The sequence below is a fragment of the Sorex fumeus genome, unplaced genomic scaffold, assembly GCF_029834395.1.
Source record: "Sorex fumeus unplaced genomic scaffold, SorFum_2.1 ptg000063l, whole genome shotgun sequence".
Lineage (NCBI taxonomy): Eukaryota > Metazoa > Chordata > Mammalia > Eulipotyphla > Soricidae > Sorex > Sorex fumeus.
Genome location: NW_026606120.1, coordinates 28,502,151 through 28,574,239, shown reverse-complemented (window position 1 = coordinate 28,574,239; position 72,089 = coordinate 28,502,151). Strand labels below are relative to the sequence as shown.

Genomic DNA, 72,089 nt, shown 5'->3' with positions numbered 1-72,089 from the left:
CCTGTTTTTGAGGTCATCCTTGATGGCTTTTCTGCACTGTTTTGCCAGTTCGGACGTTTGCTTGTGGTTGCCTGAGGCACGTGCCACGCCACGTTGGCGAATAAGTTCAAGAGTGTTCGAAGAAAGACGGTTTTTTGTGGTTATCTCTCTCTTGGCATTCCTTGCACAATCATGGAGGTGCTGAATCATTCGATCGTATTCCTCATCAATGTTGTCAATGACGGCATCTTCCCATGTTGCTGCAACAGAGCCAAAGAGTTCCCAGTTGGTGGTTGTTCTGGGAGTCTTCTTCTTAAACCTTGCGTTCTTTTCTCCTCGTTCTGTGAGGTAGAATTTTGCACGAAGAAGACGGTGGTCTGATCCCGTTTGGAATTTTGGGACAACAGCAACATCGGTTAGGCAAAACCGCCGATTGAATATGATGTGGTCTATTTCATTGTGGAACCGTCCATCGGGAGACTCCCATGTCCAACGTTTAGATTCAGCCTTTTGGAATTGTGAGTTACCATGGAAGGTTTTGGTTGACATGATGAACTCAGACAGTCTGTCACCTTGTTCGTTCCATTCCAGGCCATGGGTTCCGATGTGGAGTTCATCGACTGATCTTCTTGGTCCTATCTTGGCATTAAAATCACCGACAATGATCTTGTAGAAGGTGTGATCTTCTTTATAGAATTTCTCCAGCTCCATGTAGAATTTCTCAGTTACTTTTTCACCATAACTGGATGTTGGTGCGTAGACAACAAAGATAGAAACTGCCGGTAGTGAGCCACATTTATTCAAGTGTAATCGTCCGATTCGGGTTGTTAGGCATTCAAATGAATCAATGCTTGTGACTAAGTTTGTGTTGACAAGGATACCGACACCACCGACGCCTCTTTTATCACATGTTCCAAGGAACAGTTCTTCTCCAGTGTCGAAAACAGCATGATGGGATTGATGTCTTCTCGTTTCGGTCAGACCAATGATGTCGTACTTGATCTTTCGTGCTTGTACCATAAGGTCTTCAATGGATGCAGCAGATGCCAGCGTACGAGCATTAAAAGTACAGACAATCATTTTTGTTTTTCTGCGTTTTGGCAGCCCATGTCTGCCTTGGTGTTTTATCAGCTTCTCCTTCCATATCCTTCTCGACTCTGCATAATCAGGGCTAGGGGAATGAGATCCATTTATTACTGGATTTGGCATATCAATTTGGTCTATTTGGCATAGATCACGGATAGCTTGCCTGGCTCTGCCGTGTGGGTTGGATATTTAAGGATATTTAAGGTATCCTGAAAATTATTAAATTATTAAATTATTAAATAAATAGTCGCAAGTTTTCAATAAGATGTTTTAATGATCTTGAGTTACACTACATGCAAATGTGCATGTTTGATTTACTAGCGTCTTTTTATCAATGTATAAACAGATGAGCTAGATTGAAATGAGATTTATTAAAGGAATAAAAGATACAAGTATTTTTTGGCTCTTTGACCACACCCAGTGGCTGCTCAAAATTGATTCCTGGTAGATCACTCCTAATGGGGCTGGGGGACCATATGAGATGCTGGGGAATCAGACCCGAACTCCACAAGAGAAGAGCAAGCACCCTACCCTCTCGAGTATTTCTCTGTCCTCAATAGATGCAAATATAACTGTTTACCATGTGCTAAGGGAACTAGTCCTGAAGTTCAGTAAACCTAATGTTTTAATTTGAATAAACAAGAAGAAAATAACACCAACATCATACCAAACAACATCTCCTACAAGCTTTTGGTTTTGTCAAATTATGTGCGCTTTGCAGTTCCAATTTTGCCTATGCTTTAAAATGTCCCTCTAAACCATCCAAATAGCTTTTTACAGGAAAAGAGGAAGAACATCTATTCTGAACATTTCCGACTCCATGACCAAAAAATGGAAGAAAAAAGTCTTAATCAAGAAAAAAAATTGATGCTTTTCCAGTTGATGGGTCCCTCACTGAAGATTTGGAACTTTATTTCAAGGGAAGAGAATGTCACAGGCCTTCTCACAAATGGTTAGAATGAAATTCACTTTGAATCTCAGACCCACTTGTTTATGAGTAGAACTTGCTGCTGCCTTGTATCTGATAGAGAGAAAAAGAAAATTTTGAAAAAAATGGAGGCACTAAGTCTCCATGTGTGAACATGTTATCTTCCATCTCGAAAATCCAGTACTGGTCAAGAAGTTGCACTTGGGTCAATAAATTAAGATAGATGGACTAAGATTCAAGCGGTCATTTTGGGATTCACAAAGAAAATGTGAATAAATACTTTGCCTATGAGAAGGATGACCACAGGTTTCTGACATAGTCTGCTGGAAGTTAGGTGATTGAACTCTGTTTCCAAGATTTCAGAGCACGAGTGCCAGCTGTCATCTAGGACACATCTGTGTCTATGGGATACAGCCCTGGTGTTGCACAGATGAATCCTAGACAGAGTTCACTTGTTCACTGAAAATCAATGGTTTCTAAATTTTTGGTAGTTCAAATGATGGGTAACATAGAATTGTCAAATTGTAACACCCTCAACTGTTAATATATATTCTTATAAACAATAGTGTTGGGGTCTCAGCAGCCAGCCTGAGACTTCAACCACACCCCCAACCTTATCACAAGTGCTATCCCTGTTTACTGGGCCCCAGGGGCTTGCCCCTGCATTCCACACATATACGCATTCTGGTAGAGGACACAATTGGATGGGGTCGTGACAGTAAATATTTGCCTGAGCTCATTTACCTGGGCCTGCGATTGGGGAATACAAATCATTAACTAGCACCTGCACTGAGCTCCAGGAGATAAACGCAATACATGTATGGAATGTCCACAATTGTGTGTGTGCATTAGCACAACCCCTGTGTAAGAGTCAATAACCGGAGAACGGCTTGACCACCAGTCTCTCACACTTTGCTTGGTTTCTTTCTCAAGGAAGGACGGTGGGTGGCAGGAATCTCACGGTGAGCAGAGAGCCAGGGCAGAGGCTTCTCCCCTTCCCACTCTTTCTCCTGTAGGGAGTAAGTCTGGAACTTTGGGGGGGATCATTCTTCAGTGTGCTGGGGTCGACTGCCAGAACCCGGCACAATAGAAGGAAATAGGATATTTCAAAGTACATGCATTTTGCCATTTTTTCATACACTGCATGTTAAAATTATGGAGTTGTTTGATTTTTTAACCTTTATTTTTATATTTTAGCACTGTAAAAAGTTCTATGTGCAAAATATCATCAACAGCAAACTAAAAGCAAAAATAAATACCATGTTATTTTATCTTGCTCCTAAAGCATTTAAAAATGACAGACAAGTGCTTACATTTTCTTATATGCAGTAGTTTGGGTCCATAAAAATGAGAAACTATTTTGTCAGATCACTGGATAGGCGTACATTTCAGGGATTTGTTCACTGGATAAAAATATCATTTTTCACTCCTCGTAAAAGGTACTTGTTCCTGCAAAAAGAAGTACATCATGCTAATTGCTTCCAGTGATCCTCTTCTTAAAAGGACACTGATGATTCTTAGAGATCTTAAAACAAGGACACAAAAAACAAACCTATGGGCATTTTTACTACAGAAAAATTAAAATATTAAAGAAAGTTTACCGACTAGCCTGAGTGTCCTCAGAAATGTATTTCTGTGACTACCAACAATCATGTTGCTTTAGCTAATCTTCTTATATATTAGTCATTGCTACATAATAAATTGCACCAAAATGTATAGAACGGCTATAAACAACTATTTTATTTTTAAATGTTTTTATTGAGTTTCTGTGATTTATGGAGGTTCTAGCAGGGGAGCGCAGCTACTCGTATACCCTCGACCGAAGACCGGTCCGTCTCTATCGGGGAAGGCCGTCCTCTTCGACCGAGCGCGCAGCTTCGGGAGGGACGCACATGGAGCGGTGAGGGAGGAAGGGGACACCCGCCTAGCCAGCCAGATCAGCCGAATCAACCCTGGCGATCAATGGGGTGACAGATGTCGCAGCCAGATCGCCCTCACATCCAACACAGTAACAACAAATTCTCCAATGGAGACGTTACTGGGCCCGCTCGAGCAAATCGACGATCAACGGGAGGGCCTTTACCTTTTACCTTTATCTGTGATTTATAATACTATCAGTGATGTTTTCCCACGCACGTAATTCCAACATCACACACATCATCACACCTTAGAAACTTGGATTTTAGGAGACATTTTCACACTGCAAACTGGACAAGGATTTGATAATCATAATACCAGAAAAAAATTACAAAGAATTTAAAAACAAAAGAATAAGAAATGTTAAAAAATAATAGGAAAGAGATCTGAATAGACTTTTGTCCCAAAAACACATTGGAGGCGGGGATGGGACTTATTTGTTGTTCAGGAAATTCAGCTCAAATTCAGAATAAACACTCATTGGAATGAGCTATATTAAAAGGTTGAAAACTACAAATGTTGCTAAGGAAAAAGAAACCCTACTAAAGTAACAATTGGAATGTAAATTGGTGTAGCCTCTGTGGAATTATGAATTACTTCTTAAAAGAAAACGTGAAGGGGGACCAAAGCAGGCAGTACATGTAGCACCACTTATGTAAATGTTATGACTTCATCTTTTCTAACAACTGCATAGTACTCCCTTGTGGAGATGTTCCAAAGTGTCTTTAACCAGTCATCTGTTCTCGGGCACTTGGGTTTTTTCCAGATTCTGGCTATTGTAAAGAGTGCTGCAATGAACAAACGAGTGCAGATGTCACTTTGACTATACTTTTTTCCCCTCTGTGGGATATATTCCCAGGAGTGGTATTGCTGGGTCAAATGGGAGCTCAATTTCTAATTTTTGGAGAATCATTCATACTGTTTTCCAAAAGGGATGAACCAGTCGGCATTCCCACCAGCAGTGAAGGAGGGTCCCTTTCTCGCAGCATCCATGTCAACACTAGTTGCTTTTGTTCTTTTGGTTGTGGGCCATTCTCTGTGGTGTGAGATGATATCTCATTGTTGTTTTGATATCATCTCCCTGATGATTAGTGATGCAGAGCATTTTCACACGTGCCATTTAGCCATTCGGATTTCTTCTTTGGAAAGTCTCTGTTCATTTCATCACCCCATTTTTTGATGGGGTTAGATGTTTTCTTCTTGTGGAGTTCAACACCATTGCTTTGTATATCCTTGATATCAACCCTTTATCAGATGGGTATTGGGGTAAATATCCTTTCCCATTCTGTAGAATGTCTTTGTATTCGGTTATTTTATCTTTTTTTTATGTAGGAGTACTGCTATTTATCAGCAACTGATAAGCTGATTGTATTGGGCATGAACTACACTTTACTTTTTTTTCATAATTTACATTTTTTTCTTCTTATATTTCTTTATTGAATCACTTTGAGAAAAGTTACTAAGCTTTCAGGTTTAAGTCTCAGTCATACAATGGTCAAACCATTCTCCCTTCACCATTACTCATTTTTCACCACCAAGAACCCCAATATACCCCCTTCCCACCCTGCCCAATGCCTGTGAGGCAGATGATTTCCACTTCACTCTTCTCTACATTGATTACATTCATTATTTTGACAAAAGATGCACCATTATTGCTTAGAATTTTCTCCCCAGGTCCTCCTCCAGGGCCAGTCACCACCATGCTGAGACCACTCTCCGCACACATGAAGGTACTGGCAGAGGGACAAAGCCACGCGGGTTCCAGGGCGAGACCTCCAAGCCTACTCGGATTGGAGTCGAGCATCTTCCACCCAGATCCTCCAAATTCCAGTAGGCGGGGATCACACCCACCACCTGGCCCCCTGGCGCCGTGTAATCCCATCAGCGGCCAAGACTCAGAGACTATAAAATCCAGATCCCGGAACCGCGCGGCTGCATTTGCGGCCGCACAACATCTTATCAGAACTTTTTTTTATGACATCTTATTGTCTCATTCCTACTTTGGACAAACTTGCAGGCTATCGAATGTAGCCTGCCCACAGGGCAGAGTCTGGCAAACTCCCCGTGGCGTACCAAATATGCCAAATACCAGTAATAATGATGGGTCTCATTCTCCTAAAGAGCCTTGAATATAATCTCAGGGCTAGCATGAAAGAGACGTTACTGGGGCCTGCTCGAGGCAATCGACGAATAACAGGATGATGAAATGAAATGAAATGAAATGAGAATTGCTGACAAGGCATTGTGAAATACTTTCTTTTCTATAGCTGGTTATGAAAATCGTATTATCTCCTGAGGCCGCAATAGCAACCTCGTGATTTTGGATTTCTGCAAAGAGCCAGATAATTACGAGATTGGTTTCTGTGCGTCTGGTGTTATTGCTCTACCAGATAGCCGGTCCTGGGTGCAACTTGTGACCTCGTAGGGCGTGAAGGACAAGCAGGTACCGCCCCCCTTCCCATGAGACCTTAGTTGCCCCTTCCCTGCTGGCTCATACCTGGCTTTCCGATAAGCTCTGAGGCTGCGGCCAGTCAGGTAGCAAAATTAACAAAAGAAAGCCCTTCCTGACTGCCCATGAGGCTCAAGGATGGAAAAACACCTAGGGGTGGTTCTCGTCTCCTCAGTCCAATAACTTAATTAATCTCTGAATTAACATCTCAATTAACATCTTAATTCTACTTCTTAATAAGAGTTGGACTGTAAGGGTGGCACTGCAGTAGGTGTTTACCTTGCATGCGGCCAGCCCTGCTGAGCTGGGTTCGATTCCTCGCCCCTCTCAGGGTGCCCGGATAGCTACCGAAAGTATCTCGCCCCCACAGCAAAGCCTGGCAAGCTACCCGTGGTGTAATCAATATGCCAAACACAGTAACAAGTCTCACAATGGAGACATTACTGGGCTCACTCCAGCAAATTGATGAACAAGGGGAGGACAGTGCTACAATATGAGTTACATTGTATGGACACAGTAAGTGATATATTGAGCTTGTAGGGTGGCTCTCCTGGGAACGTCTCCTGAGACTCAGACTATAGTGCTGAGGTCAGATCTATCATTCCTAACCCTAGCAGGGTCCGAATATACTGATTGCTTTGTGGATTGTGACAGTATTTGTCCATGACCATGCTCTTAACTTATAGTTAAGCGTTAAGGCACTTTGGCCTTTGGATGCCAGGGTAGCATATAGATCACAGCTTGCCCTGGGTCCAACCAGTCCCTCGCTGGAACCCTGATGTGGGGGATCTAGGAAGTCAAGGTAAATAAGGCTTAAGCCAAGAGAACAGATAGATGTCCAGGAGGTAAATATCATTCAGGGTCAATTAATTCCCAAGTTACGAAAACATAGCATTAACTATCTTCTTGTGTCCATGCAAAAAGGACATTGCTCTGAAGTAGCTTTTCAAAGGACATAAGTAGAGGAGAAAAACAATACTTACAAGTCCAGAGAGCACAAAGAAAGAGGTTACAAATAAACAGAGACAAATAGGAGCACTGTGATGGGAGTAACCCAATGAACCTAAGCTCCCTGAGGCGAGGCGGAAAGGACAAGTCAATGTTATTTCCCTGAGCTGTCTGAGACACCAAGAAGTACAGCTCATCAGAGGAGAATCTGTATTTCCAAGTAGCTCCTGTAATTTCTTTACCTTTAAAGGCTGAGCTTTCTCAGCAGGCAATTTAGTCTTCACACACCTAAACACCACAGTCTTGAAAGTAAAAACATTGCCAAAACACTATATGCTGATAAACAAAATTCTGATTATGGAATGACAATTTCTAAATGTTCCGAACACACATTCAACCAAATGGGGCGTTTACATAAGGCCTGTTTATAACTGCAACCTGAAAAGCATTTTGAGGACATGCTAAGTTTGGTAGGGGGACATAAGTCTGTTTTATTCATTTTTGAGACCTGATGTTTTACACTACTGTTCATGATAGAGTTTCGTGCATGTCTGCTTGCAACATTCCAATACCACACTCAGCATGTGTGTTGAGAGTGTCTGCTTCCCTCCATCCTTGTCCTGGTTTCTTTTCTCCACCGTTGTGTGGGAAGCTGGCCCTTTGACTGACCAAGAGCCTAAGTGCCTGTGCGGCTGTCCTGACCTATGTGACCCTCAGCAGGTGAAGCCTGTGGCATGGCTATCTTGACCTATGTGACCCTCAGCAGGTAAAGCCTGTGCTAGATAGGGCTATCCTGACCTACGTGACCCTCGGCAGGTAAAGCCTGTGCTTTGTATGGGTATCCTGAGAAAACAATTGTCATGGCTGTAACTGACAATGATTAACTTAGTATAAGCCTTGTAATGCATGGTATGTTAAACTTATAGACTCTGTAACTTTCCTAACCACATTTTGAGTACGACCCTTTGTGTAGCTGCCTCACTATATATACCCCCATCACCCTCAATAAAGCCTGTCCCTTTTTCTCTCTGTTTCTGAGCTGCATTCTGTCTCTTGTGTCTCGTGTTCATTCGGTCGGTCCTTCCCAGCACCTACGGATCCTAGGGCCACCTCCGCAGGCCGGAGAGTGGTCTGGCGGGGCCCCCCGCACCGTTGGTAATCTCAGCTCTGCAGAGTAGGTCAGATATTCTGTTGAGTTTGGCCATGCGATACTTGTGTTTTTATTGAGTTTTAGGAAGTGAGTGGGACACATCTGCCTGTGAGCTGTCATTTCGGAACAGTGTTTCTTTTGCATATGTAGGCAAATTGTATCAACTATTCTTTTAGACCATTATACGTTGAAATTAGTATACAAGGGAAAGGGATGTAAGGCTGGTTTAATATATAAATAAATCATCATGGTATGCTCTACCAATGAAAAAATTTATATGATCAAATCAGATATTCAGATACACCATTTGACAAGCTTCAGCAATTTATGATTTAACCATTTATGATTAAAAACAGTCTTGCTAGAATGGGGACTGAAGAAGTCTTCCTCAGTAGAGTTAAAGCCATTTACCATAAAACCAGAGCTCGCATCAAAATAACAGTGAAAAACTGCAAGCCGACCCACAGGCATGAAACCAGTTAATGCTCCCACACCACTACTCTTAAACATAGATAGCACTGGAAGGTCTATGCATGGAAATTAGGCAACAAAGAGATGTTAAAGGCATCCAGATAGGAAAAGAAGAGGTCAAGTTCTTACTATTTGCAGATGATACAATACTGAACATAGGAAACCGTAAAGAATCTACACAAAATCTCCTGGCACAATAGGAATTGTAAAGTGCCAGGCTACAGAATTGACATTCAGAAATCCATGAGTTTTTATATTCAAACCATAAAATAAAAGAGAAAAGAAATTTAAAACATACATATTCTTAGCTTTCATATTCTTGTGTTGAGATTTCCCGTGTGAAGGCAAAATCATTTTAAAATACAGCACTTCAAATAAAGCAGTATTTACCAAAGGGCAAAGGGTAGAGTAGAGCAGGGGACACGATGATGAATCACAGATTACTATGTTTTCTTTGAGGGTGAATTATTAAATATTAAACTTCCACTAAACACTGCATTATTCTTCCTTTAGCGGTATTTGTAGCTTTTGTCAAGTTAAAGAAAGTGCAGTTAAACATAAAATAACAATCAATAGAATCAATTCTAACTCATAAAGCTGTTTTAGCTATTTCTGACTTTGAAAACAATCAATAATTAGATTTAATAACTACATATGAATTGCTATTTAGAAAAATCCTTTAGATAAATACAAAGCATGCTAAAAGAACTATCACTTATTAGGTTACTACTGAATATCATATCTGAATTTATCACGAGGTGAGGAGGGAATTTTTTATTAATAACGAGTAAATTGGTAAAGTTTACACGGCAAATGTGGGTCATACTGTTCACTAGATCATTTGATCACTTGATATCCTGTTACTCATCGATTTGCTGGAGCGGGAGCCAGTAATGTCTCCATTCGTCCCTGTTGTGTGCTAGTGTAGCCCAATGGGTTCTGCTCATTCTAGGAACACGAAGAGCCTCAAACCGATCGTTCAGGGTCTTGACGAAGAAGTCTGACCATCTCGTAGGTGGGCAGCCACGCAATCTTTTGATGTCCCAGGGAATCCAGTTGGTAACAGCTCTAGTCCAGTGGTCATTGACAAATCGCATTAGGTGTCCAGCCCAGCCGATTTTTGATGCCTTGGCAAACGAGACAGCATCCCTGATTCTTGACAGTGGATGGAGGTCAGAACTCTGGATTCTTTCTCTCATTTAAGTGAAACTTGATACTCCAAGCACAGCTCTTTTGATTCCTCTTTGAGAGACCCAGGTAGCATTCTCATCCTGTTTTCATAGGGCCCAAGTCTCTGAGTCATATGTTAATACAGGTAGAACAGTGGAATCAAAGAGATGTGTCTCAATCCAGAGGTTCTTTGTCCTCTTAGCTATTTCTTCAACGCTCTTGAAGGCATTCCAAGCTGCTCTCTTCCTCCTGTGCAACTCAGGTGCAAGGACATTCATCATGTTGACTTCCTGACCTAGGTACACATAACTGTGGCAATACGAGATGTTTGTCCTATTGAGAGTGAATGGAACGTCAGGAATGAGACCATTTTATATGAACATTTCTTCCTGAGATTCAGCACGGTCGAAATCGGTCAGCATTTGTGCCACTTGGCTGATCTTTGGTGTTATTAGAATGATGTCATCAACAAAGCAGAGGTGGTGTAGTTGCCGACCATCGATCTTCACTCACATTCCTTCCCATTCCACTCATCACATGACATTCTCGAGGGTGGCACTGAAGAGTTTTGGAGAAATGGTATCACCCTGCCAAACCCCTCTCTTGACATGGATGATCACTTCTTTGTAGAATGGTGAGATCCTGGTAGTGAATTCGTAATACAGCTCATGGAGGATCCTTATGTATTGAGCTTGAATGCCCTGATTGTCTAGGGCTTCGATGTCTGCTACTGTCTCAACAGAATCAAAGGCCTTCTTTAAATCAATCAATGTTAGACAGAGTGGCATCTTTTTTTTTCTTTCTTTTTTATTATTATTAGTGAAACACCATGAGGTACAGTTATAGATTTACAAATTTTTGTGTTTGGGATTCGATTATCAATGATCAAATACCCATCTCTCCACCAGTGCCCATTTTCCACCAACATGGATAATATCCCCCCACCCCCATCCCCCCCATCCCACCCTGCTCTGTGGAAGGGCATTCCCTTATGTTCTCTTTCTCTTTTTGGGTGTTGTGGTTTGCAAAAGAGACATTGAGTGGCAAACATGTTCAGTCCATAGTCTACTTTCGACATTCATCTCCCCTCCTGGGAGGATCCACCAAACACCCTTTATTTGGTGCGCCCTTCTCCAAGAGCGGCATCTTGAACTCCCAAGAAACCTCTATGTGCTTGGTTATCGTGTAGATAAGGTTGATTGTGCTAAATCCTTTTTGGAACCTGGCTTGCTCGCATGGTTGTCCTTCATCTAGTGTTCTGCCAATCCTATTCAGGATAACTCGAGTGAAGAGCTGGTAGATGACAGACAATAGGCAGATTGGGTGACAGTTGCCAATGTTGTGGATGTCCCCCTTCTTGTACAGTAGTACAGTCCTGCTGATATTCCATGCGGATGGTATCTTGTATTCAGACAGGTAGCATGTGAAGAGCTGTTCCAGTTTATTGGTATTACTGATAGCATGTTCCTCAGGTGTTCAGGTCTGACCTTGTCTTTGCCAGGTGCTGTTTTTTTTTTCCCTTTATGTTATTTTATTTTTTTTTTTAAAGTTGTAGATTTACAATTTTTTGTGCATTGGTTTCAATTATACAATGATCAGATACCCATCCCTCCACCAGTGCCCATTTTCCACCACCATGGATAATATCCCTCCCACCCCCATCCCCCCATCAACCCAGTCTCTGTGGCAGGGCAATCCCCTGTGTTCTCTCTCTCCTTTTGGGTGTTGTGGTCTGCAAAAGAGGCATTGAGTGGCAAACATGTTCAGTCCATAGTCTACTTTCGACATGCATCTCCCCTCCTGGGAGGATCCTCCAAACACCCTTTATTTGGTGCTCCCTTCTCTATCTGAACTGCCCTTTCCTCTAGGATACCTGGCTGGCCTCTAAGTTATGGAGTAATCCTCCTGGTGCTGATCTCAGCTATTCTTGGGTATAAATCTCATACTTTGTTACTTTATATCCCCCAGATGAATGCAATCTTTCTATGTCTATCCCTCTCTTTCTGACTCATTTCGCTTAGCATGATACTTTCCATATTGTACCACTTGTATGTAAATTTCATGACTTCATCTTTTCTAAGAGCTACATAGTACTCCATTGTGTAGATGTACCAAAGTTTCTTTAACCAGTCATCTGCTCTTGGGCATTCAGGTTTCTTCCAGTTTCTGGCTATTGTAAAGAGTGCTGCAATGAACAAACAAGTGCAGATGTCACTTCGACCATACATTTTTGCCTCTCTGGAATATATTCCCAGGAGTGGTATTGCTGGGTCAAATGGGAGCTCAATTTCTAATTTTTGGAGAATTGTCCATACTGTTTTCCAGAAGGGCTGAACCAGTGGACATTCCCACCAACAGTGAAGGAGTGTCCCTTTCTCGCCACATCCACGCCAGCATTGGTTGCTTTTGTTCTTTTGAATGTGGGCCAGTCTCTGAGGTGTGAGATGGTATCTCATTGTGGTTTTGATCTGCATCTCCATGATGATTAATGATGTAGAGCATTTTCTCATGTGCTTTTTTGCCATTCAGATTTCTTCTTTGAGAAAGTTTCTGTTCATTTCATTGCCCCATTTTTGTATGGGGTTGGATGTTTTCTTCTTGTGGAGTTTAACCAGTATTTTGTATATCCTGGATATCAACCCCTTGTCAGATGTGTATTCGGCGAATATCCTTTCCCATTCTGTAGACTGTCTTTGTATTTTGGTCACTGTTTCTTTGGAGGTGCAGAAGCTTCTTAGTTTAAGATAGTCCCATTTATCTATCTCTGTTTTCACTTGCTCGGCCAGTGGCATGGCATCTTTGAAGATACCATTAGCTTCAATGTCATGGAGGGTTTTGCCAACTTTATCTTCAATGTACCTTATGGTTTCTGGTCTGATGTTGAGGTCTTTAATCCATTTTGATCTTACTTTTGTACATGGTGTTAGGCAGAGTTCTGAGCCTATTTTTTTGCATGTAGTCGTCCAGTGATGCCAACACAATTTATTAAAGAGGCTTTCCTTACTCCACTTCACATTACTTGCACCTTTATCAAAGATTAGATGAGCATATGATTGAGGGGAGATGTCAGTGTATTCAACCCTGTTCCATTGGTCTGCAGTTCTGCCTTTGTTCCAGTACCATGCTGTTTTAATTATTACTGCTTTGTAGTACAGTTTGAAGTTCGGGAGGTTGATTCCTCCCATTTTCTTTTTCCCAAGAATTGCTTTAGCTATTCGTGGGGGCTTATTGTTCCATATAAATTTCAGGAGTGTTTGCTCCATGTCTTTGAAGTATGTCATGGCTATCCTTATAGGGATTGCATTGAATTTATACAGTGCTTTCGGTAGTATTGCCATTTTGACAATGTTAAGTCTCCCGACCCATGAGCAGGGGATATCTTTCCATTTCCTCATGTCCTCTTTTATTTCCTGAAGTAGCGTTTTGTAGTTTTCTTTGTACAGGTCCTTTACTTCCTTAGTTAAGCTGATTCCTAGGTACTTGATTTTCTGGGGCACAATTGTGAACGGTATTGTTTTTTTCATGTTGCTTTCTTCTCTCTCACTGTTTGCGTATAGGAAAGCCATGGACTTTTGGGTATTGATTTTATAACCTGCAACTTTACTATACGAATCTATTGTTTCTAGGAGTTTTCTGGTGGAGGTTATTGGGTTCTCTAAGTAGAGTATCATATCATCTGCGAATAGTGAGAGCTTGATTTCTTCCTTTCTTACCTGAATGCCCTTAATATCTTTTTCTTGCCTAATCGCTATTGCAAGTACTTCCAGTACTATATTGAACAGCAGTGGAGAGAGTGGGCATCCCTGTCTCGTCCCTGATCTTAGAGGGAAGGCTCTCAGTTTTTCCCCATTGAGGATGATGCTTGCTGTAAGCTTGTGGTAGATGGCTTTAATTATGTTGAGGAAGGTCCCCTCTATACCCATTGTGGCTAGGGTTTTCATCATAAAGGGGTGCTGGATCTTATCAAATGCTTTCTCTGCATCTATTGATATGATCATATGCTTTTTATCATTTCTTTTGTTGATATGGTGGATTATGTTTATTGATTTCCGAATGTTAAACCATCCTTGCATCCCTGGGATGAATCCTACTTGGTCATGGTGTATGATCTTTTTGATGAGTAGTTGGATTCTATTTGCTAGTAGTTTGTTGAGGATCTTTGCATCTGTGTTCATCAGGGATATCGGCCTGTAATTCTCTTTCGTTGTGGTATCTCTGTCTGCTTTTGGTATCAGTGTGATATTTGCTTCGTAGAAACTGTTTGGAAGTGTTTTTGATATTTCAATTTCGTGGAAAAGCTTAAAGAGCATCGGGAGTAAGTCCTCTTTAAAGATTTGGAAGAATTCACTAGTGAATCCATCCAGGCCAGGACTTTTGTGCTTGGGGAGACTTTTTATTACCATTTCAATTTCCTTGATGGTGATAGGTCTGTTCAGGTATTCCAGGTCTTCTTGGTTCAGTCTTGGGAGTCTGTAGGAGTCTAGGAAAAAAAAAACAAAGAAACAAAGAAAGCCGGTTTGTTTGTTTTTTTTTACCGATGAAATGGCGTGTCAGATTTCAGAAGGGAGAACACTGGGAACAACATATCCATACTGCAGAATTTGGTATGAGGGCAGGTGACCGTGGCTCTCAAAGACATCTGAGTAGACGTCATGGATAATCTTCTCCATTGCCCTTCTGGAAGATGTGATAGATCCATCAGGACGTCAGTGGGCAGTCATCTTGGTCTTGTGGTTGGCAAAGGACAGGCGGATGTTATGAATGCTTTTCCCAGCTTCTGCCTCATCTACCAGCACTGCTGCTCTTCCCTCTTTGAGGTCTTCCTTTATTGCTTCTCTGCACTGATTTCCAAGCTTGGATGTTCGCTTGTGGTTGCCTGATGCATGTGCCAAGCCCAGATGGAGAAGAAACTCAAGAGTTTTCCAAGACAGGTGTGTGTGTGTGTGTGTGTGTGTGTGTGTGTGTGTGTGTGTGTGTGTGTGCCTATGTCTCTCTTGGTGTTCCTCGCACAGTCATGGAGGTGCTCAACCAGTCGATCGTATTCCTCATCAATGTTGAATAGTCATTGTGTTAGTCCATGATAAATCCTGAAGTCAATGAATTTCGATTGTTTACAAAATTTTTTGGTTTTCTTCTTTTCTGTAAGTTTAAATTTTGAGCTGAAGTGTTGTTAAGCAAAGTCTTGACATCAGGCCAGACCTTTTGTCGGGGGTGGTGGGTGTTTATCTTGCATGTGGATAACGGGTTTGACCCCTGTCACCTCTTATGGTCTCGGGAGCCCAGGTCTGATCCCTCAGTGCAGAGTCAGGAGTAAGCCCCGAACACTTGCCTGTTCTGGTTCCAAAACACAGACAACATTGTTTTTCTTGGTATCTTCATCTGATAGATTGTATATTAGATCACATAATTCTTTTGTTTGATTAAATATTTCCTCAAAGAAAAATATTACTCCTCTTTAAGTTTTTTCACTTTTCGTCTTGGGGCTACATCAGGGCTTAATCTATGCTCAGAGATCACACCTGGCAGCAGTCTGTGAACCATATGGAGTGCCTATGGTCCAATCAGGTTTGACACTTCAAGAGAAGCACCTTCCCTCCTACAGTATCTTTCTAGCCTTATTTCTCATTTTTTAATACATGAGAAATAGCATTCATGGCCTATTTCAAAATTAGGCTTAATTAAGTGCTAACAGGCATTTTGTCTGAAACTTCCTCTGATTTCATGATCTTGTTTCACATACTCTGGACACATGTAACAAAATTTGTTGTTCACAGCCTTATACTGGCAATGAATTTAAATCAAAATTTTCTCATTTAAAAACGCCTGGCATTAAATTAAGCACAGAAATTTTAAAAATCTTTCACCACTTTCACAACGGTTCATAGTAACCTAGAAGATACTTTTAATTGGGACAAGATGTTTTAGCTGGTGTATTATTATAACGGACTACTCTCTACAAAGATGGTCATATCAGAATTGTGAAAACTTTATTGAATCTTCTAATTCTGGACGGCTACATAGTAATTTGCATTAATTCAATAAAATTTTCTTTTGTGGTCAGAATATGATTGGGATAAATGTTCTCCTTCAAATGTTCCTTCCTGTTTTCCATTGGGTCCTACATAAACTTCATTATTTACCAGAAATTCTGTATCAGAAGTGGGCTAGAGCAATATCCCAGCGGGCAGGGTGTTTGCCTTGCTTGTGTTCTACTTGGCTGATCCGCCCCTATCAGACAGCCTGGCAAGCTATGCAGACTATCTTGCCTGCAGGGCAAAGCCAGGCAAGCTACCCAATATGCAAGACTCAGTAACAACAAGTGTCATAATGTTACTGGGCTTGCTCGAGCAAACTGATGAACAATGGGAGGACAGTGACAGTGATGTATCAGAAAAAAAAAATTATCAATATCGCAGGACAAATGTATAATTGAAGAGCACCGGGTTTCACCATATGAATCACTCATCATGAATCCATTACTCTCTCCTTGTTGTCCGAACCCTTAGCCCTTTACTTAATTTGGATAGATCTCCTTATTTTGCATCATTTCATTAAAATGCATATCTATGTCGTTAATTGGTACAAATGGAATTAAATTTGATTTTTCTCCTACAAAACTCGTTAATGTCAACCTGACTGTTTGATCAGCCAAAGAAGAACACAGAGGGGCAGGGGGAATTTTTTTGCCCTTATAGTCATATTTGGACCACCATACTGAAATAAAAAGAGATAAAACAGATTATTTTCCTTCTCTCAGAGGGAATCTAATGCTTGTGTGAAAGATATGTACTCAAAGAAACCTCTCCAAGGTTCATTGCCACATGAAACCTTGTTACCCCAGGGGCTCAAGCAGAGCAAGCTTGAGTATGTGCTAGTATATAGAGGTTCGGATGATTGCAAATAGGAGAATTTGCAAGTTGATTTTCAAGATGTCATCCAGACTAGAGAATATCTCTCTCTCTCAGTTAGCTTTTATTTTTGCTAATTTATTTGATGCTCTCTATACATTTTAAAGCTATCTCAAGTTCTCTGAAATCCTGTGATTGCTCCGGAGTGTATAGGCTGTTGGTTTCACAGCTGCAGAGGTGAATGATGGTACTGGCCCCCAAACAGGTACTGGCTGTTAATCAGAGCAGGGCAGAACAAGTCTGGCAGTGAAGAAAATACCTCGGAAGATCAGAACTACAGGCTGCACTGATTCCATGTCCAGTGGGTTTTATACAATTGTATTCTCATCTATACTTAGTTCAAAGTATTTGGGAGGCACAACACTCAGCTGTGCACAGGACTTACTTCTGGCTCTGAATTCAGTGATCATATTTGTGGGATCAGGGGGACCATATGCAGTGCCAGGAATTGAACTCGAGTCAACTGTGTGCAAGGCAAGCGCCCTAATAGCTGCACTAGCTTCAAGTCCTTATTAAAACTTTTTTAAATTGGAGATTTATTCCTTGACCCATGCTATATTTGAAGTGTACTATTTAATGTGCAAGTGGGTTCCTCTTGTTTGTTTTACTTGTGTTGGGGAGGAGGGGCCATAAAGGGAGAGTTTTCTAACCCTGTTCTTGGCTATTGATTTTTAAATTTAACTCCATTGTAGTTGAAGAGAAAAGAATGTCTGGTTTTCTTCTTCTTTCATTTTTGAAAGTGTGTTTATAATTCTTAGTTAACAGTCTATATGAGTTGAAACAACTATGTTTTCCTAGTTTAGGGTGAGTAGCCAGAAGATGTCAATTGCATCTAGCAGGTTTTCTACTTATAGCAACTGCCTATTGCTGTCAAAGGAGTATCTGAAATGAATAAATACATTTTTCTTTACAGTTCTATCAAATTCTCCTTGATTGGTATTCATTTTAAATTTTACAATTCATAAACATTAAGGATCGTTTTGGATTCTTGGCTTTCCCTTTCTCTCTCTGGAATATTCCTCCTTATAACTTTCTTCTTTTGAACTTTCCTATCTGACCAATGTATACGATTCTATTACCTTTTGATCATGGACTAGAGCGATAACAGAGTGGGTAGTGCATTTGCCTTGCACATGGCTGACCGAGGTTCAATTATTCGTCTCTCTCGGAGAGCACGGCAAGCTACCGAGAGTATCCCACCCCTACGCCAGAGACTGACAAGTTCCACATGGCATATTCTATCTGCCAAAAATAGTAACAACACATCTCACAATGGAGACTTTACTGGTGTTCACTCGAGCAAATAGATGAACAACGGGAGGACAGAGGTACAGACAGTGTACAGACAGTGCTACCTTTTGTTCCGTATGACTATAAGATATATTTCCCTGTTTATTTATGTTTTACGTCATCTGGAGCGATAGCACAGCAGGTAGGGCGTTCGCCTTACAAGCAGCCAACATGGCCGACCCGAGTTCGATTCCTCCGCCCCTCTCGGAGAGCCCGCCAAGCTACCGAGAGTATTCGATATGCCAGACACAGTAACAACAAAGTCTCCAATGGAGACGTTACTGGGCCCGCTCGAGCAAATCGACGATCAACGGGAGGGCCTTTACTTTACTTTTACTTTATCTAAGGTGAATTTCTTCTAAATAAAATTTCGCTGGTAGTTTTACTTATTCTGATCATGTGTTTTTGATGTAGCATATTTAGGTAAGATATTCATCATGATTATTGATACAAGCTAATATCTAAATTTGCTGCTTTTGTATTCATTGCTCTTAATATTTGCTATTCCTATACCCTCATTACACAGAGTCCTTGAATCATTCGCCATTTATTTCACTAATACAAAACCATATGTTGTTATATTTACATGCATTTACAGGCATGAGCATTATATATACATGAGCATACAGAAGTATTGGTTTTGTTTTGAAATAAGGTCTTATTTGTGAAACAAATTAAGAATACAAAGAATTTAATTCATTGATGTCTTCCCTAATATTTTCCCTTTATCTGGCTAATGATTTATTTCATTTTTCCTTTAAACACGTCTTCGTACTTTTTTGAAACTTAGAATGCGCAAAATAAATTCTCTCAAATTTGATTTGTTTGGGGACTGGAGAGATCGTATGAAAAACCAGGCTCTTGCCTTGCCTGCGGCGATTCTGATTCAAACCCTGGCAGTTCATGTGCTGTCCCAAGAATAGTTGAAGGTCACTCCGAAACAAAGAGCGGGGGAAAGTCTATGAAAATTAAAGGGTGGATCCCCAAAATAACACTTACAAAACATTTAAAAATCTGTTTACCTCCACCCCTCTCGGAGAGCCCGGCAAGCAACCAAGACGATCTTGTCTGCACAGCAAAGCCACCTACTCGCGACGTATTCGATATGCCAAATAAAAATAATTTCAACATGTGTAAAATTCAAGGTTGTTTAGGTTTTTCTCTGAGCACAAAATGAACTTCACTCAGCTACTCGTTTGGCTTGTTTCCTATGAAACCATATAGAAATTTTGTTGGTTGCTCCTATATTTTTTCCTTCTACTCATTTAGAGATTTTTTAAAATCATCTTTGATTAACTTTTGATTACTACATGCCTTGTTTAAAAACAAAACGAGACAAACAAAACAAAACAAAAGCCTTTCCACTTGTTGTTGTGTAATCATTTTGGATCTGTGATTTTCTGCCTTGCATTAAAATTGGGGGAATTATTAACTTGAGACAAAATTATTATTTTGTCTGAAAAGAGACTTCACTGTTACTGTCACTGTCCTCCCATTGTTCATCAATTTGATCGAGGGGTCCCAGCAACATTGTGAGACTTGTTACTGTGTTTGGCATGAAGAATACAACACAGGTAGCTTGCCAAGCTTTGCCGTGTGGGCAAGATACTCTTGGTAGCTGGCCGGGCTCTCTGAGAGGGGTGGAGGAATCAGACTCGGGTCGGCCATGTCGCCCGTATGCAAGGCAAACGCCCTAACTCTGTGCTATTGTTCCAGCCCAAAATTGGGGGAATTATTATAGTTAGGAATACTTTTTGTTCCTTTGACAAGACAAATGTTGGTGATTTTGAAAAAGCATCTTAAAATGGAGGGAAGTGTAAAGTACATAATGGCTATCAGCAAGAGCGTCTATCATTGAACCATAGGAATATATGAAGGAGAGGAAAATAAGGCAGGGAAGATATGATAATGTATGAGATTGTACCTGTAACATTCCCCAGTCGTTGGAGGGAGAATTGTGCATAGATTGAAGAGGCCCAAAAGGGACCAAAAGAAACAAACAACCCACAAAACTTGCAAGACAAATGGTAATTAAAAAATCTGGAACCGATAAAAAAGCAAACTATTAAAAACATCAGTCAATGAGCCAAATCTAAAATACAAGGGAAAGAAGATCACTCTCACAATAGAACTCTATTATGAAACCATAGAAGCAAGAATAGAAAGACATACCCAAAACACTACAGAAGAAACTTCTGCAGCCTAAGAGGGAGGGATCAAAACTTTCTCAAACAAATAAGAGTTGAGACATTTGCTACATCTAATGTAGTCCTGAGTTAGCACTGTTAGCACTGTCTTCCCGTTGTTCTGTAATAAATACTAAAATAACACCCAGAAAAAATATCTATAATCAAAATCACTTAGAAATATGATTGAAACTTTATTTGTATCAACAGTTTGCCAGAATTCCAAAGAGGTAAATTGTACATGAAAAGTCATAGGATGAATATCTGGATCTAGCAGAAGGAAGAATACATTTGAAAAATAGCACAGAAATCGTTGATATAGAAGTCAAGAAAGCAATCAGAGTCAATTAAACCATAAGTTGCTTCTTCAAAGCAACAAGCAAGAAAAACAAGTATTTGGGCAGGAGTCATGGAGAACACAAAGAGGGGAATAATAAAGTAATTTGGATGAAAAACAAAGGGGGAGAAACTGCAACAGATTCTCCAGAAATTAAAAATATCACGAAGGTCTCTATGAACTAATTATGCTGTAAACTTGGAGAAAATCAAGAAATTGACAAATAATTAGAATCATGCACTCTCACAAACATTAATGCAGAAAAAATAGAGACTCTGAATTGATGAAGTAAGAGCATTGAAATAGTAATTAAGAAACCAAAGTTTCTTTAACCAGTCATCTGTTCTTGGGCACTCAGGTTTCTTCCAGTTTCTGGCTATTGTAAAGAGTGCTGCAATGAACAAACAAGTGCAGATGTCACTTCGACTATACATTTTTGCCTCTCTGGGATATATTCCCAGGAGTGGTATTGCTGGGTCAAATGGGAGCTCAATTTCTAATTTTTTGAGAATCGTCCATAATGTTTTCCAGAAGGGCTGAACCAGTGGACATTCCCACCAACAGTGAAGGAGTGTCCCTTTCTCGCCACATCCACGCCAGCATCGGTTGCTTTTGTTCTTTTGAATGTGGGCCAGTCTCTGAGGTGTGAGATGGTATCTCATTGTGGTTTTGATCTGCATCTCCATGATGATTAATGATGTAGAGCATTTTCTCATGTGCTTTTTTGCCATTCGGATTTCTTCTTTGAGAAAGTTTCTGTTCATTTCATTGCCCCATTTTTGGATGGGGTTGGATGTTTTCTTCTTGTGGAGTTTAACCAGTATTTTGTATATCCTGGATATCAACCCCTTGTCAGATGTGTATTCGGCGAATATCCTTTCCCATTCTGTAGACTGTCTTTGTATTTTGGTCACTGTTTCTTTGGAGGTGCAGAAGCTTCTTAGTTTAAGATAGTCCCATTTATCTATCTCTGTTTTCACTTGCTCGGCCAGTGGCGTGGCATCTTTGTAGATACCATTAGCTTCAATGTCATGGAGGGTTTTGCCAACTTTGTCTTCAATGTACCTTATGGTTTCTGGTCTGATGTTGAGGTCTTTAATCCATTTTGATCTTACTTTTGTACATGGTGTTAGGCAGAGTTCTGAGCCCATTTTTTTGCATGTAGCCGTCCAGTGATGCCAGCACAATTTGTTAAAGAGGCTTTCCTTACTCCACTTCACATTTCTTGCACCTTTATCAAAGATTAGATGATCATATGATTGAGAGGAGATGTCAGTGTATTCAACCCTATTCCATTGGTCTGCAGTTCTGCCTTTGTTCCAGTACCATGCTGTTTTAATTATTACTGCTTTGTAGTACAGTTTGAAGTTCGGGAGGTTGATTCCTCCCATTTTCTTTTTCCCAAGAATTGCTTTAGCTATTCGTGGGGGCTTATTGTTCCATATAAATTTCAGGAGTGTTTGCTCCTTTTCTTTGAAGAATGTCATGGCTATCCTTATAGGGATTGCATTGAATTTATACAATGCTTTCGGTAGTATTGCCATTTTGACAATGTTAAGTCTCCCGACCCATGAGCAGGGGATATCTTTCCATTTCCTCATGTCTTCTTTTATTTCCTGAAGTAGCGTTTTGTAGTTTTCTTTGTACAGGTCCTTTACTTCCTTAGTTAAGCTGATTCCTAGGTACTTGATTTTCTGGGGCACAATTGTGAATGGGATTGTTTTTTTCATGTTGCTTTCTTCTCTCTCACTGTTTGCATATAGGAATGCCATGGACTTTTGGGTATTGATTTTATAGCCTGCAACTTTACTATACGAGTCTATTGTTTCTAGGAGTTTTTTGGTGGAGGTTATTGGGTTCTCTATGTATAGTATCATATCATCAAGGAATAATGAGAGCTTGATTTCTTCCTTTCCTACCTGAATGCCCTTAATATCTTTTTCTTGCCTAATCGCTATTGCAAGTACTTCCAGTACTATATTGAACAGCAGTGGAGAGAGTGGGCATCCTTGTCTCGTCCCTGACCTTAGGGGGAAGGCTCTCAGTTTTTCCCCATTGAAGATGATGCTTGCTGTAGGCTTGTGGTAGATGGCTTTGATTATGTTGAGGAAGGTCCCCTCTATACCCATTTTGGCTAGAGTTTTCATCATAAAGGGGTGCTGGATCTTGTCAAATGCTTTCTCTGCATCTATTGATATAATCATATGCTTTTTATCTTTTCTTTTGTTGATATGATGGATTATGTTGATTGATTTTCGAATGTTGAACCATCCTTGCATCCCTGGGATGAATCCTACTTGGTCATGGTGTATGATCTTTTTGATGAGTAGTTGGATTCTATTTGCTAGTAGTTTGTTGAGGATCTTTGCATCTGTGTTCATCAGGGATATTGGTCTGTAATTCTCTTTCTTTGTGGTATCTCTGTCTGCTTTTGGTATCAGTGTGATATTTGCTTCGTAGAAACTGTTTGGATGTGTTTTTGATATTTCAATTTCGTGGAAAAGCTTAAAGAGGATTGGGAGTAAGTCCTCTTTAAAGATTTGGAAGAATTCACTAGTGAATCCATCCGGACAAGGACTTTTGTGCTTGGGGAGACTTTTTATTACCATTTCAATTTCCTTGATGGTGATAGGTCTGTTCAGGTATTCCAGGTCTTCTTGGTTCAGCCATGGGCGTCTGTAGGAGTCTAGGAATTTATCCATTTCCTCGAGGTTTTGATGTTCCGTGGCATACAGTTTCTCAAAGTACTCCCTGAGGATCCTTTGAGTTTCTGTAGTTTCTGTTGTAATGACCCCCTTTTCATTTCTGATTCGGTTTATTAGGGTTTTCACTCTCCCTTTCTTTATGAGTTTTGCTAGAGGCTTATCAATCTTGTTAATTTTCTCGAAGAACCAGCTCTTGGTTTCATTGATCTTTCGGATTGTTTTTTGGGTTTCCATCTCGTTAATCTCTGCTCTGAGTTTTATTATTTCCTTTCTCCTGTTCGGGTTGTGCTCCTTTTTTTGGTCCTTCTCCAAGCTCTTAAGCTGTGAGGTTAGGTTACTTATGTGTGCTCGCTCCTCCTTCCTGAGGAATGCTTGTAGAGCTATAAACTTTCCTCTTAACACAGCTTTTGCTGTGTCCCATAAGTTTTGGTAACTCGTGTCCTCATTTTCATTCGTTTCTAGGAATCTTTTGATTTCCTCTTTGATTTCCTGTCTAAGCCACTCGTTGTTCAGTAGAGCACTGTTTAATTTCCAGGTGTTTGATTTAGTTTTCTGTTTTTGTATGTGATTTACTTCTAATTTCAGCGCATTATGGTCTGAGAAGATTGTCGATACAATCTCTATCTTCTTAATTTTTTGGAGGCATGTTTTGTGGCTCAGCATGTGGTCTATCTTGGAGAATGTTCCATGTACGCTTGAGAAGAATGTGTATTCAGCTTTTTGTGGATGAAGTGTCCTGTATATATCTACTAAGTCGCTTTCTTCCATTGTTTCCCTCAGATGAAGTATGTCCTTGCTAAGCTTGAGTCTGGTTGATCTATCAAGAGGTGACAAAGCAGTGTTGAAGTCTCCCACTAGTATTGTGTTGCTGTTGATGTCTTTTTCCAAATCTATGAGTAGTTGTTTTAAGTACTTGGCTGGTCTCTCATTAGGTGCATATACATTTATTATTGTAAGTTCTTCCTGTTGTACAGATCCTGTGATCACTAAGAAATGGCCTTCACTGTCTCTTATGAGCTTCCTCACTCTGAAATCGATGTGGTCTGATATTAGGATGGCTACCCCAGCTTTTTTATGGGAGCTGTTTGCCTGTAGGATTGTTTTCCAGCCTTTGACTCTGAGTCTGTGTTTGCTTTGACTATTGAGATGTGTTTCTTGCAGGCAGCAGAATGTTGGGTTCAATTTTCTAATCCATCCTGCCACTCTATGTCTTTTAATTGGTGAGTTTAGCCCATTGACATTGAGAGAGATTATTGTTATGGGATTTTGTCCCATTGTTCTGTTGAAATTTGGTGTATTTGAGGGGCCTTTCTTGCCTTAAAGTAGCCCATTTAGTTGTTCTTGTAACCACGGTTTTGAGTCTATGAAGTTCCTGAGCTGTTGTTTGTCTGTGAAACTGTGTGTTGTTCCTTCTATTATGAATGAGAGTCTCGCTGGGCAAAGTATTTTTGGGGAGGCATTTATTTCATTGAGTTTTTTCACTATGTCCCACCACTGTTTTCGGGCCATAAGGGTTTCATCAGAAAAATCAGCTGTGAATTTTAAGGATGCTCCTTTGTAAGAGATTTCTTTCTTCGATCTTGCTGCTTTCAGAATTTTGTCTCTGTCTAAGGTTTTGGTCATTTTGATCAGAATGTGTCTTGGGGTATTTTTATTCGGATTTCTTCTAGCTGGTACCCTTCGGGCCTCCTGAATATGGTCACAAGTTTTCTTCAGCTCTGGAAACATTGTAGCAACGATGTCTTTGACAGTTTCTTCTTCATCAAGGTTTTCTTCCTGTCCCTCTGGGACTCCAATAATTCTTATGTTACCCCTCTTGGCTTCATCACGATCTTCTCTTGCCATCTGTTCCCGAATTGTGAGTCTCTTTTCAATTTTCTGCTCTTTTTTGGAGAGTCTCTGAACTTCATCTTCGAGCTCACTGATTCTGTTCTCAGCATCTGTTACTCTGCTGCTGAGGCCTTCCACTGAGGTTTTCAGTTCGCCTACGAGATTTTTCAGGTCTGACATTTCTGATTGCGTTTTCCTCATTTCTGCCTTCAAATCCTCTTGTCTTCTATTGGCATTGCTTTCCATTGTTTCTTTTAGTTCCCTAAGCATCCTAAGTAGCTCCCTCCTGAATTCCTTGTCAGAGAGGTTGTCTAAAACTGCAGTACTGTTGGTGTCATCTGGGCTAGACTCTTCAATAAGAAAGTTTGGTGGGCTTTTGCGTTGCTTTACCATTGTGAAAGCTGTGGTTTAGTCCTTAACATTCACTGTTACTATTCTGCTTGATATGCAGTGTGAGTTAAGATAGGTTTATGAGTTATTGGCTACTGTGTTTCTAGTGACTGAGTTAAACTAGAGAAGTTTCCATCGAAGAAGGTAGCTTATGGTTCCTATGGCATATGAAGTGGGAAAATATTTCGCGGCCGCTAATGCGGCCGCGGCTCCGGAAAGAGTACCTGGTACTGAGCGAGGAGTTGGGAACATCAATGGAGCTAGCTGTGCATGGGCAGAGAGGGTCCCAGGCACTTGGGGGCGGGCTGTACCTGGTTGGAATAGGAGCCGTTCGCTTGGTTGCCCAGAGCTGGGCCTCCGGGCCCATCCCACGCAGACCAGGGGTAAAACCGGCTTTCTAGGAGGTGGAGCTAGCTGGGCATGCGCACAGAAGGTCCCAGGCCTTTAGGGGCGGGCTGTACCTGGTTGGAATAGGAGCCGTTCGCTTGGTTGCCAAGAGCTGGGCCTCCGGGCCCGTCCCACACAGCACATATATGTTTTCTTTCTGGGAAAATTTGGAGAGATGTCATAATTCTTCATTTTAGTTGAAGACGGAGAATGGCTCTAAGCATGGTTTCATGAATTCATCATATGTTGTTCGATTTCATTTAAAAATAGTATCTCTTCAAAAAAACAAATGTTAGGATTCATAAATATAAAGAACAGGAAGCAGTGTCTTTGACTAACAGTTCTAAGGATTGTACATATTCCTGAAACATTTGGGTGTGGGTCACAGAAAGGACCGCTGAGAAAGAAGAATCACTGGAAAGAAAGCATTACATCCTCTTCCTGTCTCCAAGGATATATGTTCACTTGGAAAATTACTCTCGATGCAGCTGGCAGTGCTTAGTGGACATGAAATATCTTCTAGTTATCATCAAATATTGAAAATTGAAATAATAATTTAACAGCCCAGAAATTTCAACAAATCCTGTGTGCTATAGATATCTGAGCCAACAATGGTACGCTGCTCTCCATAGGTACACCCCATGCTGGGGCTCCTTCTGCTGCACCCAGTACATGCCTCGGGACTCCATGTTGTGCTAGCCATTAAATCCAGGTCAGCACATGCAGGCATGGACCTTGATCCATGAACTAACACTGAATATCTTATTTCCTAGTGTATAAAAATCTCTTTAAGGAAATTATTTTGCTACCTGTGTGGTGGGTTAAATGGGTTAAAATGTCCCTGGAGACCTTTATAGCCATTCACAGTGACTGAGTACAGGGGCTGCATCAGGTGTGGACCATGATCACATATGCTTCACCTTAAGAGAAATTCATGTTGAAAATCATGAAGGACTAGAGAAAACCCATGAGGATGAGGTGTCCTTCTGTATTAGACAGTACGATTCATCCTCGCCCTGGGGAGCCTTCAGTACACAGCACCTGAGCTTGGGTGGAAGAGGTCCCAGCTGAACATACTCCTCAGGAGTCCTGTTGGACACCATGCTCTCCCACTTGTAGTCACTAGCACATTTGCTCATAAATGCCCGTGAACAAAACATCTCATCTTCAAGGAGCTGTTCTTTAACAGGCATAGAACCCCCCCAAAAAACTGTAGTATAATGATCCAGTTTTGTGGAATTGGGCGAGTGAACTCTGTCTAGGACTTGTCAGTGAAACACCAGGGCTTTGTCACATAGACAGAGATGTGTCCTGGATGACAGCCAGTGCTCACCCTCTGAAATCTCAGAAACCTAGTTCAGTCAGCAAACTTCCAGCAGACTCTGTTAGAAGCCTGCAGTCATCCTTCTCATAGGCATCACATATGGTACCCCAGCATCACGTATGGTCCTCCAAGCTCCATCAGGCATGATCCCCAAGTGCCAAACAGGAATAAACTTTGAGCACCACTGGGTGTGGTCAAAAAGCCAAAGAAAACACATACCTTTCATATCTTTGATAATTCTCAGTTCAATCTAGTTCATCTGTTTATGCATTGATAAAGAGACTCCAGAAAGTCAAACAAGCACTTTTGCATGTGGTGTAACTCAAGATAGTTAAAACATCTTATTGAAAACTTGTACTGTCACAATTAATTTCCTCAGACCTAATTTGTGTTTCAGACAAAGTGAATAATAGCACTGTGCTGTCCCATCTTGTTGTTCACTTACAATATTTGATCAGTCTCCTCATTCTTCAACACCAAGGTTTCCTTGATTGAACTCAGGATTTTCTCTTACTGATATTTTTTGAAGTCCATCCAGTTAGAAATAGATCATTGATATTGATTTTTTTGGCACATGTGTTATGGATGTGGCCTGTGGCAGATACAAGTGAATGCAGTTAATGTGCTACAGCTGAATCTTATGAAGACAATGTTTATGAGAAACAGCCTCTTTCCTGACGCCCCACTCACTCTCAATAGAAGGACCATCTCCGAATGCAACAGCTATGTGTACCTAGGTCGAGAAGTCAACATCACAAATGACCTGACACCCGAGCTGCACAGGAGGAAGAGAGAGGCTTGGATCGCCTTCAAGAGCATTGAAGAAATAGCTAAGAGGACGAAGAACCTCTGGCTCCAGGCACTTCTCTTTGATTCCACTGTTCTTCCTGCATTAACATATGCCTCAGAGACCTGGGTCTTAGGCAAACAGGATGAGAACACATCCGGTCTCCCAAAGAGGAATTGAAAGAGCTATGCTTGGAATATCACGTTTCACTCAAATGAGAGAAAGAATCTGAAGTTCCAACCTCTGTCGATGATCAAAGACCGCGTGGCCACCCACCCAACAGATGGTCAGACTTCTTCATCAAGATCATGAACGATCGGCTTGAGGCTCTTCGTGTTCCTAGAGCGAACAGACGCCATTGAGCTATACTAGCATGCAACAGGGACATATGGAGACATTACTGGCGCCCGCTTGAGCAAATTGATGATTAACGGGAAGTTAAGTGATCAAGTGATCAATATCTTTATCAACAATGTTTTTCAGAGATACACTTAACATTGATCTTAGAGAAAAGTCACTGATAGTGCCCTCTTAATAATCTCGTCTTTCATAAAAACCTTAACGAAAATGACATAAACAAATGGAACAATTTAAATACATTCATTAACTATATATCTTTATCACACTAATCTTTAGCTAGTAATCCACTCAGTACTCGAGCTTTTAGCAACGAGTCACTGAACAAAAATGATCCTTAGAAATCATGATTCTGGACACAACTGTCATAGCCAAGATGCCCTTAGCTATAGTATTCATTGACAGAGATACTCTTAGCAAAAATTTCATATTACAGTAACAGCACACTTTCTCAATACTCGTTGAATCAGAATTTTTAACAAAAATAACCCTTAGGACAATTTTCTTGCAAATCATTATTTTCTTCCTTTGAGGAGAGGGGTGTGGGCAGGGGAACAGCATACAGGACTGTGCTCAGGGCTAGCTGCTGGCTCTGCACTCAGGAACCCCTCCTGACTGGGCTCAGGGGTCTCCTTGGGGGCCCAGGAATGTAACTCAGGTCAGCTGCCAGCATGGCCAGTGCCTTATTCCCTCTAACTTTTCTTAGCCCTTGCACTTTTTACAAATCTATCTAAAACTTTTCTTAATAGAATTGTGCTTAGCAAACATATTCTGAATCACATGTCCCCAACAACACCTAATGGAAATAGTGAACAGAGCAGCAGTATAACTGATAACAATACTGTGAAACTTTTGAAGCTCCTGTGGTGTAGAAGACTCTGCAGGCTGTTGCAGACTTTGGATCCTCTTAGCTTGGAGTCCAAAACATTTGTAGAATTTTTATATTGTAATGATAACACAACGGTAGGGCATTACTCTTATGCAAGGCGGAAGGACCCAAGGAATCGGGTTTAATTATTCATCCACTCTGGGGAGTCCAGCAGGCTACCGAGAGTATCTTGCCTCACGGCAATGTCTGGCAACCTATTGATGTACTCCATATGCCAAACACAATTAACAACAAGTCTAAGATGGAGACTTTCCAGGGTCTGCTTGAGCAAAGAGATGAACAACAGGAGGACAATGACAGTGACAGTGATTGTATTGTAGAACTAGTTTATTTTGTATGTCCTACCATCTGTAGAACTTATAGTTTTGACTTGGACAGCATTCTCCATTTTTTAGTTCTACAATCCTTTGATTATTCCCATGACTTTTGTTCATTAATATAATATCTTATAATAATCTATATCTTGTACAAAAACTTCAGACTTGACAAAAACAAACTGTTCAACTTTGGATCCTCTTAGCTTGGAGTCCAAAATGAAAGACTCTTAAAAACTCAGTCGGCTTAGAGAGACTAAGTTTTTAAGAGAGAGAGAGAAAGGACTGAGTTTTTTTAAGAGAGAGAGATAGGAAGAGAGAGACAGAGAAAGAGTACAAAGGGAGAGAGAGAGAGAGAGAGAAATCTAATAAATTAAATCAGAAATGAAAAGGGGGACATTACATCAGAAACTACAGAAATCCACAGGTTCATCAGAGGTTACTTTGAAAAGCATTATGCCTTGAAGAAATGGATAAATGGATAAATTCCTGGATGCCTATAATCTCCTATGGCTGAACCCAGAAGTTGTGAAATACCGGAATAAACCTCTCACTATGGCAAAAATTGAAATGGTAATCAAAGATGTTCAGCAAAATCAAAGCCCAGGCTTAGATGGATTTGTTAGTGAATCCTTTCCAACCTTAAAAAGAGGACCTGCTTCCAATTCTTTTTCTTTCTTATTTTTAAATTTTTCTTAGTGAAATACCATTAGGTATAGTTGTACACTTAGAAATATTTGTGCTTGGGTTTCGATTATATAATGATCAAATACCCATCCCTCCGCCAGTGCCCATTTTCCACCACCATGAATCCCAGTATCCCTCCCACCCCCATCCTCCCATCCCACCCTGCCTCTGTGGCAGGGCATTCTTTTTTGTCCTCTCTCTCCTTTTGGGTGTTGTGGTCTGCAAAAGAGACACTGAGTAGCAATCATGTTCGGTCCATAGTCTACTTTCAACATGCATCTCCCATCCTGGGAGAATCCTCCAAATACCCTTTATTTGGTGCTCCCTTCTCTATCTGAGCTGCCCTTTCCCCTAGAATGCCCAGCTGGCCTCTACTGCTTCCAATTCTTTTCAAGCATTTCCTGAAAAGTGAAGAAATAGAAACACTCCCAAAGAGTTTCCATATGGCAAACATTCCCTGACACCCAAAGCAGACAGGAGCACCTCAAAAAAGAAAGGTACAGACCTATATTCCTGATGAACACTGATGCATGATCCTCAATAAAATACTAGCAAATGGAATACAACAACTCATGTAGAAAAAATGACGCACCATGACCAAGTAGGATTCATCCCCGGATGCAAGGACGATTTGCCCTTTGCAAGTCAGTAAACACAATACCTACTATCGATAAAATAAAAGCTAAAATCCAAGTGATCATAGCACAGCGGTAGGGCGTTTACCTTGCATGCAGCCAACATGGCCGACCCGAGTTCGATTCCTCCGCCCCTCTTGGAGAGCCCGGCAAGCTACCGAGAGTATCTCACCCACACGACAGAGCCTGGCAAGCCACCCATGATGTATTCGATATGCCAAACACAATAACAACAAAATCTCCAATGGAGACGTTACTGGGCCCGCTCGAGCAAATTGATGAACAATGGGAGGGCCTTTACCTTACCTTTACCATATCAATTTATATAGAAAAAGGGTTTTTCTATGTGCGAGGTAAAGTAAGGTAAGGCCCAGGAGGTATTTTTCAAGTTCACCTTCTCTGAAAAAAAAAAAGAGGCGTATTGTATGTGTAAGTACTATTTGAAATGCAAGGATGATAATCCTAAAAGTCTAAAGCAGTCTATCCAACCTTACAAGAGGTCTCTGATATAATTTCTATTGGTTCGTGAAACTCTGTACTACAATGAACGTTGAGAGTAACTCAATATAGAAATCACTTGATAACTTGACATCCTGTTACTCATTGTTTACTGGAGTGGCTGGCAGTAACTATTCTGTTCGCCCCTGTAACGTGCTGTGCTAGTGTTGCCCAGTGGCGTCTGCTCGTTCTAGGAACACAAAGAGCCTCAAAAAGGTCGTTCAGGGTCTTGACCAAGAAGTCTGACCATCTCAACAGGTGGGCAGCGATGCGATTTTTTGACTTCCCATGGAATCCAGTAACACTAGCACAGCATGTGACAGTTCACGTGCTAGTGTAGCCCAAAGGCATCTGCTCGTTCTAAGAACACGAAGAGCCTCAAACCGATCATTCAGGATATTTTTTTTGTTAAAAAAAGTGACAGTGAAAGTGACAGGATTTTTTTTCTTAAAAAAAAACAGTGACAGTGACAGGATTTTGTGGAGGTTTTTGTGACTCTTCATCAGGGATATCGCCTTTAATTCTCGATCTTTGTGCTATCTCGGTCTGCTTTGTTATCAGGCTTCTATTTCCTTCCTAGAAACTGTTTGGAAGTGTTACTGGTTCTTGATCATAATGGACCCATGTTCAACACTGGGGGGTCACACTTGAATGTTTCAGCGGACCATTGAATGCTTGGAATCAAATTCAAACTTGCAGCATGCAAAACCCGAGCTCAGGCCATTAGACTATTTCTCTGGCACCTTACATTTCCCAATTTTTATTAGAAAACATAAATATTAGGCTAGAAACTGTTAATTTCATAGAAAAACGTGTGGGCATGTGAACGATTTTGGCGAGTGAGTACTGTTTCCACAGGCTGGTCCACAGTGGCTGATGACTAAGTGCCCCGGGAATGGAGGAATTGGGCCGGGCCTCTGGCTAGTTGGCAGACAATTTCTTTCTCTTTCCTCCCCATTGTGTTTGATCTCTCTCCCTCAGGCACAATTGTTGTCAAAGTTTTGGTCCTAGTCCTGGCTATCATAGTTCCATCATCCTTGTCTCCTCCCAACCTCAAAGTCCTCTAACCCTTTGCATTTTCTTCCTCATCTCATAGTCCTCTACTTCCAGTCTTCATCCTCCTCTAGAATGCCTTCTAGTTCCCAAAGTTCCAAAGTCCCAAAGTTCCCAAATCTTAGTTCCCATCCTCTTAGTCATTCACTTTCTAGTTCCCACTTACCCCTTACAGCATAGATATACAGAAATCATGAAGTGTGGGCAGACGCAAAGGTGGGGTTAAACTTTATGTTAACAACAAAGAGATGTAAAATCATTCCTCCCAGACATTAACTCAAGGAAAAAAACCTCATCTGGAGTTTCAGCACCCAGATGACTAGGTGATCCGCTCAAGGGCAGGATTCCATCCAGGGTGTATGGTTCTCTCTTTTCCTCAGCTAGTAATCCATTTACACAATCATAGTAAATTTACTTCTTACACTGTTTATGATCGTTTTCTGTAAACAGATAAGAGATATACTAAGATTAAAGTTAGGCTCTTCCTGGGGATATCTCGCTATCTATACTAGACCACAGTCCTCAGGCCAGGTTAGTTTTTCGAAACCCAATCAGGGTCCTTATTCAATTACTTCTTTTCGGTCATGGCAGATTTTGTTTTATGACCTCCCTTTTACCTTATAATTAAGGTTCTTTGCTTGTCCTCTTTCGATGCCAGGGTGTCTTTTTTTATTTTTGAATCTCTGGAATTTTATGCACAGTTAATGTTTTACACATTACAGATGATTTTGAAAATACTCTGAATCTTCACCCTTTTGGTGTTCTGTGAAAATTAAAAAAGAAAAGCAGTGCAGCCTCTAGTGGCTTCAATGAGTATTGCAACTATTTTTGAAATAATTCTTTTTATTATTATTATTATTATTATTATTATTATTATTATTAGTGAAACACCATGAGGTACATTGTAGATTTACAATTTTTTGTGCTTGGGTTTCGATTATACAATGATCAAATACCCATCCCTCCACCAGTGCCCATTTTCCACTACCATGGATAATATCCCTCCCACCCCAATCCCCCCCATCCCACCCTGCCTCTGTGGCAGGGCAATCCCTTGTGTTCTCTCTCTCCTTTGGGGTGTTGTGGTCTGCAAAAGAGGCATTGAGTGGCAAACATGTTCAGTCCATAGTCTACTTTCTACCTGCATCTCCCCTCCTGGGAGGATACTCCAAACACCCTTTATTTGGTGCTCCCTTCTCTATCTGAGCTGCCCTTTCCCCTAGAATGCCCGGCTGGCCTCTAAGATATGAAGTAATCTGCCTGGTGCTGATGTCAGCTGTTCTTGGGTATTAATCTCAGATTTTGTTACTTTATATCCCCCAGATGAATGCAATGTTTCTATGTCTATCCCTCTCTTTCTGACTCATTTTGCTTAGCATGATACTTTCCATGTTGTACCACTTATATGTAAAACTCATGACTTCATCTTTTCTAACAGCTACATAGTACTCCATTGTGTAGATGTACCAAAGTTTCTTTAACCAGTCATCTGTTCTTGGGCATTCAGGTTTCTTCCAGTTTCTGGCTATTGTAAAGAGTGCTGCAATGAACAAACAAGTGCAGATGTCACTTTGACTACACATTTTTGCCTCTCTTGGATATAATCCCAGGAGTGGTATTGCTGGGTCAAATGGGAGCTCAATTTCTAATTTTTTGAGAATCGTCCGTACTGTTTTCCAGAAGGGCTGAACCAGTCCACATTCCCACCAACAGTGAAGGAGTGTCCCTTTCTCGCCACATCCGCACCAGCATTGGTTGCTTTTGTTCTTTTGAATGTGGGCCAGTCTCTGAGGTGTGAGATGATATCTCATTGTGGTTTTGATCTGCATCTCCCTGATGATTAATGATGTAGAGAATTTTCTCATGTGCTTTTTTGCCATTCGGATTTCTTCTTTGAGAAAGTTTCTGTTCATTTCGTTGCCCCATTTTTTGATGGGGTTGGATGTTTTCTTCTTGTGGAGTTCAAGCAGTATTTTGTTGATCCTTGATATCAACCCCTTGTCAGATGTGTATTCGGCAAATATCCTTGGGCTACACTAGTGAAGAACAGAGGAAGATACATTTTAAATAAAGTGTATCAGGGACAAAGGAGGAGAAACTGCAATAGTTCCTCCAGAAATTAAAAAATATCATAAAGGTCTCTATGAACAAAGTATGCTGTAAAGTTTTATAAAATAGAACTAAAGAACAGATTCTTAGAATCATGTAATCTCCCATACTTTAATGAGCAAGAGAGAGAAAATCTGATCAAGCGAATCAAAAGCAAGGAAATTGAAAGAGTAGGTAAGAATGTCCAGAAGAACAAAATCCCGGGTCTAGAGAGGTTGCGTCTAGTAAGGGTTCAGCAAGAAAGTATACCCTAGCTTTCCATCTGTTATCACACCAGTTGAAGCAGTCCCCTGCAGGCAAGGCATGTCACAGTGGGCCTCAAGTGACCTATCCAGGTAAGCTTCAGGCTCACATGGCCCTCTACACGTGGCTATCATATTTTTCTGCACCGACACTCACACACACACCACACACACACACACACACATACACACACACATACACACACACTTACAAGCGATGCCATCACTTCCTAACCCGGCTAGGTCCTGTTTCAGGAAGTGCCTGACTGACGCTAATGTCAGTGGAATGTCTAGACTTCGTGCCCACCAGGGCACATCTGTGGACTGAGACAGCAGTGTGGGAAGAGATGTCTGTGACTCCGTGCATTCAGGGTTGTCCCTGTGTCTCCTCGGAGACCTTTGACGCTGAGCATAGCCTGACTGTGCCCCCCGAGGATCCCTGAGTTTCTCTCCACTACTGGCTCATGGGAATCTCTCCTGAGGGTAGAGTCTGTGAAGGTTCTTTCTTTTGCCATGTCATGGCCTTTAAGCAAAACTTTCAGACTCCATGTGTGGGGCAGTGATATTCTTGTTTTGCACGGGTGTTTCTATTTTGTGCTCTGAACCACTGTCCAGAGAATCACCAATTTCAAACCTAAGGAAAATATTTTCAGCCTCAAAACAGAGAAAATATTTTATTCGTTTATAACTTCAGTCACCTAGGTATGGTGTCATGTGTTTCATTTCATTGGGGACAAGATCTGAATTGAGAATGTCTTGCTTCTTTCGAACCTTATGACACCTTTAGGGAAGGGACCTTTGAAAAGAAACGCAGCTGAAGCACTTGCAATTCTGCCCACCAAAATGGGAGATTGGGAGCCAGCACTTTAGTGTATACACAAAGACTACTGTCCTTGTGTGGGTTTCATTTTATTCTCAATCAAACCAGGAGAGCTATTATGGAAAGAGTTTTACAAATGACTGTATCTGAGGACAGTGCTCTTTTGTCTCCTAGCAAAATTCCTTAACTCCTTAACTCCTTAATTGTCAGATTAAGGATTAATTGACTCCTTAATTCCTTAATTCCTTAACTCCTTCTTCTTTAGAAAGTGGTAGTGGTCTCAAATAGATTATCACATATTGTCACATATTTCTGAGATATGACAAAGTCCTAACATTCCACTTACTTGAAGTGATAGACTGGGAGAATTCATTTTTTAAACAATCTGACAATGCACATTCACTTGGCACACATCAAAAATAGTAGGAAGAACCTGTGTTAGTGGGCATGTCCTGCAAAAGAATTCTTAACAACTGCTGGTGGGAATGTTGTCTCATACCACCTCAATGGACAACAGTTTGGAGCCATCTTCGAAAATTAGTGAAGTGAAGCACTGGGAAACACAATATTGAAGAACAATGTTCATTTTTTTCAGAGAAGACAAGCATCATTTTCACTGATTACAATATTTCTGAGAGTGGCAGAAATTTCTGTTAATTTATAATGGACTACCCACAGAAAAATTTCATGAAATGTTCCCAGGTGGACATTGTATATGCTCTGTTAAACTCAAAGCAGAGGTACAGTAGGGATTACATGGCACTGTGGAACTGTCCTCCCATTGTTCATGTAATTGCTGGAGTGGGCACCAGTAATGTCTCCACTGTGAGACTTGTTGTTACTGATTTTGGTATATCGAATACGTGTCCACGAGCTTTCCAGATTTTGCTGTGCTGGGGGTATAGTCTAGGTATCTTGCTGGGCTCTCTGAGAGATTGGAAGAATCGAACCCCAGTTGGCTGCATAAAAGGCAAATGACCTACCTGCTGTGCTATTGCTCCAGTCTTAGGATTATGTAGATTGATATAATTCAGCAGTTCAGTGATGGGAATCTTGTATCCGGAAGACACAGCCATTCACTGAAATCATACAAATGTCACAGGACATTGACTTGGTTTTTAGTGAAGGTGGTGCCTCTTTTTGGTCTCAGACCCCGGCCTCCTGTCAGTGAATTACTGTGCCTGAGTATGGGAACTTGGGCTGGAGCGATAGCACAGCTGTAGGGCGTTTGCCTTGCATGCAGCCAACATGGCCGACCCGAGTTCGAGTCCTCCACCCCTCTCGGAGAGCCCGGAAATCTACCGAGAGTATCTCGCCTGCAAGGCAGAGCCTGGCAGGCTCCCTGTGACGTATTTGATATGCCAAACACAGTAACAACAAAGTCTCCAATGAAGATGTTACTGGGCCCGCTTGAGAAAATCGATGATCAACCGGAGGGCCTTTACCTTTACCTTTAGCTTAGTATGGGAACTCATGTGATATTAAAATGCTGGCCATTATTGACACTCTCTGAGAATTGAGAATTTACTCTCTAGAATCCTAGGATATGTGCGGGAATTCTCTTGGTCTCAGAGGAAAAAGGAGTCACAGCCATAGTTTAAGCAATTGCAAAAGTGACAGACGCAAGTACTAGAAAGTCAACGACAAAGAGAATGAGAACTGAGACTTTGGAGTCTTTGGGACTGTGGAACTTTGGGAACTAGAAGGAGGACTAGATGTCAATGGAGACTGGAAGAGGGCTATGAGACTACGAGAAAAAAAGGAACAAAATGCAAAGAGTTAGAGTACTTTCAAGTCTGGGGGAACACTAGGATGATGGCAATATAATCACTGGGACCACGACCAAAATTATGACAACAACTGTGCCTTAAGGGGAGAAATCAAACACACTGGGGTGGAAAGAAAAATAAACTGTCTGCTGATAAGCCAGAGTCCCGGGCCCCGCTCATCAGTTCCTCGGGTCCTTCGTCCATCAGCCGCCGTGGACCAGCCTGTGGAAACGGTGCTTACCCACCAACAACGTTTTTCTTTGAAACTCACAGTTTCTAATCAAATACTAATATTTTTCATAAAAATTAGGAAATGCAGGAGGCCAGAGAGATAAACTAGTGGCATGAGCTCAGGTATTGCATGCTGTAAGGCCAGATTTGATTCCCAGCATTGTATGGCCCACTGAAAGATTTAGAAGGGACCCTGGGCGTTGTACCTGGGTCCAACATGAGCAAGAACCAGAAACACTTCCAAGCAGTTTCTCGGAAGCAAATGTCACCCTGATATCCAAAGCAGACAGCGATAACACAAAGAGAGAGAATTACTTGCCGAAATCCCTGATGAACACAGACGCAAAGATTCTCAACAAAATCCTAGCACAAAGAATTTAAGGACTCATCAAAAAGATCATACACCATGACAAAGTAGAATTGATCCCCGATTGCAAGGATGGGTTAACATTTGCAAGTCAATCAACATATTCCATGACATCAAAAAAGAACATTAAAAATTGTATGGACATATCAATAGATGTAGAGAAGGCATTTGACAAGTTCCAGCAACCATTGTGATGAAACTCTCAGCAAAAAGGACATTGACTATATTATGTCAGTATGGTCAAAGCCGTCTACCAAAAGCCAAAGGCGAGTATCATTCTCCATGTATTGACACTAAAAACCGTCCCTCTAAGATCTGGAACAAGACAAGGTTTCCCACTCTCCTATTCAATGTAATACTGGGAGTTCTGACCATAGCAGTCAGGCACGAATAAGATATCAAAGCAACCGAGAGGAAAGGAGGAGGCCTTTAGAAAATACTTAGACAATCCTAAAGAATCTGCAGAAAAGCTCCTAGAAACAATAGCTTTGTAAAATAAAGTGGCAGGCTAGAAAATCAACAACCAAACAACAACAACAGAAAACAGTTTCTTTCCCAATGGTGCCTCAGTTAATCAAGTACCTCGGAATCACTTTGAGTAAGGTCGTGAATCAATGTTACAAAGAACTACAAAACACTACTTCAAGAAATAAAAGAACAACTAGGAAATGGAGACACATCCCATCTCATGAAAAGGAGTATTAACATTATCAAAATGGCAATAATCTCCAAAGTTCTATTCAGATTGAATGCAGTCCCTATAAGGATACCCATGACATTCTTCAAAGAAATAAAGAAAACCACCCTGAAATTCATATGGAACAATCAACCCCCACGGATAGCTAAAGCAATCCTTGGGTAAAAGAAAATGAGTGCCATCACCTTCCCCAACTTTAAACTGTATTACAATGCAGTAGTAATTCAAAGAGCATGGTAATGCACTAGAAAAACACCTGCAGATCAATGGTACAGAGTTCAATATTCTGTTATTCTGTTGCAGAGTCTCAACTATATGACCACTTCATCTAAGAGAAAGGAGCAAGAAATGTGAAATGGAGGGAGGAAAGCCTCTTCAACACGTGATGTTGTGATAACTGAACAGCTACCTGTGAAAAAATATGAACTCTGATCTCTGTCTAATGCCAGGCCCAGAAGTCAGATCAAAGTGCATTAGAGACCTCAATATCTGATCTGCCTCATAAGGTACAGAGAGGAAAAGGTAGGCAGAACCATTCGTGATATGGAAGCTAAAAGCATCGTGAAGGATGAAACCCCTCTGACCAAGCAAGTGCAAACTATCCTAAACAAATGGTTCTACATTCATCTAAGAGCTCCTACCCCTCTATGGAAACAGGGAGTCAAATACACAGAGCCCCCGCAGGATGTGAAAAATACTTTCAATACCCATCTGAAAAGGGGTTAATGTCCAGGTTATAGAAGACTTTAGTAGAATTGTTTGTTTGTTGTTGTTGTTTTTCAGCTATCTTAAATATTATTTTATTTTTATCAAGTTGTTCAAAGTAGTTCATTTCAGAGAATATTTAATTCACCACCTCCACCACAAGAGGAAACTGTGTAAATATTGCTGCATTTCATCCTGGAGCCATTTAAGCCCTTGTATATGGGATTATAAACATATATCTTAAACCAAAACAAAAATCCGCTACCTTTTTTATATCAGTGGGGCAGAGTAGAAGAGGTTGCATGGCAACATTCATGGCCTGGACCCCAGAATTTTCTGTGTTGCTCCCTTCCAGGAGCTTTATTTCATGGTCTCTAGATCTTGACTGCAGATAAGACAATATGGTGCCAGAGTCAGTTTGTGGGTGTCACTGTCAAGCTACTGGAAAACTGGGGAGTCGATGGGAGGAGCCCTATTTCTGGTCTGAAGGAGCTTCAGAATTTCAGTCATGGGTCCTACGTACCTGTGTTTTTCTGTAGTTTCTCCCCTCGATGAGGCTAGTCCAAGTCTCTGAAAAGCGACCATGAGCATGGCAGTTGGGTGGGCTCTGGATGTTTCAGCTGCCATGGTTCTGCTGTGGCATGGAGGGAAAATCAACACACCCCACTCGGAGTTCCCCCAGTGAAGAAGACAGCCTTAAATTGGCTCAGGACTTTCTGTATTGCTCTCTTTCAGGAGCTTTACTTCATAGTCTCTGAATCTGGCGGTTGACGAGATTACATGGCACAGAAAGCAGTTTGTGGGTCTGACTGCCAAGCTACTGGAAAACTGGGGAGGAGACCCAATCCTGGTCTGAGCAAGCTTGGGACCTCAGTCACGGGTCCTACAGAACTGGGAAAATGTGGGCTGAAAGATAAAGACCAAACGTGATAGCCACTCAGTATCTGCATTGCAATGCACAATGCCTTGCCGTAAAGAGAGAGAGAGAGAGAGAGAGAGAGAGAGAGAGAGAGAGAGAGAGAGAGAGAGAGAGAGAGAATGTGTATGTGTAGTGAGGGTGGATTTGCCTGCCACTGATGCAAGGGCAGAGATGGGTTATTGAGTAAATTGTACTGGAGACACTGGTGGTGGAAAATATGCACTAGTGGACGGATGGGTGTTCAAACTGAAACTCAAATATGAAAGCTTTCAAACTGTATATCATGGAGATTGAATACAAAAATGCTCTGATGAAAAAGACATAAATAATATTCTCAATATGTGTGACAATGACTCTCAGAATCTATAGGACACAACAAACTCTACAATAAACTGGAAATGTATAGCAACATATGCCTACTTCATGAGAGACAGGAAAAGCTCAAATCAACGTGAACACAGCTTTTACATACCTAAAGGAAGAATAAAGTTGAATTTCAGAAATAGCTGAACGAAGAACATATTTTAAAAAATAGCAGAGAATTCAATATATGTATATATACACGTATATAAATATAAATATTCGTCCTAAAGAAATGTATTAGGAAGAGTGGGGCAATAATACATTCATATTACAAGTAATCAATCAATTTACCAGAAGATCAACATTGTACATGTCAATATCATCTAACAGCCAGTGTTATTCAAGCCAATATTGTCATGAGAATGCAATACTACCTCCATAATTCTGCATTGTTTGACTGGAATTGCATAAGACGGCACTTGAAAAGTTTTAGACCAAGAGAATAAGTGCCATAGTAAGTTCAAATCTCATAGCATCTTTTTGACCATACCAGTCAAAGTTCATATTGAAATTTGGCCTGAAGCACATTTCATGAATATTCTGATTCTCCTTAAATGAATGAAGATAAAATTGGCATTCTCTCTAACATAATGCTAAATCATGCTATCTGAGGTATGAATAATTCCATGAAACTTTCCACTGTACAATAAACCGAGCCATTCTACTCCTGCACAAATTTTACCATACATTTGAAATGAAACCTTACAAGTTAAACCTAACCTCATCAAGTTACCATGAATCACCAAAAATTGCTAGGATTCTAAGAACTCTGTCTTTTCAAACATTGACCAAATTATTAGTGCAGACTTTTTGCTGTTGTTTTTGTCAACTTTGGTCCAAATTAGTGCTTGTGTGAATGGAAGAGATTAATCCTTTACCTACTTATTATGCATTTGCAACCTTTAATCTGAGTTCTCTGATACCTCAGATAGCTACATATGAATTTCACTCCAAATTGTATGGGTAGATTATCATTTTTATTTATTTAAAGAAATCTTCCTTTTATTAGAGTGGATGCTAACTACAATAATCTTTATACTTGAATATTTCTGTCTCTGCAAACTTTTCATTCTTATTATATTGATGCCTTAATAGGAATGTGTTTCTTCTAATAAAGTTCTTGAATCAAAACCCTTGTGACATAAAATATAAAAATACGCACAATAATTATCCAGGAAGACACAAGTTCTCTCAGTACGCCGTTACACCACAGAGTTACCATTGACAATCCGAAAGTTTGCAATTTGGATCTGAAAAACGTTCCATTGGCAATATACGGCTCAGAGTCCTGGGCCCTAAGAAAATAGGATCAAAACGCTCTTTAGGTCTACCCAAAAGGAATTGAAAGTGCCGTGCTTTGAGTATCATGCTTCACTCAAATGACAAAAAGAATCCGGGTTTCTGACCTCCATTGAGAGTCAAAAATCAGGGATGCTGTCCCATTTGCCAAGGCTTCGAAAATCAGATGGGCTGGAACCGTAATGCAATTTGGAGACGACCTCTGGACTAGAGCCATTGCAGACTGGATTTCAGGGAACAGCAGCAGATCGCGTAGCCAACCACGAACAAGTTGGTCAGACTTCTTCATCAAGACCCTGAATGATGGGTTTGAGGCTCTTCGTGCTCCTAGAACGAGCAGACGCCATTGTGCTAGCTAGCACGTGACAGGGATGAATGGAGACGTTACTAGCACCCTCTCAAGCAAATTGATGAGTAACGGGATGTCAAGTGATCAAGTGATTTCTATTTCAAGTTACTCTCATCATTCATTGTAGCACAGAGTTTCACGAACCTTAGAAATTATATCAGAGACCTGTTATAAGGTCAGAGAGACTGCTTTAGACTTTTAGATAGTCATCTTTGCATTTCAAATATCACTTACACATACACTATTCCTCTTTTTTTTTCAGAGAAGGTGAACTTGAAAAATACTTCCTGGGTCCGGAACTACAGGACAAGGAGTAGGGCATTTACCTCGCACATGGACAAACTCTTTTTCTGCATCTATTGATATGATCACTTGGATTTTATCTTTGAGTTTATCGATATGAGGTATTGCGTTCACTGACTTGCAAAGGGCGAATCATCCTTGCATCTCCGGGATGAATCCTACTTGGTCATGATGCATCATTTTTTCCCCGAGAGTTGTTGTATTCTGTTTTCTAGTCAATTATTGAGAATCATGCATCTGTGTTCATCAGGAATATAGGTCTATAACTTTCTTTTCTGTGATGTTTCTGTCTGTTTTGGGTGTCAGGGAAATGTTTGCCACATGGAAACTCTTTGTGAGTGTTTTATTTCTTCACTTTTCAGGAAATGCTTGGAAAGAAATGGCAGTAGGTGCCCTTTTAGGGTTGGAAAGAATTCACTAGCAAATCCATCTGAGCCTGGGCTTTGGTTTGGGGGAAGATATTTGATTACCATTCCAATTTCCTCCCTAGTGATAGGTCTATTCCACATCTTCTGGGTTCAGCCTTTGGAGGTAATGGGAATCCAGAAATTTATCCATTTCTTCAAGGAATAATGATTTTCAAAGTGATCCCTAATGAACCTGTGGATTACGGTAATATCTGTTGTAATTTCACCGTTTTCATTTCTGATTCCATTAATTAGAGTTCTTTCTTCTCTGTGTTTGTGTCTCTCTCTCCTAAAGTTTCTCTCTCTCTCCCTCTCTCTTTCTCTTTTTGACTTTTGGTAGAGCTTTATTGATCTTGCTTATTCTCTCAACGAACCAACTTTTGGTTCATTGACCTTTCAGATTTTGGGAGGGGGTGCGGAGTCAAGATTTTTTCTTTATTCTAACCCAACACTGTCTTTGGGTTTGGATGCTTGAATCGAATGAGGCTCTGGTAAATGATAAGCATGCTCCTTGTAACAAATTTTCTTCTTTGGTCTTGCTGCTTTAAGAATCGTTATCTGTGGTTTTCATCATTCTGATTAGGTTGTATCTTTGAGTAGCTTGATTTGGATTTCTCTTAGCTAGTAGACTTAAGACCTCCTGTCCACTACCTTCCTGCCTTTCTCTGGAGCCTTCTACCATAACAGGATACTCCTATCTGGTCTGAGATCTTCAGACAAAAATCTGAAGATCCATTCTAACATTTTCCTCGTTCTCCTAATACCTAGGAGAATAATGTATTGTTCTTTTAAAAAAAATTTCCTGAGACTTTCTGCCTAAGAAATATGTCCAGGTCATTTCTTCAGACATTAAAAGCAAATAAAAATAAAAGAGATCATGGATTGCTGTCAACCCAAGATTCCTCACTTATATTTCTAATGTGTCTGTGCCTCCTATATGGTGATAATTTGATTTCCTTAAGAGGAAAGGAAGTAAGAGAAGGGAGATCCCCAGTCCACACTGGAGGGCCACGATGCCATCTTTCAAAAGAAAATAAAATAGTGAGCAACTACCCTCAAATGAGATAGATGAAAAATTGTTTCTTTCTTCCTAACAGTTTTTGGCTCCCTGGAGGAGGCTTCCCACCTCTTAGTTGCATCCAACCTTGACTACACTGTTCTCTTCATCCTCTTTCTGAGCAGAAGCAGTTTCTTCTTCTGCTATCCGAACTTTTCTCGCAGATATGACCTTTTCTGTTTATACTTAACTTTATCATCTTTCTAAGAGACACAGCAGGTTTTGTTTCAGTTCCTAAAACCTTGTTCCTAAGGACAATTCATGAATGTAAATCAGGCCTAGGTGCAGGGAGAGTGTGCCATAGCCCCTTGTAGTCATAAATCTAAGAAAGTGTGCCCTCATGAACTAGAGTGTAGGCAGAGATGCAGACTGAGATTTTAAGAGACTTTCATTATTGAACAGTTTGTTTTTGTCAAGTCTGAAGTTTGGTCCAAATATTCATCTCTTAGTCTCTTCACTGCTCTCACATCTCTGACCCTCTAATCGCACCTAACACTGCCCATCCAGGAAAAAAGCAAGTCAGAAGCATCCATTGAGACACGCAAAGTTCATACTTTGAAGCGATGGAGAAATAGAGAACTGCTGTTTAGCTCAGAGTCTCTTAACTGCTTACAAACTTCTGACCCTCTGATCGCACCTCAACACTGCCCATCAAGGAAAACAGGAATTCAGAAGCATTCATTCAGACACGCAAAGCATGCTGTCTTCTTCCAAAGCCGGAGAGCTCCAGGGTGTGCAGAGGCTAAAATTCCCTTTAGGCTCAGACACACACATCACAGACTGGGGTAGGGACTTGACTAGCCTGAAGCTGGGAGAAATGGGAACCCACCCCTTTGGAGATTGGATGGCCTGTACCTGAGAAGCTCCGTCTCCCCAACCTAGAGGGATGGAGGACATGTGGTCGGGGGTGGGTAGATGCTGAGGTCCTTGTTTGCTAAAGGAGAGAGCAGAACACAAGGGACCAGAGCTGGGGTGAGAATGAGCTGTCCCCATCTATCACTAGACACGTGGGTTCAGTTGTACCCCCAATGGTGCAGAGTCTAAGCCAGTCTTTTCATGCTTCCTCTCAGGCTTTGAGGGAGAAAGACATCAGGGTCTCAGTGTGCCCCACATGCAATGGCACTCCATCCCCCACTGAGAACACAGAACCACCTTGGTCTAGACAGCTCCTCAGAGAGGTCCAGAATCCCCCAAGAGCCAGGTCCCAGGATGGAAACCCCGGAACCACAGAGGTTGATGCCCATCACATGCATCTATATCCAGCCGCCAAGGCACTGTGCTCCCCAAGGATGGCTCCCAAGAGAGAGGTTCCATCTGGTTAGGGTTCAGGGAGAAAGTCTACTCTGGCTTTTGATCTATTGTCCCAACACCAGTAGAAGCTGGCCCCTGCAGGCAAGGGTTGTCACAGTAGGCCTAAAGTGACCTATCCAGGTAAGCTTCAGGCTCACATGTCCCTCTGCACACGGCTGTCATACATTTGTCCATACACACTCACCACCACACACAAACATCCACACACACACACACACACACACACACACACACACACATCAGCTGCCATCACTTCCTCCCCCCAGACAGGGCCTGTTCCAGGAAGTGCCTGACTGAACCTAATGTCAGTGGACTGTCTAGACTTGGTGCCCATCAGGGCCCATCTGTGGACTGAGACAGAGCAAAGTGGGCTGAGGTCTCTCTGAGTCTCTGCAGTCAGGGCTGTCCCTGGGTCTCTCCAGAAACCTCTGACACTGAGCATAGCCTGAATGAGTCCCACTAGGAACGCTGAGTGTCTCTCAACTACTGGCTCATGGGACTGTCTCCTTGGGACAGAGCTTGTGAAGGTTCTTCCTTCTGCCATGCCGTTAAGGAAAATTTTGAGACTCCATATGTGAGGCAGTGAAACTCTTATTTTCCACAGGTTTTTCTGCTTTGAGCTTTGACCATAGAATCACCAATCCCAAACATAAGGAAAATGTTGCCAGCTTCAGAACAGAGAAAATATTTTATTCTGTTTTAATTTCAGTCACCTAGGAATGGTGTCATGAATTTTATTTCACTGGTGACAAGATCTGAATTGAGAATGACTTGCTGACTTCATGCCTGATGAAAACTTTAGGGAAGCCTGATGACACCCTAAAGGTGTCAAAATAGGCCTTTGGGAGTAAGCACTTCAGTTCACACAAAGGCTGATGTCCTTGTGTGGCCTTTGTTTTATTCTCAATCAAACCAGGTGAGCTAGTATGTAAAGAGTTTTACAAATGACGTGTATCTGGCAACGGTCCTCTTTTTTTTTTTTACGGTCCTCTTTTATCCCCTGACCACATTCTATTCCTTAACTCTTTCTTCTTAAAATGAGGTAGTGAACTCAAATAGAATGACACATATTTCCAAGATATGACAAAGTCCTAACACTCCAATTACTTAAACTGATAGACTGGGAGAATTCATTTTTAAACAAATCTGATAATGCAGATTCTCTTGGCACATATCAAAAATAGAAGGAAGAATCTGTGTTAGTGCACATGGCGTGTGAAAGAATTCTTAAGCACTGCTGGTGGGAATGTTGTCTCGTACCACTTCTGTGGAAAACAGTATGGAGCGTTCTCAGGAAAATTAGTGAAGTGAAGTGCTGGGAGCCACAATATTGCAAACAATGTTCAATTTTTATCATGAAAGTCAAGCAATATTTTCATTGATTACAATTTTTCTGAGGTTGGCAGAAATTTCTGTTCCTTTCTAATGGACTTCCCACAAGAAATACTTTATGAAATGTTCCTAGGTGCACATTGTATACGTTCTGTTACACTCAAAGCAGAGGTGCAGTAGGGGTTACATAGCACTGTGGCTCTGTCCTCCCATTGTTCATCGATTTACTCGCGCGGGAATCAGTAATATCTCCATTGTGAGACTTGTTGTTACTGCTTTTGGCATATTGAATATGTCACGGGGAGCTTGCCGGGCTTTGCCGTGCAGGCGGGACACTCTGGATAGTTTGCCGGGCTCTCCGAGAGGGAGGGATAAACCGAACCCGGGTTAGCTGCATTCAAGGCAAATGCCCTAGCCGCTGTGCTTTCACTCCAGCCCAGAGATTACATAGATTTGTATAATTCAGCAGCTCAGTGATGGGAATCACTGGGTCCTGGAGACACAGCAATTCACTAAAATCACACAAACATCTCAGGACAGTGTGTTGCCGTTTCATGAAGTCGGCACTGGTTAAGGTCTCAGACCATGGTTTACTGACAGGGATTTACTCTTTCTGAGTATGGGAAATGTTATTTGATATTAATATTAAATTGCTGGCCATCATTACTTGAGCTGACGCTTTCTGAGAATTGAGAATTTAGTCTCTAGTCTCCTAGGACAGGTGCGGGAGTCCTCTTGGTCCCAGAGGGCAATGGATTCACAGCCATAGTTTCAGCACTTGCAAAAGCAGCAGATCCAAATTATGATTCCAAAGGCAGATGGTAGAGCCCTCAGTACAGTGAAACTGTGGGATGAGGTGATAGAGGGACTTTTCCAGACCAAGGGGCTCACATGTCTGTGTATGTTATTTTCCAGAAGGGATGCCTAAACCTTTGACAAACTGCTCACCTTAACACACACCAGATACCCACCTCTATGAACATTTATTTATATAAACTATGCAAACGCTGCCAATCTACAAATGGAAACTCTGGACATTAGGTTCAGAGAAAACACTTGCCAATTTCTCTAGCTGTGTGTGCTCATTGCACAGTGGATCGTTTTTGTTCAGCTGCCTGCTCTTCTTGCTGTTTCGTCTTCAGAGCACCTTTGAGGTTCCAATGTCTGCTGCACATGTCATCTCAAAAAACATCTTATTTTTGTCCACATGTCAAGCTTGATTTATGTTCACCCATTTTGTGATTATGAACCATGAAATCCAGGCAATACAATCAATCAAGACAATTTTGTCTATTGAATTGAGTGGCACTCCCCATACACATGTTAAACATGTATGCTATGGTCCTTCAGGTGGTTTCTCCTTGGATAATATTGGGTTCTCCTTGCTCCTACAGCAGGGAGCTTAAGGTTCATTGAGCCACTCCCACAACAGTGTCCCTGAGGCACATCAGATTCCAGAAAGCACTGATAATCCTATATTGCTTTACTCTCCTTTTCTATGTCATTGGTGTAGTTTATTTAGCAATGTGCATTCGGTATAGACACGGGAAGACAGTTTGTGCTATGCTTTGTAATTTGGAAGTTAACTGAGTCCAAAATAAAAATCATGGGCTGAAACAATAGGACAGCAGTTAGGACATTTGCCTAGCACATGGCCAACCCAGGATTGATACCCGTCAACGGGTATGGTCACCCATGCACTGCCAGAAGCAATCTCCGAGTGCAGAGCCAGGAGTAACCCCTGAGTATTGTTGTGCGTTTCCCAAAAATCAAACAATTAAGATAAGAAAAATAATATTGTTTACTACTGGGCATCTGTATTTACTTGTCTTAAGCTTCAGTTGCCCTTCATTCCTAGCACGCCAAATGCAGGGGCCGAAGAAGGGACTGGATGGACCCAAGGCAAGCTGTAAGATACCCTGGCATCGAAAGAAGACAAGCAAAGAACCATAATTATAAGGTAAGAGGGAGGTCATAGAACAAAATCTGCCATGACCCAAAAGAAGTAACTGAATAAGGACCCTGATCGAGTTTCGAAAAACTAACCTGATCTGAGGACTGTGGTCTAGTATAAATAGCGAGATATCCCCAGGAAGAGCCTACCTTTAATCTTAGTTTATCTCTTATCTGTTTACAGAAAACGATCAGAAATAGTGTAAGAAGCAAATTTACTATGATTGTAAATGGATTACTAGCTGAGGAAAAGAGAGAACAACACACCCTGGATGTAATCCCGTCCTTGAGCGGATGTCCTAGGCATCTGGGTGCTGAACCTCCAGATGAGGTTTTTTCCTTGAGTTAATGTCTGGGAGAAATGACTTTACATCTCTTTGTTTTTAACATAAGTTTTAACCCCACCTTTGCGTCTGCCCACACTTCATGATTTCTGTATAGCTATGCTGTAAGGGGTAAGTGGGAACTAGAAAGTGAACGACTAAGAGGATGAGAACTAAGACTTTGGAGACTTTGGGACTTTGGAACTTTGGGAACTAGAAGGAGTTCTAGAGGAGGATGAAGACTGGAAGTAGAGAACTATGAGACTACGACAAGACGAGGAAGAAAATGTTAGAGGACTTTGAGGTTGGGAGGAGACAAGGATAATGGAACTATGATAGCCAGGACTAGGACCAAAAGTTTGACAACAATTGTGGCTGAGGGAGAGAGATCAAACACAATGGGGAGGAAAGAGAAAGAAACTGTCTGCCAACTAGCCAGAGGCCCGGCCCAATTCCTCCATTCCCGGAGCACTTAGTCATCAGCCACTGTGGACCAGCCTGTGGAAACAGTACTCACTCGCCAAAATCGTTCACATGCCCACATGTTTTTCTATGAAATTAACAGTTTCTAGCCTAATATTTATGTTTTCAAATAAAAATTGGGAAATGTAAGGGGCCAGAGAAATAGTCTAATGGCCTGAGCTCGGGTTTTGCATGCTGCAAGATTGGATTTGATTCCAAGAATTGAATGGTACACTGAAACATTCAAATGTGACCCCCCAGTGTTAAACTTGGGTCCACTATGATCAAGAACCAGTAACACTTCCAAACAGTTTCTAGGAAGGAAATAGAAGCCTGATAACAAAAGCAGACCGAGATAGCACAAAGATCGAGAATTAAAGCCGATATCCCTGAGGAACAGACACAAAAACCTCCAGAAAATCCTGTCACTGTCACTTTTTTTTTAAGAAAAAAAAATCCTGTCACTGTCACTGTCACATTTTTTTAAGAAAAAAAAGACCCTGAATGATTGGTTTGACGTTCTTCGTGTTCTTAGAACGAGCAGATGCCATTGGGCTACACAAGCACGCAAGAGGGATGAATGGAGACGTTACTGGAGCCCGCTTGAGCAAATCGATGAGTAACGGGATATCAAGTGATAAAGTGATATATACACGCATATACATATAAATATTCCTCCTTATTGGAATGTATTAGCAAGAGTGATTGGAATAATACGTTCATATTACAAGTAATCTATCAGAAGCCCAACATTGTAAATGTCAATATCGTCAAACAACCAGTGTAATTCAAGTCAATGTTGTCATGAGAATGCAATACCACCTCCATCCTACTGCATGGTTTGACTGGAAATGCATAAGACGGAACTTGAATCGTTTTGACCCAGAGAGTAAGCGCCATTTGAAGTTCAGATCTCAGAGTATCTTGTCTGACCATACCACTCAAAGTTCATTTTCAAATTCAGCCTGAAGCACATTTTGTGAATAATCTCAGTCTCCTTAAAAGAATGGCGATAAAATTGGCATTCTATTTCACATCAATTCCACACCATGCATTCTGAGGTAGGAGTAATTCCATGAAACTTTTGATGGACCTTCAACAGAGCCTTTCTACAACTGCCCCAATTTTAACATACGTTTGAAATTAAATCTTATTAATGATGCTAAACTAATCAAGTTACCAATAATCAGCGAAAATTGCTATGATTCTAAGAACTCTGTCATTTCAAACATTGACCAAATTATTAGTGCAGACTCTTTGCTGGTGTTTCTGTCTACTTTGGTCCAACGTAGTGCTTGCGTGAATGGAAGAGATTAATCCTTTTCCTACGAATTATGTATATGCAACTTTTAATCTGAGCTCTCTGCTGACTCAGATAGCTATATACGAATGTCACTACAAATTTTATGAGTGGATTATCATTGTTATTTCTTTAAAGAAAACTTGTTTTTATTAGTGTGGATGATAACTATGATCTTTATACATGAACATTTCTGTAACTGCAAACTTTTAATTCTTATAACATTGGTACCTTAAGAGGAATGTGTTTCTTCTAATACAGTTCTTGAACAAAAACATCTGTGACATAAAGTATAAAAATATACAGAACAATTATCCTGGAAGTTTTGTCAGTAGGCCATTACACCACTGAGATTTTGTTGTTACTGTGTTTGGCATATCGAATATATCACGGGTGACTTGCCAGGCTCTGCCGCGCGGCGAGATACTTTCGGTAGCTTGCCGGGCTCTCCTCTCTAAACCTAAGTGTTGTTTCCTGGGGGCCCAAAAGCTGGTTGCAGTTTGGGACACAGAATCTATTGCCCTGTTGCCTTGCTCCTCCCACAGGTTGGGATGAGTGACTGCTCATGTGACCGCCAGTTAATTTCCCCTACCCTATCTCATTCAGGGAAAGAAGATACGACCATCCCCAAACTCCACCAGCTCCTTCCCAGGCAGTGAGGGGGATTAGGCTAATAGCGTGCTAGAAAGAATCAACCTCCAGAGTACAGTGGGCATCATAGGTAAACAGCGCAGAAAAACACAATGAGGAGTGGATGAATATAGGAGCCCTGAAACTCACATAGGTAATCTCTCTGAAGAAAATTCAGAAACAAACTAGTGAGAATGCTTAATGAGCTCAAAGATACAGTGGAATGGGCAGCCAATAAAATACAGAAGGAAATTAGATTAGTGATAAGAAAATTGCAAACAGAAATCCATTAATTAAAAATTTGGTAGATGAAATAAAAACTCAATGGGTGCCCTTAGCAGGAGAGTAACAACGGCTGGAGATAGAATCACTGAACTTGAGGATGAGATGCAGAAAACCTCTAAGGAACATCAAAAGATAGAGAAAATCCACAAAATAACTCAAATCTAGATCAGAGGACTCTGGGATGAATTGAAGAGGAACAACAAAAGAATCATTAGAGTACCATGGGGGACAGGGAGGCAACCCCAATGAGATATTAGTAGGTAAAGACATCATTCCCAGTGCTGGAGAATGCAGACATCCTGATCCAAGAAGACTACAGAGTACCATCTAAAATAGGTCCTAATAGAAAACACCCCAAGGCATATTGTAATCAGAATGACAAATACCATATATAGAAATACAATACTGAAAGAAGCAAGATCAAAGAAAGGAATTACATGCAAAGATTTACAGCATGTAATTCCTTAGATTTACAGCGAAACTATTGAATGAAACCCTGTAGTCCTGAGGACAGTGGTGCGATATAGTTCAAAAACTTAACAAAGTGAAGGCTTCACTAAGACTCTTATTCAGATTTGAAAGAATGATACCGAAATTCACGGATAAACAATAGCTCAGGAACTTCATAGGCTGAAAATCAATCTTAATAGAAAAACTCAAGGGGTAACAACTGTAAGGCAAGACAAACTCCATAAGCATAAAATTCCTCTAAAAGAAAGATGGCACAAAACCCCATCACAATAATCAATGATGTAAATGTATTGATTATAAGACACAGGGTGGCAAAATGGATTAAATAATTGAATCTAAAATTCTGCTGTCTACAAGAAACACATTTGAATAGTTCAGGCAAACACAGACTCAAAGTGAAAGCCTGGAATGTAGTTCTTCAAACAAACAACTTCCTCAAAAAAGCCAGGGTGATCATACTAGTATCCTGCGACATGCATTTTAGGCTGAAAAAGGTTACAAGAGACAATGAATGTCATTTATTAATAATCAAGGCATGCATATATCAGGAAGAAATTACACTCCTGAATGTGTATGTGCCCAATGAGGGACCAGCAAAATACTTAAAACAACTACTAATAGACTTGAGGAAAGACATTGGAAGCAACACATTATTAGTTATAGACCAGTACTGCCCTGTCACCCCTTGATAGATTAATGAGGTTAAAACCCAGCAAGGAAATACTGGATTTAAAGGATGAAGTGGGATAGAGGGAGTCAGTAGATATTTAGGGCCCTTCATCCCCCAAAAGCTGAATATACATTCTTCTCCAATGAACATGAAACAGTTTCCAAGATAGATCACATGCTTGGACACAAAACACACCTCTAAAACATTAAGAGGACAGAAATGGTATCAACTCTCTTTTCAGACCACGAGGCACTGAAATTAGAAGTTAGTAACACACATAAATGGAGAATCAAATTAAATACCTGGAAAATAAACAACTGGCTATTGAGCAATCAGTGGGTTAGAGAGGAAATCACAAGATTCCTGGAAGCAAATGAGAGTGAGGACATGAGATGGCAGAACTTGTGGGATACAGCAAAAGCACCTTTAAGAGGAAAGTCTATAGCTCTGCAAGCATACATCAGGAAGGAAGAAAGGCCCACCTAAATAACCCCACAGCTTAAAATCTTAGAAAATAGACCAACAAAAGGAGCCCAAATCAGGCAGGAGGAAGAAAGAAAAAACAAAACTTAGAGCAGAAATTAACAAGCTGGAATCCCAAAACACAATCAAAATGATCGATAAAACCAAGAGCTGGTTCTTTGAAAAAATAAACAAGACCGCGAAACCACTAGCAAGACTCACACTAAAGAGAGACAGAGAGAAAGAGAGAGAGAGAGAGAGAGAGAGAGAGAGAGAGAGAGAGAGAGAGAGAGAGAGAGAGAGAGAGAGAGAAGAAAAGTACCTGCCACGGAGGCAGGAGGTAAGCTGGTGCTCTTGGTGGTGGGAAATGTACACTGGTGAAGGGACGGATTTTGAAAAAGGTAAAAAAATAAACCATTGTGTCATGATGCTGGACTGGAGCAATAGCACAGTGGTAGAGTGTTTGCCTTGCATGCAGCAAGCCCGGCCAAGCCGGGTTCAATTCCTCTGCCCCTCTCAGAGAGCCCAGCAAGCTATAGAGAGTATCTTGCCCTCACAGCAAAGCCTGGCAAGCTCCCTGTGACGTATTCAATATGCCAAACACAGTAACAACAAGTTTCAAAAATGAAGATGTTACTGGACCCGCTCGAGCAAGTCGATGAACAATGGGAGGACAGTGTTTGTTGGACAGTTTGTCATGATACTAGTTTTTAAAGAGCAATTTAGGAAGTTATGAAATTGACTACCAAGCAGTCAATAATGGAAGATATACACTTGTTATATTCTCTTAATGTACCTGACTCCGGTTTATACTTTTCATTAATTTTGATGTCATGATTTTTCCAACATTCCAATGGTATATATGTATACAACTATATGTGTGTATATATATATATTTCATCCTCTATAAAATATTTTTTACATTGAAATTCTCATAACAGAGGAATTAAGACACATTCCCTGTACATTTAAAATACCAGTTTAAAGTCTATGACATCTGAAATAGGAATCCTCATTTACTATTCAAGGGAATTTTGTCTGTTCAACCTCTATGAAAAATAGTATGGAGAATTTTCTAAAAAACAAGAATGAAATATCCATATGGCCTAGTGATTTTACTTTTCAACATCTATCCTCCAAGTACCAAATCTTTAATTTGAAAGATATATGAACACCTATCTTATTACAGCACCAACTGCAATAGCCGCACTATTGAAACCACCTAAAGATGAATGGATAAAGAATTTGTGGTATGTGTACACAATGGAATAATAGGCATCTATAACAAAAAATGAAATCTTTTCATTCACTTCCATTTGCCTGGAACTGGACAACATAATATCAAGTGAAATAAATCAGAGGGAGAATAAAATATCAGATGGTCTCACTCAACTGTGATCTACAAAGAAACAGAGCGATGACATGTTACTATCAAATGATAACAACTCTTATTACAAAACTGGTACTACGAAACAAGGGGAAGAGTTGGGGGGAGATAAAGAGGATGGAGGTGACACAGTGACATTGGTGGAGGCTTTGAGGAACTTTAATGGTGGGGAGTTATATTAACTGTACACACTCAAACTTTAAATGTTAACACTTGTAAACATGTGAAAACCATAATGATTAAACTTAATAAAATTAAAATCTATTAAATCTTAAAATTACTAAAAAACTTGATTAATTTATTTTTGTGTGTGAAGCAAAACAGTTTTATATTAAAATTTCCACAGAGAAAAGTAAAGGGAAAACAGGAGAGAAAGAAAGACATACCTAAGAGAGAACACAAGTTTCTTCAGGGCAGGTGGAAGTCTTATTTTCTTCTCTTGGTTTCATATAGGAAATTTGACACTAAAATCTAAATGTGGGAAATTATTTCTGTATTCAAATGGCAGTGGAATGACACAAATCTATCTGGAGTGTCTTTTGAATTCCAGTGCAGCTACTATCACTCAACACTGTGCCAACCATCTTCCTGAGATGAGAGAAAATAATAATGCATGACAAGTTGCAGTTTCCATGTGTATGTCCGCATTGACAGTTACAAAGAAGAACATGCTTTTTGTAGCTGTAAATTCATACTAATGGAGGATTGTTTTCTCTCTATTTGCCAAATGAACAAAATGACAGAGGGAAAAAACTTAGAGTCAAGTACATCTGGCAATGATGAGCACATAAGGTCATTGGGACGAAAGCCGTAATACAGTGGGCAAGGTGTTTACCCCCACCAGGAGTGATCCCTGAGCATAGAGACAGGAGCAAGTCCTGAGCATCACTGCATATGGGACAAACACAAACCAAAAATAAAGAGGCAGAGAAAGAGTGTTCACTATACAAAATCTCCTCATCAGGATGGTTTCACACACATTAATCTTCTGTACTCACTATTTAGAAATCACACAATGAAATTCTGTCTATGGGCCTATTCCAATAATTTCAAAGAAAGAAAACAGGAAATAACATGAAAAAGAAAAAGGGTGGGCTGCTGGAGAAAAAATACAAAGATTCTGTTGCACATGACCAACCCTACTTGGATCCCTGAATAGCCAGAAACTGGAAACAACTCGGGTGTCCGAGAACAGATGACTGGTTAAAGAAACATTGGTACATCTACACAATGGAATACTATGCAGCTGTTAGAAAAGATGAATTCATGAAATCTGCTTAAAAGTGGTTGGTCATGGAGAGTATCATGCTAAGTGAAATGAGTCAGAAAGAGAGAGACCGGCATAGAATGACTGCACTCATTTGTGGAATATAAAATATCATAATATGAGACAAACACCCAAGGACAGTAGAGACAGGGTCAGGAAGACTTTTCCATGGCTGAAAGCTTGCTTTATGAGCTGGGAGAGAAGGCAGCTGGGACAGAGAAGGGATCCCTAAATAAATGGTGGTTGGAGGGATCTCTCTGGGTGGGAGATGTGTGCTGAAAATAAATAAGGACAAAACATGATGGCCTTTCATTATTGCAAACCATAATGCCCAAAGGGAGAGAGAGAGAGAGAGAGAGAGAGAGAGAGAGAGAGAGAGAGAGAGAGAGAGAGAGAGAGAGAAAGAGAGACTGTCTGCCATAGAGGCAGGGGGAGAGGTAAGGATACGAGAACATTGGTCATTGGTGATGGAAAATGTATACTGGTGGAGGGATGGGTGTTTGATAATTATATAACTGAAACTCAAGCATGAAAGCTTTGTAAGTCTAGCTCATGGTGATTCAATTAAAAAAGATAAATAAAAATGATAAAATATTATTCATGAATCAAAAAAGAAGATAATACACTTTAACAAAATTGAAGGAACTCTTCTTCATCATTGGTGGGAATGCAGACTAGTTCTGTCATTTTGGAAAACAATACGGGTATCCATCAAAAAGCTATAAATTGAGCTCCATCCAACCCAGCAATATCATTTCTGGGAATACTCTCCAGGAGCACCAAAACACAGCAGAATTGCTATCTGCACTTCTATATTAAATGCTGTACTACTGACAATAGCCAGAATCTGGAAACAGACCACATTTCTGAGAACAGATGATTGATTAAAGGAACCATGGTATATCTACACAATGGAATACTATGCAGCTGTTAGAAAAAATAAAATCATGAAATTTGCTTATAAATGGGTGGACATGGACAATATCATGCTGAGTGAAATGGGTCAGAAGGAGAGGGATAGACATAGAACGGTTGCACTCCTGTGGGATATAAAAAACATAGTACGAGACCACTATGCAAGGACAACAGAAAGAACCAGGGAACCAGGAGGATTGGTTCACGGTTGGAAGCCAGCCACAAGTGCTCGGGGAGAAGGCAGTTGGGATAGAGAAGGAACCGCTATGACAAACAAAGTTGGAAATGATCATTCTGGATAAGAATTGAGTGCTGAAAATAGGTAAAGGAACAAACAGGATAACCTCTCAGTATCTGTATTGCAAACCATAATGCCCAAAACGAGAGAGAGAGAGAGAGAGAGAGGGAGGGAGGGAGAGAGAGAGAGAGAGAGAGAGAGAGAGAGAGAGAGAGAGAGAGAGAGAGAGAGAAGAAAAGTGCCTGCTAGAGAGCCAGAGAGAGCCAAACTAGGGGAAGGGTAGCAGGAGGGAAACTAGGGGCACTAGTGGTGGAAAATGTACACTGTGGAGGAGGAATAGGTGTTGAAACACTGTATAACTGAAGCCCACCCATGAACAGCTTTGTAACTCTGTGTGTCATGGTGATTCAATTAAAAAAAGAAAAGAAAATTAGTCAAATATTTTTCTATACATTTCTATAAAAATGATTATATAGTATTTCTCTTTCCTTTTTTTTAAAGTGTTGAATTAGATTAATTCATTTGCACATACTAAACCATCCTTGCATCCCTAGATAAATTCCTCTTCAGTGTATAATGCATTGTTGTATATAATCTTTTTGTTTTGGATCTCACCCAATAGTGCTCAGTGCTTACTTCTAGATCTATGCTTAGAGGTCACTCCTGGTTGTACTCAAGGAACCATATGTGGTTCAGGGGTTGAGCTGAGTTTGGTCATATGTGAGATGAACTGCCTTTTAGACCTTCAGCTCTCTCTGACCATTTTGTATGGTTATTCCTGTCCCAGATAGCATATTTTTAATCTGAAGTCTATGCTGTCTAATTCAAGTAAGACCGCACCATATATTTCAGGAACTGTTTGCCTTTAAGATTGTTTTCCAGATTTAGATGTTTACCTTTTATCACAATATGTCTCTTGTAGGAAGCAGAAATTTTGATTCAATTTTATGATATATCTGGCTCCTCTTTGCATTTGATTGATAAGTTTTGGCTGTTGACATTAATTGAGACCATCGAGATGAAGAAATTCATTGACATAGTTTGGTATAAGTTATTGATGTTTATGAGGCTTGCTTTTTTTGGTCTTTTTCTTTGGTTGGAGGGCACACCTGGCAGTGAGGGCTGAAATAGTGAATTTACTTTTCTGTCTCTTAGTTCCCAGCACATCCCATACTTGGAATACGATCCCTCCAGATCCCTTTACCCTAACTTGTCTTCTCTCCTCTGGGGGTTAGGGGTGGAGTGGGAGACAGATGTTACCACTTGTTTCTAGTTCAGTGACTCCCAGGCCCCACAAAGCCTTTGTCCAATTTTGGAAACTGAAAAAGAGCAAGCATTAACTGTGTCTGAGTTGTAGACACTTATAGTTATTTCCTAAACTCTGAGTGAAGACTCATTAATAAACTCAACTTTACCTCCAAGGTTTGATGAGGAATAAATTACAAAGGAAGCAAGAGTATGCACTTTCAGTGTGAAAAATGAAACAGTGCCACCTGGAGATCGTACCAGGAATACAAGTGTTTAGGGAGTGGATGATTTCAAGTGATCTGGTGTTTTCCACAATTTCAACATTTGAGCTTTGGGGGAGTCTTGGGAGGAATAGAGACATTTTATATATATAAACATACATGGGCTATACCCAGAAACCTACCTTGCATTAGGTTGAGCTAAGGTAATGACCTCATAAGGTATCTATGGTGGAGAATAAAACTGGAGGGTCAAAGTCTTAGGGCCACATCAGTTCTTAAGTAGCCTCTTTAGATGCCTCTAATGTGGCCTATAAAGACTATGAAATGTGCTCTGACTCCCCTCCCATCTTCATCAGATCTGTGGATTCTTGAGTTCAGTATCTAGAGAGAGAAGTTTCAATTATAGCATTTTACAGAAACATTCTCAGTTATGCAAACTGATTTTATTTCTATAACAAATAAATATAAAGAGAATGGCTCATTGTGAGGCAAAATGGCATTTGTTATTCCCCCATCATGTTTATTACTATTCTGGGTATGAGTGAGACCATTCTGTGTGGCTCTCTCTCCCTCTGAGTGACTGTACTCAGATAATGTTCTATAGATCCATTCATGTATCCACAGAGTGCATGATATTATTTTTTGTGGCTCAGTAATATTCTATTTTTATAAGCACTGTAGTTTCTTTATCCACTCATCTCTTCTTGAACACTTAGACTGATTTCAGATTTTGGCTATTGTCTCTCCAGTGCTGCCAGGAGAATAGGGGTGCAAATGTCTTTTATCCATATTTTTGACTCATTGTGAATATTCCAAGAAATAGAATGATGGGTCAAATAGAAAATCAATTACTAGTACCCCCCCAAATGGAGGCAAGAATATGAGAACTGATCTTCAGTAGTAAGCATGCTACTTGGCAGTGGTTGAGGAATGGGGAAGATAACAGTGGGCTAGAACAATTGTGGAAGAAACTTTCACAAAGGAGGACGAGGGGTTGCAGAAAGGTGGTTAAGTGTTAGGCATGAAAATCTTTCAGTAAAGCATTGTAAACTACAGTGAAAATTTTTAATTTTTTAAAAAGTGCCGGTCTTAGAGGCAGACTGGGAAGAAGGATGCAAATAGATTTGGATGGAGGAAGCATTGGTGGAGGGAATTGGACGCTGAGGGAGGGATTGGCATTGAACATTGTGTGCCTGAAACCAAATCCCGAATGACTTTGCAATTTCACAGATTAACATTTATAAGAATAAAAAATAAAATGGAGCCATGTCTTTGTGTCAATATACACCATTGTTACAATGTCTTGTAGGTTCTTGTACCTGTAATTCTACATGGTGTATCATGAACTTTGTAGGAAACAAGAGACATCAAGGTGTATCCTTGGGAAATACAGTGATCATATCAGCACCACTGATACCCATAACCAAAGAATAAAAGTGCTGAATAGAGATACAAGTAGAATTAATATTGGAGAGATAAAGTTAATATCTTCCCATGAGAGGACTCAGGACAGAACTCCTGGAGGAGATATCCTGAAGATGGAAATACCCTTAGCCTAATAGTCCTGGAGTAGAACAGGGCCTGGAAGTCATTCTGTCCTTCCCGAGTCTGTGGCCTTCCTACTCCAGAGTCCAAGGGAAAGGTGCATTTCTAGAGTGAGCCAACAAACATTGTTAGTACTTACGATAAATAGTAGTGATAAAGCACAATATCTTCAGAAACAAGTATTTGGAGTAAATTAATGGTCTCTGAACCAAGTTTCTAAAAAATCATTCTAAATTTGAAAAAAAAAAGAACTCATGTGACTCATTCACATCTACAAATATCAGATAAGACAGTCATCCAGATGAGAGTTTGTGTTTTTCAGTTGTATCACTGGTGTAATTTATACATTCCTCATCCCACCCCCCAGAGTATGAGATCAAAATCTTCTCTGTTATAATGTGAGTATTCAATATACTTTAGGTTATGAGATACAAAGGATCTTAAGGATGATGATCTTTTGACAAGCATTGTAAGAAGTAGCTATTTGGAGAGCAAAAGGAATTTCCTTAGATATTATCTCATAGATCTCATTTATATAATCACACACCATTTATTTTTTTAATTTTTGTTTAATGTATTTCAGATTTACAAATGTATATTGGGTTGCCATGCACAATGACTGCAACCACCACTTCCACCACCATTGTCCTCCACCAAGTCTCCATACAGTACCTGTAGTCTGCTCATCTTCAACTCCAACTGTCCCCAAACTGATTGTTAATAAGTTTTGTCACCGAGAGTGAGTCATTGTGTAACTCTATCTATTCCCTTGTTTTGTCTTTCCATGTTTCACAGTTGAGCGAGATTGTTTGATGTTTGTCCTCACTCTGATTTATTTCTCTTAACATGATACCTTCCAGTTCTGTCCACATTTGCTGAAAACAGAATGATTTTATCATCTCTTGAAGATAAACAGTATTCCATCTTGTATACATACCACAGTCTCTTCAGAGGGATTGTTGCACGATATGTATTTCACATCCTGTATTGATTACTGAGTTTTATAGAAATGAGATTTAAGTGGCTTTGCTGATTTATTTTTCTTCTAGATGATTTTTTATACATGGAAGTGTAAAGTGCTTTGCATTCATTGACTTTGTAGCTTGGTGTAAGTATTTATCATTAATAAAAATTTTTAGGCTGAATCTTTGGGGTTTTTTCTGTACATTCTTATATCATCTACAAAGAGTAATAGTGTAACTACTTTCTTCTGGATCCCTTTGATTTTTCTTTCCTGAGTTGTTTTAGTAAGTATTTCCAAAACTATACTGAGCAGCAGTGGAAAAAGAAGACGTTCTTGCTTATCTCTCCTCCCAAAGGGAAGACTTTTACTTTAACACCTTTGAGTATGATGTTGACTGTGGGTGTGTGGTACATGGTCTTTACTATCTTTTTTTTTATTAGTGAAACACCATGAGGTACAGTTGTAGACTTAAAAATTTTGTGCTTTGGAGATGCAGAAGCTTCTTAGTTTAAGATAGTCCCATTTGTCTATCTCGGTTTTCACTTGCTTGGCCAGTGGCGTGACATCTTTGACGATACCACTAGCGTCAATGTCATGGAGGGTTTTGCCAACTTTGTCTTCAATGTACCTTATGGATTCTGGTCTGATGTTGAGGTCTTTGATACATTTTGATCTTACTTTTGTACATGATGTTAGGCAGAGGTCTAAGCCCAGTTTTTTGCATGTAGTCATCCATTTTTCCAGCACCATTTGTTAAAAAGGCTTTCCTTACTCCACTTTGCATTTCTTGCGCCTTTATCAAAGATTAGATGATCATATGTTTGAGGGGAGATGTCAGTATATTCAACCCTGTTCCATAGGTCTGCAGTTCTGCCTTTGTTCCAGTACCATGCTGTTTTAATTATTACTGCTTTGTTATAGAGTTTGAGGTTCAGGAGGTTAATTCCTCCCATTTTCTTTTTCCCAAGAATTGCTTTAGCTATTCGAGGGGGTCTTATTGTTCCATATAAATTTCAGGAGTGCTTGCTCCATTTCTTTGAAGAATGTCATGGGTATCCTAATAGAGATCATATTGAATTTGTACAGTGCTTTGGGAAGTCTTGCCATTTTCACAATATTAATTCTCCCCATCCATGAGCAGGGGATATTTTTCCATTTCCTCGTGTCCTCTTTTATTACAAGAAGGAGCGTTTTGTAGTTTTCTTTGTACAGGTCCTTTACTTCCTTAGTTAAACTAATGCTCTACATCATTAATCATCACGGAGATGCAGATCAAAATAACAATGAGATATCACTTCACACCACAGAGACTGGCCCACATTCAAAAGAACAAAAGCAACCTGTGTTGGCGCAAATGTGGCTAGAAAGGGACCCTCGTTCACTGCTGGTGGGAATGCCGACTGGTTCAACCCTTTTGGAAAACTGTATGGACGACTCTCAAAAAATTAGAAATTGAGCTCCCATTTGAACCAGCAATACCACTCCTGGGAATATACCCCGGAGAGGCCAAAAAGTATAGTCGAAGTGACATCTGCACTTGTTTGTTCATTGCAGCACTGTTTACAATAGCTAGAATATGGAAAAAACCTGAGTGACCAAGAACAGATGATTGGTTAAAGAAACTTTGGTACATCTACACAATGGAGTACTATGTAGCAGTTAGAAAAAATGAAGTCATGAAATATACATACAAGTGGTACTACATGGAAAATATTATGCTAAGCGAAATGAGTCAGAAAGAGAGGGACAGACATAGAAAGATGGCATTCATCTGGGTAACATAAAGTAACAAAATAAGAGACTAACACGCGAGAACAGCTGTGATAAATACCAGATTGTTCACTCCATGGCTTAGAGGCCAGCCGCACACTCCAGGGGTAAAGGCAGCTCAGATAGTAAAGGGAGCACCAAATAACTGCTGCTGGGAAGATCTGCCCAGGATGGGAGATGCCTTCTGAAAGTAATCTATGGACCGAACATGATTGCCACCCAATGTCTCTTCTGCAGACCACAGCACCCAAAAGGAGAGATAGAACAAAAGGGAGTGCCCTGCCACAGAGGCAGGGTGGGATGGGGGATGGGGGTTTGGGAGGGATACTGGGATTGGTGGGGATGGAGAATGGGCACCGGTGGTGGGATGGGTACTCGATCATTGCATAACTGAAACCCAAGCACAACAACTTGTAAATCTACAACTGTACCTCATGTGTTTCGCTAATAAAAATAAACTTTAAAAAAAATTTTGTGCTTGGGTTTCAATTATACAATGTTTGAGTACCCATCCCTCCACCAGTGCCCATTCTTCACTACCACTGATCCCAGTATCTCTCCCACTCCCCTTCCCCTCCATCCCACCCTGTCTCTGTGGCAGGGCATTACCCTCTGTTCTCTTTCTCCTTTTGGGTGTTGTGGTTTACAAAAGAAGCTTTGAGTGGCAATCATGTTTGGTCTATAGTCTACTTTCAGCATGCTTCTCCCATCCTGGGAGGATCCTCCCAACACCCTTTATTTGGTGCTCCCTTCTTTATCTGAGCTGCCTTTTCCCCTAGCGGGTGTGATAGCCAGATTTTTTATTATACGTTAGTTGTACATAGATCTGAGGACTTACCTCTTGAATCTCACTTCAATTCTACTGATTTGAGGGTGCATCTTGACTCCAGTTATGCACACATAAATGTATGTTTTCTATAGCTTTATAGTATAACTTAAATTCCAGAAATGCAATACTTTCAATGTTCTTTACAATTAGAACTGCTTTGACAGGGAATTTTATGATACCACACACAGTTTAGCCAAAAGGGAGTAAGTTTTATAGCAGTCAGGGATGCCATCAATACTGCCATGAAATATTTCCTGGAAGAGGCATGTGTGACATTTTATACATTTCTCAACATAGAAAAGAGCAAAGACAAACAAAACATAAATTTTTGGGCCATATCCCCATAAACTGTGTTTATATATCTAATGAAATAGGTAAAAAAAATAAGTACTACCGGATGATTTTTCCCGAGGTAATTTCGCTTAAAGAAATGTAATCTGTGACTTTACTAATTTTGTTTTTTCCTTTTTCATATTTAAATGTTTTTATTTATTTGTTTGTTTCTTTGCTTTTTGGGTCCACATCCAGCAGTGCTTGGGGGTTACCTCTGTCTCTGCACTCAGGGATCACACCTGATGGGGCTTGGGGGACCATATGGGACGCCAAGGATAGAACCTGGTAGGCCTGCATGCAAGGCAAGTATCTTATCCACTGTGCTATCTCTCCAGCCCCCAAATGTTTTTGTTTCTTTCAGTAATGACTAACAAGAGCATTTGCTAGTTGAAGCTGTTTCTAAGAAGTCCTACATCGTCAATCCCCCATATTCTTTACTATTCCAGAGGCGTTGTTCCACAATCTGCTAAGGCTTATCTTGATCCCCTTCCTGTGCTTCTGTCAGGAAATGCCGTCTGGGGTCACAGCTTGCCCCTGCTTAGCCACATTCTGAGGAAACATGAGCCCAAGCATGAGGGCACAGCACGTCTGATCACAGGGCATGTCAGGAGCCATAATCTCAATTTCATAATCTTGCCTCTTTCATTATGTTTACATGCAGCTTTTTGTGTCATGCAAATCACATTTTTATTTATTATATACAAAATTATTTTTACTATGGACAATGCATAAATAAACTATATTACCACCAAGGCAAAGAAAACTCTCATTAACAATGTCGTATTTTTCTTACCTCCCTCTTGTTTCTATTTTTATTTAGGCTCTAAATTACAAAATGCTTAATAAAAGGGTTTCAAGCACACACTATTCCAACATCAAGTTTTTGCTTTGCAACTTTTAAAAAGGCAGTATTGAAATTTTCCTAAATATAGGTATTTTTTTTTACTTAGAGCCTTAGCAGTTTATAGCTACCATACTGTTCAGCATTTGAGTTTCTAGCTGACCTCCTAGGGCAGTTAAGTAGGGAAATAGCTACTCTACTATACACATAAATAAATAGCTTGTTAAGAAATAAATAGTTCAACTAGATTATTGGTTCATTTTCCTTTGGGCCATATCCGGTAGTGCTCAAACATTATTCCTGACTGTACTTAGGGTTCATGCCCAGAAGCGCTCAGCAGTATACATTCAGAGCAGCGGGTCTAACCAAGTCTGTCACATGTAAGGCAAGTACCTTAACCCCTGTACTATCTCTCTGGCTCTGATTCACTTTTCTTTACACTGAAAGCACACATGAAATTCATCTGAGCCAATTTTACTTTGCCACACTTTTCACTAATAATAAATACAAAAATACATTATGTTATTTTTTCATCCTCTGGAGTTTAGATTTTTTTACATTAGTTTGTTTTACTATGTGGGGAACTGGAAAATAAAAATTAAATAAGAAATATAATCATTTAGGGGAGGTGATGGAAGGGAAACTGAGACATTGCTGGTGGGAAATGTACACTGATGAAGGAATGGGTGTGTATGACTGAAACCCAATCATGAACAGTTTTGTAATTGTGTATCTCACAGTGATTCATTAAAAAGGGGGGAGGGAGAAACAAAATTCCTTTGGAATAAAACCCACAAGTGATCATAACAAGCACCAGCTTATAAAAAATGAACAGGGAAAACATTAGAATATAAAAAATAAAAATATTTCACTTTATTCTATTAAGTAACCATATGTGCTGTTAATCCTTACTCTGTTGTTACTCAGAACTTTAGCTGTAAGTGAAAGTGAAGGTTATATTTGAAGTTTTTAGAGAATTGAACCCAGAAGCACTGCTTACTTTGTAGGTAGGAATTTCCCTGTAAGAGAAAATACAAAGTTTATATAGGCAAAGTGCCTTCCATTGATAAACTACTTAATTAAAAACATTTTCCTAGAAATTTAAGGAGTAGAATTACTTTAAAAAATTAAAATTTATTATTTTTTTCAATGTAGGATTATTGCTATTCATTCAGCCACTGATTAAGCTGATTTAAGCTGATTCAAGCTGGTATAAACTTCACTAATAATTTTTTTTGTTGTTGCTTTTTGGGTCACACCCTGCGATGCACAGGGGATACTCCTGCTTCTGCACTCAGGAACCACCCCTGGCAGTGCTCAGGGGACCATATGGGATGCTGGGAATCGAGCCTGGGTTGGCTGCGTGCAAGGCAAATGCCCTCCCCGCTGTGCTATTGCTCCAGCCCCAAACACTAATAAATTTTTTAAAGAAAAAAATATGTGAAAGGGAGGGATGCCTGCACTGCTAGTAAAGATGTACAAATATTCATCTACACTGGTATCTCATAGCTTATCGATCTGGGAGATGATTGGGCAATCTCTTCAACCTAAAAAGGAAAGTAAAGTAAAGGCCCTCCCATTGTTCATTGATTTGCTCCAGTGGGCCCAGTAAGGTCTCCATTGGAGATTTTGTTGTTACTGTGTTTGGCATATTGAATACATCAGAGGTGGCTTGCCAGGCTCTGCCGCAGGGGCGAGATACTCTTGGTAGCTTGCCAGGCTCTCCTCTCTAAACCTAAGTGTTGTTTCCTGGGGGCCCAAAAGCTGGATGCAGTTTGGGACACAGAATCTATTGCCCTGTTGCCTTGCTCCTCCCACAGGTTGGGGTGAGTGACTGTTCCTGTGACCGCCAGTTAATTTCCCCCACTCTATCTCATTCAGGGAAAGAAGATACGACCATCCCCAAACTCTGCCAGCTCCTTCCCAGGCAGTGAGGGGGATTAGGCTAATAGCGTGCTAGAAAGAATCAACCTCCAGAGTACAGTGGGCATCATAGGTAAACAGTGCAGAAAAACACAATGAGGAGTGGATGAATAGAGGAGCCCTGAAACTCACATAGGTAATCTCTCTGAAGAAAATTCAGAAACAAACTAGTGAGAATGCTTAATGAGCTCAAAGATACAGTGGAATGGGCAGCCAATAAAATACAGAAGGAAATTAGACTAGTAATAAGAAAATTGCAAACAGAAATCCATTAATTAAAAATTTGGTAGATGAAATAAAAACTCAATGGGTGCCCTTAGCAGGAGAGTAACAACGGCTGGAGATAGAATCACTGAACTTGAGGATGAGATGCAGAAAACCTCTAAGGAACATCAAAAGATAGAGAAAATCCACAAAATAACTCCAATCTAGATCAGAGAACTCTGGGATGAATTGAAGAGGAACAACAAAAGAATCATTAGAGTACCATGGGGGACAGGGAGACAACCCCAAGGAGATATTAGTAGGTAAAGACATCATTCCCAGTGCTGGAGAATGCAGACATCCTGATCCAAGAAGACCACAGAGTACCATCTAAAATAGGTCCTAATAGAAAAGACCCCAAGGCATATTGTAATCAGAATGACAAATACGATAGATAGAAATACAATACTGAGAGAAGAGGTGGAGGTGGAGGAGGAGGAGGAGGAGGCGGCGGAGGAGGAGGAGGAGGCGGCTCCGAGAGCGAGCAGCGAGCTGGAGCAGGAGCGTGAGTGAAGCCCGGCCGCCCACCACCCGCCCGCCAGCTCGCCGCTGCCGCCGCCGTCGCAGCGCCCGGGCCCGGCCCGGCCGCCGCGCCGCGCCAGCCCCGCCCTCGTCGCCAGGCCGCAAGGGCCGCGCGCGCCAGCCGCCGGGGAGCGAGCGAGCGAGCGAGCGAGCCCGGGAGGAGGCGGCCGGAGCGAGCGAGGAGCTGCGCGTGTGGCGAGAGGGGAAGCCGCCGCCGCCGCCGCCCCCCCCCCCCCCCGCCGCCCGTCGCCTGCCCTTCGCGCCTCCCCGCCCGCCCCCCGCGGGAGCAGCACCACGTCGGCGCCGGCGGCCAAAGTCAGTAAAAAGGAGCTCAACTCTAACCAGGACGGGGCCGACGAGACCTCAGAAAAAGAGCAGCAGGAAGCGATTGAACATATTGATGAAGTACAAAATGAAATAGACAGACTTAATGAGCAAGCCAGTGAGGAGATTTTGAAAGTAGAACAGAAGTATAACAAACTCCGCCAACCATTTTTTCAGAAGAGGTCGGAATTGATCGCCCAAATCCCCAACTTTTGGGTAACAACATTTGTCAACCATCCACAAGTGTCTGCGCTGCTTGGGGAGGAGGATGAAGAGGCGCTGCATTATTTGACAAGAGTTGAAGTGACAGAATTTGAAGATATTAAATCAGGTTACAGAATAGATTTTTATTTTGATGAAAACCCTTACTTTGAAAATAAAGTTCTCTCCAAAGAATTTCATCTGAATGAGAGTGGTGATCCATCTTCAAAGGCCACTGAAATCAAATGGAAATCTGGAAAGGATTTGACGAAACGCGCAAGTCAAACACAGAATAAAGCCAGCAGGAAGAGACAGCATGAGGAACCCGAGAGCTTCTTCACTTGGTTCACTGACCATTCGGATGCTGGTGCAGATGAGCTCGGCGAGGTCATCAACGACGACATTTGGCCAAACCCATTGCAGTACTACTTGGTTCCTGACATGGATGATGAAGAAGGGGAAGGAGAAGAAGATGACGACGATGATGAAGAGGAAGAAGGATTGGAAGATATTGATGAAGAAGGGGATGAAGATGAAGGTGAAGAAGATGAAGATGACGACGAGGGAGAGGAAGGAGAGGAGGATGAAGGAGAAGATGACTAACGGAACACTGACGGATTCCAATCTTTTTTAATTTTCTCCCTGGGAGCAAGATGCAGTCTTTTTTCTTTTCTCTCCCCCTCCCCTAGCCCTGCCCCGCCCCTCCCCGTCCCCACTCCCTGTGCTCAGTCTGTCGCCCTGTTTTTTGAGGTCTCTTTTTCTCTCCTTTACACCATGGTTCTCTACCTAATTCGGGGAAATACCTTGAACAGAATTCAGTGGGGAAAGACTACTGGTTTCTGTTCCAAATTAAATTTTATCACTTCTCGTCTCAACACAGACTTGATGGAATCTACACCACCGTGCGCTGCGGGGAAAAAAGAAAGACCTTCTGCACCCTTAGCTCTGCTGAAGCTGGAGGGCCAGGCCCCTGTGTAGTAGTGCATAGAATTCTAGCTTTTTTTCTCCTTTCTCTGTATATTGGGCTCAGAGATGACACTGTGTCTCTATGTGAATATGGACAGTTAGCGTTTACCAACATGTATCTGTCTACTTTCTCTTGTTTAAAAAAAGAAAAAAAACTTTAAAAAAAATGGGGTTATAGAAGGTCAGCAAAAGGGTGGGTTTGAGATGTTTGGGTGGGTTAAGTGGGCATTTTGACAACATGGCTTCTCCTTTGGCATGTTTAATTGTGATGTTTAACGGACATCCTTGCAGTTTAAGGTGACACTTTTAAAATAAAATTCTCTCCTAATGATGACTTGAGCCCTGCCACTCGATGGGAGAATCAGCAGAACCTGTAGGATCTTATTTGGAATTGACATTCTCTATTGTAATTTTGTTCCTGTTTTATTTTTAAATTTCTTTTTTTGTTTCACTGGAAAGAAAAGATGCTCAATTTTAAACGTTAAAAAGTGTACAAGTTGCTTTGTTACAATAAAACTAAATGTGTACACAAAGAAAAAAAAAGAAATACAATACTGAAAGAAGCAAGATCAAAGAAAGGAATTACATGCAAAGATTTACAGCATGTAATTCCTTAGATTTACAGCGAAACTATTGAATGAAACCCTGTAATCCTGAGGACAGTGGTGCGATATAGTTCAAAAACTTAACAAAATGAAGGCTTCACTAAGATTCTTATTCAGATTTGAAAGAATGATAGAGAAATTCACGGATAAACAATAGCTCAGGAACTTCATAGGCTGAAAATCAATCTTAAAAGAAAAACTCAAGGGGTAACAACTGTAAGGCTCGGAGAGCCCGGCAAGCTACCGAGAGTATTCGATATGCCAGACACAGTAACAACAAAGTCTCCAATGGAGACGTTACTGGGCCCGCTCGAGACAAACTCCATAAGCATAAAATTCCTCTAAAAGAAAGATGGCACAAAACCCCATCACAATAATCAATGATGTAAATGTACCGGTTATAAGACACAGGTGGCAAAATGGATTAAATAATTGAATCTAAAATTCTGCTGTCTACAAGAAACACATTTGAATAGTTCAAGCAAACACATACTCAAAGTGAAAGCCTGGAAAGTAGTTCTTCAAACAAACAACTTCCTCAAAAAAGCCAGGTTGATCATACTAGTATCCTGCGACATGCATTTTAGGCTGAAAAAGGTTACAAGAGACAATGAATGTCATTTATTAATAATCAAGGCATGCATATATCAGGAAGAAATTACACTCCTGAATGTGTATGTGCCCAATGAGGGACCAGCAAAATACTTAAAACAACTACTAATAGACTTGAGGAAAGACATTGGAAGCAACACATTATTAGTTATAGACCAGTACTGCCCTGTCACCCCTTGATAGATTAATGAGGTTAAAACCCAGCAAGGAAATACTGGATTTAAAGGATGAAGTGGGATAGAGGGAGTCAGTAGATATTTAGGGCCCTTCATCCCCCCAAAGCTGAATATACATTCTTCTCCAATGAACATGAAACAGTTTCCAAGATAGATCACATGCTTGGACACAAAACATACCTCTAAAACATTAAGAGGACAGAAATGGTATCAACTCTCTTTTCAGACCATGAGGCACTGAAATTAGAAGTTAGTAACACACATAAATGGAGAATCAAATTAAATACCTGGAAAATAAACAACTGGCTATTGAGCAATCAGTGGGTTAGAGAGGAAATCACAAGATTCCTGGAAGCAAATGAGAGTGAGGACATGAGATGGCAGAACTTGTGGGATACAGCAAAAGCACCTTTAAGAGGAAAGTCTATAGCTCTGCAAGCATACATCAGGAAGGAAGAAAGGCCCACCTAAATAACCACACAGCTTAAAATCTTAGAAAATAGACCAACAAAAGGAGCCCAAATCAGGCAGGAGGAAGAAAGAAAAAACAAAACTTAGAGCAGAAATTAACAAGCTGGAATCCCAAAACACAATCAAAATGATCGATAAAACCAAGAGCTGGTTCTTTGAAAAAATAAACAAGACCGCGAAACCACTAGCAAGACTCACACTAAAGAGAGAGAGAGAGAGAGAGAGAGAGAGAGAGAGAGAGAAGAAAAGTACCTGCCACGGAGGCAGGAGGTAAGCTGGTGTTCTTGGTGGTGGGAAATGTACACTGGTGAAGGGATGGATTTTGGAAAAAGGTAAAAAAAAAACCATTGTGTCATGATGCTGGACTGGAGCAATAGCACAGTGGTAGAGTGTTTGCCTTGCATGCAGCAAGCCCGGCCAAGCCGGGTTCAATTCCTCTGCCCCTCTCGGAGAGCCCAGCAAGCTATAGAGAGTATCTTGCCCTCACAGCAAAGCCTGGCAAGCTCCCTGTGACGTATTCAATATGCCAAACAAACACAGTAACAGCAAGTTTCAAAAATGAAGATGTTACTGGACCCGCTCGAGCAAGTCGACAAACAATGGGAGGACAGTGTTTGTTGGACAGTTTGTCATGATACTAGTTTTTAAAGAGCAATTTAGGAAGTTATGAAATTGACTACCAAGCAGTCAATAATGGAAGATATACACTTGTTATATTCTCTTAATGTACCTGACTCCGGTTTATACTTTTCATTAATTTTGATGTCATGATTTCTCCAACATTCCAATGGTATATATGTATACAACTATATGTGTATATATATATATTTCATCCTTTATGAAATATTTTTTACATTAAAATTCTCATAACAGAGGAATTAAGACACATTCCCTGTACATTTAAAATACCAGTTTAAAGTCTATGACATCTGAAAAAGGAATCCTCATTTACTATT

The 72,089-nt window shown here is 40.7% G+C and overlaps 1 protein-coding gene across 1 annotated transcript; it reads left to right on the top strand.

The window, feature by feature from the left end:
* Positions 1-30,279: 30,279 nt before the first annotated feature.
* On the top strand, positions 30,280-68,939 carry LOC130034975 (protein SET-like). Its single transcript, XM_056126470.1, has 3 exons — positions 30,280-30,375; positions 58,241-58,362; positions 67,799-68,939. Exons 1-3 carry the CDS (start codon positions 30,280-30,282, stop codon positions 68,904-68,906), a joined length of 1,326 nt encoding a protein of 441 aa, XP_055982445.1. The 3' UTR covers positions 68,907-68,939.
* The last annotated feature ends 3,150 nt before the right edge of the window (positions 68,940-72,089 follow it).

What these genes read in the sequence shown, in the direction of transcription:
- LOC130034975 (XM_056126470.1), top strand. Translation starts at nt 30,280, where the DNA reads ATGGATAAATTCCTGGATGCCTATAATCTCCTATGGCTGAACCCAGAA. An exon ending in CTATGGCAAAAATTGAAATG is followed by an intron (nt 30,376 to 58,240) that starts GTAATCAAAGAT and finishes TGTCTCTTGTAG; the next exon opens with GAAGCAGAAATTTTGATTCA. An exon ending in AAATTCATTGACATAGTTTG is followed by an intron (nt 58,363 to 67,798) that starts GTATAAGTTATT and finishes CCCGCCCGCCAG; the next exon opens with CTCGCCGCTGCCGCCGCCGT.